The following is a 61,371-nucleotide window of genomic DNA, read 5'->3' as shown; positions in this document are numbered from 1 at the left end:
GAAAGTTGACCCACTTTCCATCAGTTAACCATCACATGCATATGGACACCATACGGAGTCAGGCTCTGTTATGTATTCACAAATAAATCAAGTGTCGTGCTCTTTATAGTCTTCCTCTGGAGGAGCAGATCAGGACAGGTCTATTCATAGCTGTATACAAGACGTATTCTCCTCCTTTCCCTGAGTATTTACAGAGCAACACATGAAAATCTGTTTTTATCTAAACAACAACAAAAAAAAAGCAAAATATATTGAAAACTAGCAGCTTCTTTTCACCTGCTAGTGTAGCAGCCCGTGTGAGCTTCTAGCGCAGTGACATGGACATAATCACTCACAGGCTTCCCACACAGCGTTACCAGTGGTGTTCAGTGTGCATCGATCCAAGCCAGAGGTACCGCAGCCAGAAATCAAACCCAGGTGTTTGGTGGGTGAATGTTTTTTTCCTCTGTGCTACGCCTCAACTTTTTCACTCCTAGTTTCTACTCTAAGTGTATGTTTTTTTCAAAATGAAAACACATCTACTACATTTAGCATGTAGGCCTAATTTTTTCACTCACCTTTGAGAGAATACTAGTTGCAGGTTTTGCTCTTGTATGTATGCCAAAGAGTAGAACTCCACATTTGTTGCACTTTGTTTTTGGTCCATTAGTTAGATCTTCCTCCGAGTGCTCCCTCCATTATTTCATATATCTGTTAGAGTTAAATGTATTTTACTTGTGTACCAAACCAAAACTCCACTACATGATACTTAAAGTAGTTCAAGAAATGAAGCTGTGACAAGGCTATAACACAAACACTGAGCTGCAGGTAGTAACCCAATGTAATGCTGTATTTTGACTACCTATCACACACTTTCTGCTACTTAGCGCTGGTTTATCAAAGTGTTTCACCTGAAAACAGTGAACAGATTTAACATAATAAAATGATAAACAATCAATCATCTTTCAAAAACCAGGCAGTGGGTTGGCAGGTTTGTGTTTTTTTTTAGGATAACTACATGTGTATTGTAGGTTAATCAATGAGGCTAATCAGTTAGTAAGAGATCAACCCTTCAATGTCTCCTTCTGTGTGTGTGAGTGAGTGTGTGTCGAGGGACTCAAGAGGTTTGCGATGTGTTTGAAAAGATGCACAGTGAGCAGACTGAAGAAAGGCTGAAAGACAGACACCTCCCTGCTGAGACACTTATCTTTGTTCCCTGTTCTTCTACCAAGAGACAAGTGACCAGAACAAGTGACCTCTGAACAGCAGGGGAGACACAGAGAGAGACAAAGAGACAGAGAGAGAATAGTTAAAAGACCTAAAAAGAAGCAGATAAATGAAACAATGGGAGACAGAAAGAGAAACACAAGGGATTTAAGTTATATTAAAACCTCCACACATTAATCACACACAAAGACACAAACACACACACACACACATCCTCTGACCTGGCTCCGACTATCAAACACACCAAACCGGCCTGTCAACTCGTTTCCCCCACCTGTTTAATAAATGACTTCTGCCTCCCCAGTACTGTAACAAAGGCATATTTTAAGCCAGCAGCCACAATTAGAAACAGATCCAGGTGGTGACCCACTGAACAAACAAAGAGTCTGGGTCACACTGAGGTGACCTTTGACCCACTCTGGCAAATCGGTTGAGCAAGGTCTTTTCTTCTTGAGACTGAGCATGTGTTTTTGGGGCTACTGTCATGGCTCATTTAACTAAATTTACCCTCCTTTTACAGCTACTGTTAACCTCATGCCTTGTGGCTCTGAGAGAAGCGTGGTGTTAAACCTCAGATGTGAGCAGTGATGAGTTTCTAAACTTGAACAGTGAAGGAAGAGTCGCTGTCACAAAGTTGGTGAACATATCTTGTTTTTTTACTCTTGGTATTTATTGTATATCAAAGCCACTCTGGTCAATATTTTTAGGTTTGTTTTGAATGGCCCAAATGTGAATAAAGGATCCTACTGTGGTGATACATTGACAAAGAATTTGTTTAGCATTTCCCCTCAGCTCTAAGGAACATTTAGTGTCTTTCTTGTTTTGGAGTTGTGACCTGCTACTTTGCTACTTTTGCCATATCAACATTATAAGGTGATAAAATGTCGGTGTTGTGTTTGCAGCTTGTTCCATTGCCCCCAAGTGGCCAAAACAACCACTTAATGTAGCGTTAAGCAAAATCAGAAAAGTATTAGAACATACATCAGAGACTGATGGACAGCCATTGACAGAGATGATGCTAATATCAGCCATGAAAGGTCGGTCTATTCATGTTAGGTTAAAAATATTGCCAAGACAGAGAGAGACGCAGAGGGTATTAAGAGTGAAAAAACAGGATGACAAGAAGAAAAGAAACTAAACAATTCCCCTCCGTGTCTGTTTTTCTTCTCTATTTATTCCTCAGTTTGTGCTAAAAATGTTGTTGTGTTCTCCAGTGGTCTGGCAGGGAATGCTGGGAATTTGGATCCAAAGTACAGTACAAGCAGTTCCAGTGTTTGGACTCCATTTGAATTTGCTGTACAGTCCAACCTCAGAAAGTCTGTGTCAATCACGGCTCTGTATTTTGTTTTTACATATAATCACATTTCAAACAATTAACAAATTCTGTAAAATTCTATACCTCGTTTTTTTGGCCAGAATCAATATGTAGTGCTTTTCATGCATGGACTGAGCTATTTCATTTCAGTTTAGCCATGTGATTTGAATTAATCAGGCTTCTATAGCTGGTGGCTAAATGGAACATGTCAAGCTATAATGTAGGGAACAAAAACATCAGATACTGTTTCAGATACTCTGTCCAAGTCTTAACTGACTTTAGGCTCCTGTGAGAAAATACATAGAGTGCAGATGCTCATGCTGCAAATTACAAATTAAAATAAGGGTTTATATAGCTGTTCCAGGCACAAAGCCAAACATACATTTTTGGCATCTCTTGAAAATTCATGAAGACAAAACAATTAACTGTGATTCGTAAGCATTGGGAGAAGAAGCCTGAACAGACCATTCTGCATTAGTTCAGCCCATTCATTGGCCTGAAACACAGATGTGCGCTTGAGGAAAAGTGAATTCCCCCCTCTGATCCCAAGGCCGGTCGGCTGACCACCACACTCTCATAAACCAAGGCCAGACCTCTGCCACGCCTTTGATCACCTTACACCTTGAAGAACTGCTCCACATTTATCACTACTTTAAAGGAGCGCTCAGGGATCTGATGATCCGCTGCATTCCTTGTGTGTTCCATCATAGTCTTTTCTTAGAAGGAGCTGGTGTTTCTTAGCGTTGGTGTTCACGAACACCACAAACGCATTGTATTACAAACAAGCATCAGCTTTGGAAAAGCAGGTTACCTGCTACGGAATAAGAGTCCTTTCAGAGAAAGTGTGGCCATGCTGGAACAGGACAAGTGCTATGTGAAAAACATCAGCTGTTTGAAAACTCTTTACATGAGAAATGCCCCGAAAAATTGTAACCTAATGCATTGCTCTCTCATTATTGGTTAACATTACTGATTCTGTATTAACTTCTTCAAAAATACTTTTTAGCCAGAACTTTTTTTGTATAAGCAACAGATCAAATGACCGTGTGTGATGTGAAAGGAGCCGCTCGTAGTTACAAACCCACAGAGAGTTATCACTTCATTCTAAGGTCTGTCAAAGCTCTACAGAGCATTTCCTTTTAGTTGATCATCAAGCAAATTTTGCAAGTTTACTTTTTTGGTTCACTCTTACTTCTCCCCTCAGCCCACAGTACGCTACCATCCCAGTAATTTATATTTTCGTTTGCCAGTTTCTGGAACTGTGGTTAGAGTTTGTACCAGATTTGGATGGAAACCTGATTAATGTTGCGTTCACAAAATATTTCATTTTGTGTAGTCAGTCAAACAAGCCGTTTTCAGGAGACCATGAAACTGTGTGTGTATTTGACCACAGTAAAGTGAACACTATTCAACAATGAGTAGTGAGAGTACCTTTAAAAAGTATGACCCCTGCTTTGGCTTTTTCTGTAAAAACCCCTGGTGTGTGTCTCACATCTCAGATCTTACCTTTACAGGTCCCGGTGGGTGTTTCCTCAGCGGTAACGTTTAAAAGCAGGAAGGATGGAGGCATTCTTCCACCCAGGTCGTCTTGCTTTTTTCTGTTTTTTTCCTCTTTCTACTCTAGCTCTAAATCACAGCATTGGGACCTGCAGGGGGCAGAGGGGAACATAAAATATGACGCTCTGACATGCATGAAAGACTGTGACGGTGCTGTTCGGTGCAGGAGGGCTGCTGGGAGCTGAGGCAGGACAGATACTGATGAATAAATGGATGAGGGACGGATGGATGGATACCCTGTATCGTGTCCACCCCCTCTGAGATGGACACGTGCAGGGGGAAAAGGGCAAACGTGAGGAAGCTTGTTTACTAGTCTTCCTTTTAAATAACGCCTCAACCATATTTCTAGAGTTTCGGTAAAGCTTTATGACATTTTATGGCCTGGAAAGTTCAAAGAACTGTTTCAAATTTGAAAGTTGTGAAACAGATGGAGCGTGGATGGTGTTTGCACTTTTTTTTTTTTTTTTTTTGGTCTAATTACAATCCAGAATAATGCCATTTGCCAGATATGAGCATGCAACAAGTTTCAAAAAGCTTTTCAAAATAGTAAGATTGATAATTTACCTGATAAAATCTGAATTGTTCTGATAAGCCTTCCCATCTGGTCGTCTGTGGAGCACAAAAAACAAAACAAAACAAAAAAAAAAAACAAGGAAACTTATTGGCAACTGCTGTTTGGCCTGGGTCTGGTTTGAATCACTTTCAAAAACACACCACTAATTCGTCCTTGAACTTCGCAGAGGCTTATCATAACTGCCTCACTGCTTTTGTTTTTAAAGGCTGATAATTTCAGTTTCACTCGCTGCCTCCTTTCACCAGGCAGTTAAATGTTTCAGGACAGATAGGGCAGTCAGTTCGGACAGGAGCAACACTCAAGACAGGACAATGTGCGTGCATGTGTGTGTGTGTGTGTGTGTGTGTATGTGTGTGTGTGTGTGTGTGTGTGTGTGTGTGTGTGTGTGTGTGTGTGTGTGTGTGTGTGTATGAGTGCAAAGAATGAGGTATTACAGTAAAGCAAGGACACCTGGTATAATATTAAAGATAAGTGCAAAGACATGAAACACTACTGACAGTTTTATATGGTTTCAGTCTGACCTATAAGGGACTACAGCACAGATAATATGAACAAGGTGAGGAGCATTTGCAAGAGTAACTGAACTAAACTGGCAATAGAGGTAATGTAAGATGCAAGAGTATGATTGTGATGTATATAGAAGTTTTTACTGGATTAGAGTTGTCTTTTAAAGACTCTATCATGTCTTTTTCAGTGGAGTGCTTACATTTATTTTGCTGGCTGTGTTGGGCAGTGCATCGCTTTGGTCCACCTGAAAAGTCTCAACAACAGTTAGATGGATTACCCACGCGGTCCCTAGAGAATGAATGCTAAAGACCTGAGTAATCCCTTGACTTTTCATGAAACACGGCCATTAGGGTTGACATTTTTGGTTTCGTGTGAAATAGCTCAACAACTACTGGATGGATTGCCATGAAATTTGGTACAGATACTTAAGATCTCCTGGTAATGCACTGTATGCATGGTGATTCCCTGTCTTCCGTCTACTGCCACCTAAAGGTTAAAATCTGTTTAATACTTTGGTTTATGACCAAATACCTGCAAAACTAATGGCATTCCCATCAGCCAATGCCAGCGATTCATTAAGTATCAAAACCAGTATCAGATTTTTAGCACCACCGCAGTGTTACATAACTGTATTATACATAAATAGGCCATGCCATTTAACTGTAACTATGCTTATATTCTTTCATTCACTTTGCAATGTAGGACTGGAGTTCTGTCCAGGTAACACTGTTTCACCTGCTCTCATTACTGAATAAGAGATTAGGTCTTTGCAGGTGCTGCCTTTAATGTTATTGTATTCACTGTGATAAGAGAGCGATGACTGTGTTCAGCTGAAGGGTGAGTGTAATCATCACAGAGATGTCTCTGTCTGAAAAGGAGACAACTACTGATTCGTCCTTCAACTTCCCTAATGTTGTCTTCATCAACAATGTAAGAAAAGGGATTCTCAACAGAGAAGGAGTAAAAACATTAGATGTTTTGGACCACGATGTGATTGTCTGGATATAAAACCCATGAACTAAGTTATGAAGAAGCTGTTACATGTGTGGCAGGAAGTCCCCTCAAGTACATTTACAACATAAGATGGGACAAACAACTTTGCATTTCAGCACGTTATTTACAGATGAACACAACATGATTTGATTTTTAACATATGTATTCTCAGCAGCTTTATGTTAGAAATTAACCAGTGCACGCCATGTGTGATGTTCCCAAACCCAGCAAGAGAAGTTTTTGTCATGTCATGATGCTGATTTACAGTGTTGCTCCATATTTAATCACATAGTGAGGTTCAAAACGCACCAAATGAGAAGAAATCAAGCTGTTTTCATAAAGATTTTCAGGGCCTTCATTTGACAGCAGAAAAGAGCACCAGAAAAGAGCCTTTTAATCATGTCTATAGTAGATTATTGTTGATGAAGCTTGAACTACATGTGGCACGTTAGCTAAAGACATCTGTTCTTTGACCTTGAAAAAGTGACTTATTGGAGATTCAAGGTTTTCACCTGACAGCGACCGTAACTATCGAGTGACCATTGCCCAGAAAACAGGAATACGACTGTTTTTCAAACTGTCACCATGGCAGCTCAGAGGAAGTGTGGGCTGATTATACTGCACTGCAGGGAGTGTGCTTCAAGCTCCGGGGTATTTTTACAGGGGAGGACAGAGTGTGAAGTGTGTTGGTCTGTGTGTGTTTGACGTGTGTATTACATTGTCTGTCAGGTCTGTTACCTCAGGTCTGGGTAAGCTGTGCTTTGCTGGCACTGTTACTACCTTTGTGTGTGTGTGTTTGTGTGTGTGTGTGTGTGAGGGGGGGGGGGGGGGGGTTGGCAAATTAACTTCTGTCTCCTTCCATTTAGCCTTAGGCCTAAACATACATGACAGCCCCTCACTGTTGCTGCTGACCTCCTGAGCCAAAAGCCTCCAGCTTGTAATCCCTGACCAGCAGGATTCCTCTTCTCAGCGCAGCAGGAAGAAGCAGCAACTGAGGCTGCAGTCACACACTTTAATGACCAGACTGTGCTGGAGGCCTGAAACGTAGAGGTTCTGCTTCTCTGCGTCACTCCAAGTTTTATATTTAAACTTTTAATTGCATTCTTCTGTATCTACCATATGTTTGCCAGTCATCTCAGACCAACAGAAGCCATCATGAATAATTTTAGTATGCAGAAAAATATCCTGGATTGTCCCCAGCGATCGGAATTACTGGAACTGATGTAAGCATTGTTCTCATTTGTCAGCGGTTTCTTTCGGTGATGGTTTCCCTCCCTAACACAGGCTACTTCACAGTTACCACTGATCTTATCTCTGACTATCTAGTTCAGCCATCACCCAGCATATCAAGCGTCTGCATCTGTCCCCCTCCACGTCTTCCTGGCTGTGATCACGATGTACTGTAGGTCTGTTCACAGCAGCTAAAGATTTGGATGAGGGCCGAGCTTGAATCGCCGGCTCATCTCCTGTGAGAAACCACCTGAACACACCACAGTGACAACAGTCTGACAGCAGCACCACAGACAGGTGTTAAACATTACAGTCAGTTTGTAAATGAGCCCTGTCAGAGCTACGATAAAGTCAGACTGAATTATCGGAGACGCTGCATAGGAGTGAAATTGCCCACAGCTGTAGCATCAGAGACTTGTTATGAAGACAAAACATAGACATAACATAGTGACCCACAAAGACAAAAACAGCATGAAGTGTGCCTTGTGATGGCTGGGTGTCTGATGCCACCCCTGCAGGTATGTGTACTTCAAATAGATGAAGCAGCTGGACAAATTTTTTTCAAAGTGGTCTGTCCAAGAGGACAGTCTAAACCTGCTCCATACAAAAAGTGCCCTGAGATAACTTCTGTTATGATTTGGTGCCATATAAATAAAACTGACTTGGCTTGACTCATGAGCTACTCACAGGCAGTGACACTCTTGTGCATGGAGGTATACATAGCTAACAGCTAGCTGCCAAAAACGAACAGCAGGGAATGGGGCATGTTAACCAAAGAGCTCTATGTAGCATTTTAACATCTTTTAGCTCATTGTTTTGGTTTACCTATATCATAATTGACTTCTGATTCATTTTCTACCTCATGTTAGTGTCTCTGTGTCAAATTAACAGAAAAGGAAGAGTTAGTTTCATGGCATTGAAAATCATAGCTTTGGGATTTCTAAATACTGTGGTATACATTAATATTGTGATATAACCCAAGCCATGACGTGGTTAGAAAACACAGTTCCAAATGAATGCTAATGTTTTCAGTGTCTGCAAGCTGTGTTAATAAGTGACTGCTTGCGAACACAGTTGCTACATCAACTTTGAAAGTTGGCCATATGTCAGTCAGCTTTTCCTGCGGATTAAGTTAAATTTATCAGTGACTAAGATAATAATGATTTAAAAAAGTGTTTGACTGACCACTGATCCTTTCCTACGGGTTAAACATGAACATTAAATTGGTAGTATTCAGTCGTCTGACCAAAAGAAAATCCATTTATTAGCTTTTTCTAGAGCTTTCTGCTGAATATCACGGTCATCATTTGTGAATTAAGTTTGTTGGCTTGTCTGAGAGCAGTAGAGAGCTCTGATTCCACCGTCCAACTTATTTCAGCAATTTAATACTCTCCCAGTAGTCAGAATGAAAGCCACTTCTCATGATACAAAATGAGTTTTAGAAACAACGATGGTGGCAGCAGTTAATATAATGCTCCTGTGCAGATCACATTCCTCTGTAAATATTCTCACTGTAGGTCATGAGCGATTGATGGCAGGCCAAGGTCAGGTAAACAACTTAGCTGGATAGCGTCGGCTGCCCAAACAGTGAGTCGTTGGCCACCTGCTGTTTGGCTACTGGGCCTCAGGAACCATAACAGTGTTGCTGTTACTGACACTATGTATGCAAAAACACATTTAATTCACACAGGCCCGCTCACAGAAATGTGTGTTACACATGCACTGGCGGCACATGTCAGCACTTAAATGTGTTATGGGTTATTTGTTGCCTAATTCATCTTTGGTAATAAAATAAATCAGATGTTTCCCAAACACTATAGACATACACACCTTGAAGAACCATCTCTCCCACACTTATATAGACCAGTGTACACCCACACACACCCCCACACACTCATGCACACACACACACTTGCTACAACCTTGGCAGACATTCATTAGGCGGTCCCAGTGTTGCTGCTTGTGAAAAGGGAGATTCCCAAAGTACAGAGTGAAATTAAAAAGAAGAACTAAGGTAATGGTAAAGGAATGTTTTACCATAACAGTAGGCCTGTGGAAGGAGGTGATGACTCAGTGTGTATATTTCCCACCATCCAGTGAAGCATAAAGATAACCGAAGAGCTGACAGATTAAGGCACGATGGACAAATTAAGGCATAGATGTTAAAGGGGAAACATAGTTACTTCGCATCAAGAAATCATTTGAAGTAAAATTTACAATGTTTTGAACCACTGAGCCATTTTTATTCTTCCACTCGAACCCCATCAGACTAATTTATTTGAAACGCATCCGGTGTTTGGTGATTTAGAGGGGGTGACGTTATAACATGACATGAGAACTGTCCTTGATAAATCCAACCACTCGGCCGGGCCAGTTCTCAGAGATGAAAGGAAATCTTGTTCACAGACCAGTGAACCCTGCCTATCTCTGACTTGTTGCTGAGGTCAAGGTGACTGACAATCCCACACACACCACACCATCCTCCGCACTGGAATAAGTTGTTGGCACAATTCTGGTATTTTACAGCCTGGGTCTTAAGACCTGGTCACATCTGTATGGGTTTGAATTCCAACTAGTCCAACTGGCTAAGCAAACATAGTACTTACTTTTATTGAATTTCTTCAAAGACAATGACCAAATCTTTTCTTCAGTAGTTTCCCATCACTCCCTTACACACACTAAACCAACAGCACAGCCTCACACATGTAACCTATCTGGCGTGTTCACACACCTGATCCTGAGGGCTATTACTTTAGCTTGGACTAAGTGTTTAAATTGGATTTATGTTTATTTGGGAAAGTTTATGAAGCTTTATATATATATATTAAGCATGTAAGTTGTTTTGTCGTGGTCATGTTTTCCAAATGGAAAATGCAAGAGACTAGATTCCTGCTTTTGATGTATGGAACATATTATCCATTAAGTAGCTTCCTACTCAAGAGAGCTTTGGGAATGGGCTCTAATAACCCCAAGTATAAACAACTGTCTCAACCCAAACCCCACAGACAGTCTTTTTCACACTATTCTCCACAGTGTAAACAACTTTTTTACATCTATGGGATGCACTGTAGTCGTAGTTACACCTTTGCTTTTCTTGATAATTAAAAGTGGTTGAGTTTGAAACACTGGTGTGTTGTTCTCAAACACTAGCCCTTCAGAATTCAATGCTAAAAATGGTGTGTTGAGGGGACTATTCATTCAGTACTTTTCATGTTTTTCCGTTCCGTGAAATATCTGCTCTACGCTTCTCTCCATCCTGTTGGCTGCTGCTTTCTGTATGCTGTCAGAGCTGTGGGCGTTGGAGACGGAGGACCACTGTATGAATGCTGGGCTTTGTATGCTGGCATGTGTGGGTTGCGATCACCTCTAGTGTTACCATTTAGGTGGAGGCGTGAGAGGGGAAAAACATAGGGTTCTCCTTACTACTGCTGTATAAAAGCTTTACTTTTAATAGGGAATTCCAGACTGGCGCTTATGATTTTTAAAACTGAAATGGGTTTTGTTGAGCTCACTCGCATCAAAGCGCAGGGAGGAGCTGGAAAAGTTCTAGCTTGAATAAAAAATAAGTTGTTGTAATTTGAGGTACAAGCAGCAATTATATAGCAGCAGTTTACATCTCACTAGCCAAAGCCTTGGGCCTCTCACTTGGAGGGAAAATTTGAAGGAAGGAAGGTGGAGGAGGAGGAGGAGGGTGGGGACCATGGAAAGGTCTTATTGGCAGGTCTGTGAGGGCCAATAACCAACTTTGCTACTAATCGTCAGCCTGCATATTCAGGTGGCTGGATCTGTTTCAGCTAAACAACCCACCTGGGCCAGTTTTAAGTGAGGGTGAACTCCCACGTGCCTAGCCAGATCGATATACGTCAGCGCGGGGACAAAGGGCGCCTTTTAGAAAACAAAAATTCCAAGTAGCAGGAATCCAAAGTGAAACAGAGGTAGAGCCATGTTTGCTTTGGATGGGGTTTCGCTTTACACTCCTGCCTCTGCAGCTGAACCTGCTGCTAAAGGCAGCGGGGTGGTATAGGTGGTGGTTTATAGGATGGTCAACTCCTACAAACACAAACAAGAACAGTTATACTGGATTTTTTCTCTTTTTCAGTCTTTCTCTCACACACATACTATACACACACACCAACATAAAGGAGGGCTTTCATCACTCAAGTCTTTTGCTTTTTTAACTCTTACTCTCATTAGAGTTCCTGCTCCTGCTCCAGTCTAGCTCTCTGGTACACGAGGGAATCAGTTGAGCGGTCAGGTTGGTCCCAGTGCAGTCAAGCACAAGTATGGCCCCAGAAGACCCTAAATTCTCAAGGCTGGACATTCCCTTCTAGGGAGTTTGGAAACAAGGCCAGAGGTTTAGGATCACTTCAGTATTTAAAGTTTGACATTTTAAAATGGGACCATGTCAGATTAATTCACTGTGGTGACATCTTAGTAAGACAATCAACACTATGGTGTACTGACACAGTGAATCCTGCGTGTTGAATGATGATATCTGGTATTTCTTTTTCCTTTTTTTATTTTCTTTCTCTCTATTTTTATTTCAGCTACCGTAGCCATAACAACTATCAATACCCTGTCTTATTCTTCGAGTCACCACCATTGTTGCTGTTGGAAACATAAAACATGTGACTTCCTTTTGGGGATTTTTCCTCTGAAGGATCTACCTGACACCAGATTTTGGAACAACAGTGTAAATGTTTTCATGAACTGGATATAGGTAGAATCACAGCTGTGTTGACTTGGTTGGTAATAGACAGTTGAATGCAGAAATGTGGGCGTTTTATGTAAAAATGTCACAGATATCAGCTCATCAGTGATTAGAGTCATAATATAAATGTTCTTTTTACTCGCAGTGAACAGACTCAGACACTCTGACCTTCTGCTCTGACCTCAGCAGCCGAGGGGAATGCAAAGGTCCCTGTCCTTGGTTCAGGGGCACTTCTGCAAGACAGATGTTCATCATCTGGCTGGTCAGACAATGCACACTAAAGAGTAAATGCATAACTGGGAGACAGGGGATAATAAGCCTTATCTCTTTTTTCTCGTTCAGCCCCCAAACATTTGACCTTCCATCTCCTTTTATCTTCACAACACACAAAGCACAAATAAGCACTGAGTCTTTGGTAAGTAGTGCACAGTGTAAATGTCAGAACAGGCTGTTATTCAGCCAAGATCTGGGCTGTTGTTCTGAGTTCAGACTAATGTTTTCCCAGGAGTACCAGCCTCAGATTGAGAGTTCAAATCAGGGGCTGTTGCACTAAAAAAAAACATTAAAATGGACAAAGTGAGCAGAGTACAGATAATAACTCAACTACTCAGTTTCAAACAAGAGTAAGGCTTAGGTTTTCTTCCCATGGGAGAGCAACACAACGACAGCCACCGCAAGATGTGTGCAATTGCTGCAGACACATGGTAAACATTAAGTAGCAAGTGGAAAACGTATAAAGAGAGAAACTGTGTAAATCTATTGTTTTAATACACTTATTTTAAGCACGTGTTTGTTACAGCGTTGAACTTCTGGTTCAGGCTGAGGGTTCAAGCCTTACAGTTGGATACTGGACTGATGGACCCTCACTCTACTCCTCCTTCCTGTCTGTCTCTGTTTGTGCAAAACCTCTCCATCTGGTGTCCCCTGCAGATAGTGTGAGAAAATGACTTTTACAGCTCAGTTACAGAGCACACTGAAAATTAAACAAAACTTGTTAAGGTTATTTTACTGGATATAAAAGAGGTGCTGCTGAAGTTAAGGTTGGTAGTGGTTTCTACTTTTACTGGACTTTGCGTGTGTCTGCAAGATACACACAACTCTAGAAGGTCTGGAGTTGCATGGTGTGTACGTCTGTATATGTGATTGTGCATACATATATATGTATATCTGTGTGGTGAGGACCCTGCTGCTTAAGCCCCTGCGGTTCCTAAGTCATTCTACCTCACATCCCCATAAACATCCTGCTGCAGCTCCCTCGTGGTTTGTTTATGAGCTCAGCCTCTTCAAACAAAGCCCACACAGGAGGTCGGTTTCATCTTGTGTGACGACAGGGAATTCGCAGCTAAAGGCATCACATCATTCACACACTGAGTCATCACTGGCAGCTATTATGTAGCTTGCAAAGTGCCATGAAATAAAAAGAACAAAACGCATCGGCATTTACCTGAAATGGAGGAGAAGTGCTAAATAGAAACATTCATACAACATGTGGCACTCGAGAGTAAATTGGTGCTTACACCCTGCCACTACTTTCCATTTGCACTGCATGATTTCTCTAATAATCCCCTGCCTTCTTTTATGTTACCCCAGTATGAGACAATTTGTATGATTTGTGAAGTGGTGCAATGCTAATGCACGTTGTAGGTCTGCCTTATACTGAATAAACAATGGACGAACATAGAGTTCAGCTGGCAAAGTTTCGGAGCCTTAACCTGTCCAATTCATCTTCATCTTCATGAGGGATAATACCATCCTCACATGAACTATGCTAATGCAGGACTTCTTGGACAAACATCCGTGATGATAAGAGCCGGGTGTAATGACTATAATGATAGAGAAATTGTTTCCCCTTCGACCCACCCAGCATCAGTGGGACAGAGCAGAATAGATAGAAAGGGCCAAGACCCTGGTCCGGGTATTTATTTCCACATGTGATAGTGATGAGACATTATCTTGAGAAAATAAACGCAAGCGTGCCTGTGTTAGTGTTTGAGGGTATCAGATTTGACAAGCTTTTAAAATAACAACAACAATCAGTCAGATGACTATGTGTAATATGAAAGGCATGGCTTGTAGTGACCAATCCACAGAGAATTATCACCCGACTCTATACTCCCCTCAGCTTTACAGAGCTATTTAACATCATTTCAGCTCATTGTTTTGGTTTTATGGCCCGAAACTTTACTGTTTTGGATCACTTCCACTGCTTTCATTGGCCCTGTTTACAGCCACAACACACATCTGCTTTAGGCAAAAAGGTTCAGATAAACCTTCTGTATGTTACCTGTCCAGCACCAATAAGCAGAGAGACAAAGAACACGGTCTTTGTCCAGCTTCACCTGTTAACAATATGCTCTTTAAACAATGTGACTACAAAGCTAGCATTGGGGTTAAGAGATTTTTCTATTCTTCCCATTCTGCAGAGAGTATGTGAATGCAGCATTAGCAAACAAAGAGCTACATGTGTCCTTGTGTCCTAATGTTGATATATGTCTGCTCATATAAAAAGTTTGCTTGCAGGTTCATCATTTCAACTTTATTAAGTATGTTCATTTTGTGTTTACAGCTTGTTGCACTGCCCCAGCAATTCTAACATTTTGTGTCATGACCTCTGAAAGGGTCTTGCTACACTTTGAGAAGTCCCAGACTGCTATCAGCCAAATAAGACAAGTTGTAAAAATAGCAGGTACTTTTTGTAAATGGCGGTAATCCGGTTTAGCAGGGAAAGTCATCATTTGTTTTATTGCTAAATGTTACCAGAAAATGTCTGACCGTCACAGCTGAATTCAGCAGGATTATAGAAATGAAACATTGCATTCATCATCCTAATAGAGCCGTATAATACCTTAATCATGGTCCAAGAACTCAGCTCAGGTTATGGTTTATTAATATGGGATATAAGTCATGCTCCCATTAACCTACATGTCTCGGCATCGTAAAGAATTCCTGTCACAGCACAGAGGTGGATCAGCGGAGCCCCAGAGTTTAAGTTTCTCATAACAGAGGTTTATGAACTTGAGTTCCATGAGGCAGGGTCACTGCAAGATTGAACGTATTTACATTACCGTTTTTTGGAATGTGAACATGCCATTGGTAATTATTTCCTATGAAACTGAAGCTTTTGACTCATGATAGTCACATTTAATTTTATGTTTTGTTTTTCTTTGTTTGACAAGAAGCAGACTTTAAACTAAGGGAACTTTTAGTTTGAAGACCTTAAAAGATATGTTTCAGAAACAGCGGCTCCTGCAGTGTGTTTAAAGTCTGGGAAAACATAAAGGTACTTTGTGTGTAAGGAGCCTGAGTTTACTTAGGACCACTGTATGTTTGCTGCACACACACTACAGTGTGACGTATGACTGTATGCTGTCTTGGAAGTACAAGTGGTCTGGGCACCTAAAGCCTCAAAAGGAAAAAAAAAAAATCAGTAAGTGAGTCCAGAGCTTGATGGAAGCCTGACAGAAATACACTGAAAAGACACCTCCCCCGAGGCGCCGGTCTTTTGGGTGCAGCAGAGCACAACACACAAGCAGAGGCATTTTAAAGGTTCCTCCAAAGTGCGAAATAACAACTGGGGGTCTCCCATAATAGTTAAAGCAAACAAAACACCCTGACCTGCACAAATGTGAAATGCAGGCCAGGCCTCGAAGAATGTCAACATGGCAGCCACAAAGCATTGGAAACATGCGCCGGTCAAACACCACACACACACAAAGCCTAGATAAAGCCGTGAAGGAAGCAGTGGGAGTAGATAGAAAAGAAAGGGGGTACAATGGGAACAATAGAAAGGCACAATACAAGTTTTTCAAAGTGCACAGAATTCAGACTTGTACACTGACTGTTTAGGTGAATTGTACCCTTATCAGCACAAACTGTATGTTGCTACAACAGAAAGCCTCGTTGTTTGTTTTGTTGTGTATGGCCTAATCCTGCCTATTTATAATGGCAGAGATACAGTGGTCCCCCCGCAGGAATGTTAATCTTCCCAAGGGCTTTGGTCAAGAGTCCAGTGGCCCAGCCAGCGAACGCCAAACAGTTGACAGGGTCGATCCAAGTACACCCCACTGCAAGCTGGCTCTTTAAGGAAGATGCAATTAATCTTAAGCCACAGGAAAGGAAAGAAATGCTATCCAGTCGCATTTTTTAAAGATAGCCTCATAGCGCAACCACTTAAACCGACAAAAGCACCAGATTCCAGTGAAATGAAGCTAACTGTGAGGAAGGAAAGCAGAAGAGACTCATCAGCAAGTTTCACCCTGCAGCATCTGCAGGAGAAAATAAAAGTTAACAGCACGTAAAGTGAGAGGAACAGCTTGTCATGCTGTCGAATGGTATAGAGCTCTCTCTGGACATGGGCCCTGGGGTGTCTTTAACATGAGTTTTATCATGGAGAGCCAGCTACCAGAGAAGGCTCAAGCTCTATGAAATTTGGAATATTCATGGTGCCCAGAGGATGTGTCCACATTTCTTTGATGTCATGAAATTTGTTTCTTCACATTCGTGTTCCCTTCAGGATCAACCGAAATACACCTGTGATCCTTTAACTTGTCATCCAGAGCTATCATCTGGTCAGTGTTTTCGATTTCAGTCCCAACTTTACTTCATGTTTAGAGTTAGTTAGCAGAGCAGCAGCAGCAACTAACCTGCCGCTCCACATCTGTTCCCTCCTATGCACGTGAGACAGGTGACTGAAAAATGCAGCTGTAGACACAGTGTAATCGTGTTAGCAGTGCAGCACAAAGAATGATGTGGGGTTAAGACAGAGATACAGAAACTGTGCTACTGTCAAGTCATTCAGCTGAACTTTTTGTTCCTCTTTGATGTGTGATTTCCACCGCTACCATGCAAGCAATCCGGATGAAGGATCTTTATTTTTATCTTTCATGATAAGGGGAATTGAAAATGAATAAGTGGAAAAGTAGCTTCAAAAAGTACTCCAAAATGTGGAAATGTGTTGTGCTGTGCACAGCACACAGTACAGAAGCAAAAGTTGAACAAGCTTCAGTTCATTTGAAATGTGCAGTGGATAAGCTGCTGATACCTGTCGATATCTCACACAAGCTCATAAACTCCAACTGGTACTAATTTCCACTTGTGATTCTGGATGTGTTACAGATTAATCTAGGCAAACATTGGCCTCAGAGAAGGAAGTCATTCAGGGGAGGAATTTGGCTGAAATATAACAGGGTGTGTCTGTGTCTATGTGTATCTGTCCACATTAATTGGTTTCTTAAGATTTATAGTTAACAAAGAGGGGATGTGGGTGATAATTTGTGCGTTCTTCAAAGCTTTTTCGCCATTTCTTTCAACTCACCCAGAGTCCGACTTGTCTTATATTTGGTTTGTGTCATGCGTCACGTGGTCTGAGAGGCCTCTCATTTGTTCTCAGTCTTATCTCTTATGCTGCTGCCTGTCCAGCATCTCACACCAACTACAGTTCATTTGAAAGGTACAGTAGCCAAGCCTGCAGCTACAGTTAATGAGCCGTAAGAAAAAGTACAGCGAGCCTCCCTTCACAGAACTGAGGTCACCACTTCCCATCCTGCTCTACATGTTCCAGCTTTTGTTTGGCACGTCTGTTTTAAATGGACCCAAAGAGTTCATAGGTCTGTGTGCTGGGAATTCATTTTACAAGAGTATTAGCAGGCTATGGCTAACTTTATGTGTCTGCCAGATACTTTGACTCTTTTAACTGTCAACTACATTTACTGTATGAGTTACTGTGAGTTACAATCATTATATAAAAACCAAGACAAACATAGCAGTCCTGGAACCAGTTTCCCACAGTTTGCCTTCTAGACAATGGCACTGTATCTGCATTTAAAATACAATTTATTTAATTCATATCCTGGTTAGTATGGTCGATACACATTGGAATTAGATACCAAGTTACCAGGTGTCTGTTTTACATTATACAAGTACAAGTAGCGGCCATATGCTTTCATTATCGTTCCATCCTCCTCAGTATGCCTGGCTATGCTCTCACTGGGGAGTCACAGAGCTTGTGACAGAGCAGCTGGGAGAGCTGATCTCATTAGTGGGCTGTATGGGAGGATCGCAGAGCTGGGCATTCCTCTGTGGCAGCAGCGGAAGGGATGCACAGCTTTCATCATGTAAAAGTGCAAAGATAAACTTGGAGAGCAACGGTACTCTAGGAAAAGTAAATAACCCCCAACAAGAGTTCTCACAAAAGTTGGTCATCAGGAAAAAGAAAGTGTTTAAGGTTCTCTGAACATGAATAAACAAATAGAGAAAAGAGTCACCCAGCTTGTCTTTTTGTTTACGTTCGACCCACAGATTTCCAAAAACTACTGTCTTGTTGAAGTTCAGCAAATGTGCCTGAATGTGATTTGTTACATTGAACGTCTTCCACTGAAAATTAACTAGAATTATACGGACTTTAAACTGACATTGGTTCCAGGACAGTATCTCTGACAGAACTGCTGAGATTGCACAGGTCTATTTTTAACTTTTTGGAGCGTACACTAAATTTGGATACAGATAACGATGGGAAAGAGGTAGAAGGGGAAATGAAGTGCAATGGTAAATCATGGCATGGAGTCAAATTCCCTCCTCTTGGCTCCGGGTGTACAACAGCATCAATCACACCTTGAGAACAGCCTCTTTATCTAGCGGATAAGGAGTTGCTATTACGTGCTGTGTGTATGTGTGTGTGTCTTTCCTTTGAGTTGGGCTGTTAGATGTCATCTACTTCTCAGATTGAAATCTGCCATGCTGATCAAAAGGGAAACAGGGCAGACAGGCAGATTGCGTTAAGATTGACTGTGATTGTGAAGAAGGAGGCAAGAGAACTAGACATAGACGCACACACACATGCACTCACTCACTCACTCCCATGCACTTGAATGGATTTTAGTTTTCTCTTTGTTTTTTAACTCATTGATCATATCATGTTCAAATTACAGAACACTCACAGCAAATTTCTTCTCGTCTACGTTTAAAACAGACTGAAAATTCACTTCTGACCTTGAAAGAAGTTTGAAAAACAATCTCACTTTAACTTTTTTTAACTTCTGAAGTGAGACTATGATATGTTCAAAAGAAGAAACAACACAATTTTCCTTTAATAAATAAAAAGTTGATTCCAGTAGAAGTAAAATGCACCCTTTCTCAGTGCAATACACTCTGGGGTTTTGTTGTTACAGGCTTACTTGATCTAGTTTAATGTTAGCTAACGTTATGCTGGCTCCACACCGGAGGATAATTTTGTCCGATTTGCCGCTCCCAACAATCACAAGGGCGTTCCTGATTCGAGGTAGGTCTGAACCAGTCATCCGCTCAAATGATCCTGTGGTGTGAGGGGTTTACAGACATAATGACTTAATGTTACCAACTGGATCAGAGTCTCCCAAATGTATTGTTATTTACAAAATCCTGCGCCGTGAAAGGAACAGCGATAGAATGTTGACAAGAAACCTGCAATAGCCAATGAGAGAGAGCTGACCGGGAAGCATCACCAACTAAATGCTGTGTCTGTGTAGAGCAGAAACATGGCTACCATCACCATGAACAGGAGTTTCATTTCTAAATGCCAAGCATGTGGTCCTGTGTCTTGATTGAGCTGTCTGGTGCGTTGTGCATTCTCATGATAACAAATTCTGTTGTTATATCTGTGGTCTCTCACAGAGGAGAACAACTTAGCCAGTTCTTGAATTCTTCCCCTAAAGATCTCGAACACCTTCAGTGTGATTAAAGATGTTGCTGATACAGAGAAAAGCATTGCTCTAGCAGCAACATATGTGTATAGGCCTCTGATCCTATCATAACATGAGGGATAGTTGGAGAAAAAGCAAACCCAGCCACTTCAAACATGAAGAAAAACCTTCTACAAACTATAAGCTCTCATGCTGAATGTTGTTGTTGTGTGTGTGTGTCTGTGTGTGTGTGTGTGTGTGTGTGTGTGTGTGTGTGTGTGTTCATTAAAAAGTTGCACCTGTTTTTGAACTTCATCATGTGGAGCTTCAAACTTCTCTGGAGCTTCCTTGCTTTTCTTGGACTGTCTTCTTCAACATTGTTATGTAAATTGCTCTGGCAAGGTCAGATATGTCTTACAGTGCCAGTGAAGCAGTTTTAGTTGAAATGAACTAAAATGGGCAGAGCTGAATTGGGTCTTAAAGGGGTACATACATACAGAGGGAGAGAGAGAGAGAGAGAGAGAGAGAGAGGAGGGAGAGAGTGGGAGGGAGAGACCCTGAGCTGGCATGACGGCTCTTGGAGCTCTGACAGGAAACTTTCGTCTTGTTACTCCGCTCTCCAGCTCCTCGGCTCTTCAGCAGCAGTCAGACTCCATCGCTTCTTCAGCTGCAGTTTACCTTCTGAAATGCACTTGACTGGACGCTGCGGGGTTTGCGGGACTTTCTCATCCTGTGAAGTCTTGACTCTCCATTCGCAGTTACCGACAACAAGTCACTGAAGATAAACAAGCGGGAGACTGTTTCTAGGATCAACTCTGGGACTAAATGACAGTTACTTCTCTTTAAGCCACAGTGGACTTAATGATGGAGACGTTACTTTACCTGCTTGCCTTCGTGTTAACCCGGGTTTGTTCGGGTCTTGGATATGCGGAGTCTAGTATTCAGACCGGACAGAGAGCGGCGAGTCGACACAGGTAGGACCAGCATGAACGGAATGACACGTGCGTAAATGTCACTAACCTGCGGCTCGTTCGGTTTGAGTTGGTTTTATATCAGGAAAGAGCTGCTGTTCAAAAAAAAAAGGCTGATTTAAAGTTTTCCATGGTGTTGGGGGTCACTCACTTAACTGCTGCTGTGTGTTCGGGTCTTTGGTGGGTCACACAACAAAGTGACAAATTAGTCAATTAATTGATTTGTCGATTGATTGTTGGTTCATCAATTCAGCTTCTCAAATATAGAGATTAGCTGTTTTTTTTTTTTTCTCCATATCAATGAAAACTGAACACCTTTCTGTTTTGTACTGTTTATCTGAGCGAACATGCAATTCCCTAGCATTTCATAATTGAAACAATTAATCAGTAAGATTAAAAAAAAAACAATCAACAGGTTAATGGATAATGAAAATAATTCTTAGTTGTGGCCCTAAATTAATTAGGCACTTAATTAATTTAAGAATTACAAAGGCCCTGGTGAATGTCTCTCTTTCTAAGCCTTTACTGTCAGATTATCTTCTGTGAAGTCCTTGCTGAAGTAAACATGGTGTAAATTCTCATTTTCAGAGGGAATGTCTTATTTGTGAGCAGGTCTCTTACCCAGCAGGTAGTCTCCCTGAAAGGGGGTGGAGGGTTGTGATGATTCAGGGGGTGCAGAGCTGACAGGGTTTACAGGGATTATAGATATTTACCATTTCTGGGCCCCAAGTGAAAAGTTCTCGGGGGGCCCAGACTCTCTAGCAGTGCCCCCAGTGTCAGCCTTGTTGGAGGGGAATTTATCATTCTGGCAAAAAGCATCTTGAAGTCAGGTAGAGGTGAATGAGCTGCTGAGTTGCAGGGATAGTGAACTTTGGACATCACTAATCCAGAAGACTGATATAAGACTGAATAAAGAGTGGGTTTTTTTTTCACCAAATTTAATTCTCACATTTTCAGCTGAGTGATCCAGATTTGCCACCATCTTGCCCTCCTTTATGGGACAGTAAGGAATCATTTGGATCTTAGCCACTCCTGATTAATAGTCACTCATAAATCAGTGATGGCTGTTGGAGTCCCTGCTCATAAAGCTGTTAATACTGTCAGTGAGCCAACACATGTATGTTTTTATTATGCTGTTGCGACCACATAGTATGTTATTAGCATGTAATTGAGCTTCTGCCTGAGGGCCCAGTGTGTGGACGACCCCCCTCACCTCTGTCGGCAGATGTGCGTGTGTGTGTTCGTATGTGTGTGTAACTTATTTGCTTGTAAATGAATGAATGAGTAAAGTTTTTGGCAATTTCAGCCACTGATTTTGTGTGTGTGTGTGTGCGCATGTGTATGAATAAAAGAGGTCACAACAGAATGTCTGAGTGAATGAATGACAGAGCTTTCTCATGTGGTATGTATCTGTCTGCGTGCCTGCATGTGTTTGTACTTAACGTGTGTGTGTGTGTGTGTGTGTGTGTATGCAAGGCTGGCCAGGATTCTGGGGGTTGAGCTACTGCAATATGAGCTTCGATCAAGTTTCTCTCCACATCACAGCACAGTTTGCTGCTGCTGTGGCTGCCTGAGTGATGAGATATGGATGGTTGGCCTCTCTGTTGGTGGATGTTGAAGCTGAACAGTTGGCTACTGCGAATAAGAAGAAGAAGAAGCGGGAGGCGCACAGACGGGGAGAGCACAGGGCAAAAGAAGGGGAAAGAAAAGAAAAATTTGATTGATGAAGCTGAAGAAAGAGATAAGAAGTCGAGAGAGATAGATGAAAAGAAGAGAGGGAAATAGATAAAGTATCTGCCTGAGAGAGAGCGAGATAAGTGAGACGAAAAAGAAAGAACAAAGACAGGGGAAAACTGGCGAGACAAGAAAAAAGAGGGTAAAAGAAACAGATGATCTGGAGAGAAGAGAGAGAACCTGAGTAGGCGTGACAAGAGAGGATGAAAGAGTGGGAAAGGGCTGGGAGCAGTGACACAGCAAGAGAAAAGACAGACTGGCAGGAGAGCAGAAGAGGGCCTGGGTCCTTAAATGCCTTGCTCCTGCTGAAACCAGTAAGCTATGAAGGAGTCGGCATGGCTGGCTTGTGACGTACACACACATACAAACCACACACACACACTCAAAGCGACGCATCGGGGAGAGGAATGCAATGGCCTGGGGCAATGCGGTTTGCCCCTCTGGCCTCTGTTTGAACTCAATTGATCTGTTTTGACAGATGTGTGAAGTATTCCATAAGTGATAAAGTCTGTCGAATGAACTGAAGACATCCAGCAGGGGCTCTTATGGGGGCTCAGGAGGACCCAGAGCCGTTTGACACATCTCCTGCCAAAATGTCAGAGCTTCACATCATCCTGTGTGCTCCAGACAGAGACAGAGGGAGGAGAGAGGGAGCAGTGTGTTGATGCATCTGTGTAGATGCAGGTGGACTGCTGCTTTGTTGTGGCTTGTCTACAGTTTGAAGGACAACACATTAGATCACCACTGGAGGGTAGCAAGGAGCAGATAAAGAGCATGCTTCGTCATCATCATCTCTGTCTCTGATCAATCACACACATCTTCCCTTACACTTTGTCTGGTACATTAGGGTGCTCACTAAAGGGGCTATAAAGGTAGGCAGATGTACTGTACTCTTATTTAGTCTCTGGATGTCCAGATGTTGTGTTGACATGAACTTAAAAGGCTCTGGGAGCAACAGAGATGATGAGTTTTGACAAACTTTATGGTCTGTTACATTTAACCCAGTGATGCAAGTACACTATAGGCCTATGTGTACAACATACTTTTTTTTCATGATTTGAGCTATTTGATAAATGATTCTTCTATGCCACAGAATATAATCATATATAATAGTGTTCTTCCTCTGTGGTTTGGGGAAGTCCCTTTCCAGTTTCAGTGTGACAATGCTGCTTGGGCACAAAGCCATGTCCATTAAGACAGGACTTTCCTAGTTTGGTGTGGAAGAACTTGACAGATCTCAGCCTCATTCAGAAATTTTAGGATGACTGTATCACCCAAAGTCAGAGCCACACTGGTCCCAGTATATATCTATACTGTATATAGATGGATATCACCTGGAATTTTTAAGTCATAGATCCGATCATAAGATTTATTACAGCAAGAAAGTCGAAAATACAAAATCACCAGATGGTAGAAAATCTTCTTAGAGACCTTCAGATTGGAAACAATGTCATCAGGTGATTGTAAAATAACAAAATATATGACTTAAGGAGAAAGGGCTCTTCTATTAAAGACAATACAAGTAATCAAAGATGGTGACTCCATACACACTCACTGAAGATAGAGGAACGAGTCCAACTTTGTATTGACTTTAATAAAAGAGATTGTTTTCTTTCATAGTAAATATTGTTTTCTGTTACTTTACAGACCTCTGATTTTGTTATTTTTTCCAGCTTCAAATTCACAGAGATTTCCTGGCATCCAGTGAGTTGATATTTTCAACACAGAGTCTGTTCAGAGTTCTGGAAAGAATCCATGCAAGACTTTGATAGGTAATATATGGTCCTAAATCAGACCTGTGTCAGGCCCTCAGTAATGCTCCTGTGTAATGGGAGCCATCCCTGCAGCCAGGTTTCAACATCTTGTGGAAAGCCTTCTCAGAAGAGTGGAGACTGTTACAGCAGCAGATTTATGTCCATGCTTTCGGAACAAGACAGTCAGCACTCAGATGTGGTGTAATGGTCCACACAGCCTGTGAGGGTGTCCACATACATATAGTGCAAATACTACATATTTAGCTTCTGTAGCTCATCCATTAGGGCATACATACATGTTTTTTTTTTGATAGATTTCACTTGAATTGAGGAGAACATTGAAAAAGTCAAAAGAAGAAGCTTTAAAAAAAAAGTGAATTCTGAGATCTGTGTTGTTTACTAGTGTGCATTTCGTATTCCTGCTGATAATGGAGATATCAATAGTTAACACCAAGTTTTGCTCCCAGTTCTTCAGAATTAAATAACGAGGACTTCTTTGTGCTGCTGCCATTTGGCACCAACATTTAAGCATCATGAGGAGAAATCAATCAAAAAAGAGGCACAGATGGTAGTTTCTCAGCTGACACATTAGACCAAAGTGAAATGAAGCCACAAGATATTCTTCTCTTCTACTCTACTCACTGCCTTTTTCCTCCTGATATTTCTCTCTCTGTCTACATACAGTATAGGACCAGCAGCACTTAGTTTATGCCTCCTCTGTTGTCAAAAGGAATTTTGGGAATGTAAGAGGTCATGAAAAATATAACTCCTGTAACACATCAAACATCAGTGATGTAGTCCGATGGCAATAGAGTATCTAAGGACTGGGATTGAAATGAAATAGACCTAGAGAGAGGGTAATTGTCAGTAATTGAGCTTCTTTTAATAATTGCTCCAGAACAAGTTAATTGGCCCCCGACATCTGGAGCAGCAGACGTAAACTGTGGTTTCTCTTTCTTCTGTTGTGGTTGCTCAGAATTTTGCTTGCATGCAAAATCTAATGTTTATCAGTTAAAAAGCCTATAAGTTTGCCTTGTATTCATCAAAAGGAAAATGAATGGATCTTACCATTAGCTGAACTAATGCCATTGCCATTCGCCTCAGCTGTAAATGTTAGCATAACAAGCTCAACTAAGCTCAACTAAGATGGCAAACATGGGAAGCAGTATTCATTGTCACTGTGAGCATGGTAGCATGCTCACAGTGACAACAACACGCAACTTCAGAACACTTTTAGGCAAGTATGCGTTTCCCACAATGCACTGTAAAATAATCCTGAAGGATCCTGGTCACTATAGTTACAGCATACCAAAATGCACCACTGTGTCGTCAGGCAATTAGACTGTAACAGGACTGTCCTCTTCTTGACCAACCATTGGAAAGTGTCCAAATTCACTTCATCTGTGTGATTTTCTGCTTTCTGTTAATTGGGCCAGTAAACAAATCTCCTTACATATGGTAATGCAAATGTGGGAAAAGGGATCTTTTCCAGTCACAGCCATTGTAATCTAATTACTGCAGTTCCCAGCATGCATAGCATTTGAGAAGGTCTTCTTTAGCTTGTTTAGACTGGGTAAAGTTACAGAACAGTGATGCTCATCCCATCTTACCACACACGAACAACTGAAACTATAAATCTTCAGTCACAACAAAGAATAAATGTAACAACATGACGAGACATTCAGTTACTGAACTTACTATTTTGCGCTTTGGAGCACCTAATAAAGTTTTACCAAAGTAAATAGTCTGCACTATTTTTGGCAAGTGTAATTTTAAGGCTTTGAGGAGGCTTATGCTTCAAATGCACGTCTCCATAAATGGCTAAAAATCAAGTGGGCCACAAAAACCCCCTGCAGACCTCAGAGCACGCACGTATCTGAGCAATAATGTTAAAGCAAATGGCAGTATCATGGACATTCTCTGTATACCTTTGTGACCACCAGGCTAAACAATCAGAGAGAAGTTTACACAGTCACACTGTCCCTTGATGTTGGAACAGGTCCAAAGGGAAAAGTGCGTGTGTGTGTGCGAGTAAAACTGCGTTTTAAGAGAGAACAGACAGACTGGAAGAATGTGTGTTTCTGCCGTTATATGTGTTTGTCTGTCGCCATGTGATCAATCAAGCATGAGTGAGTGCACTGAAGTGTGTATGTTGTCGTCTGTGACAGTCTGTGTGCTTTTCGATGTGTGTACAGGGGGATACCTTTACAAGGACATTGGAAGGGTGCTTGACCTCTGGGTCACAGTTCAAACACTAAGACACTCCCCTTTTCATCCACTCATTCAGGTTGCTGTCAAAGCCTTCCCTTGAAGCTAAATGAAAGCTCTGGCACCAAGTGATTTCTTTGTTTAAGTATTAAACCCCAGCTTCCCTTTTTCTTTCTTTCATTCCTTCGTCCGCCCACTCAGCTTTTTATGTCACTTTTGTCACAGAATATTCCACTTTTACCCATAATTCTCCTCTGTAGGGCTCATGCAGAGATGCTTTTGTATGAAATGAACCTGGTATGCATGGGGTGAGATGTCAGACCACGACTTCCTACACGGCTATGAGGCCTGTCTGCTGTTTTATAAGGAGGTGAAATTTATTGGGGAATAAAGAAATGCTGAGACAGGTGCAAGAGTCGCAGTCATGCTGTGTTATGGCTCTGTAAATAAAATACGATGTGTACGATGGAAGTTTCTGTGCTTGATGCCTGGTAGAGAGGTAATGAAGATGTTTGTGTGTGTGTGTCTGGACAAAGTGTATGTGTGTTAATAGCATGCATGTAAATGTGCCTAGGCTTGTTCCCTTGTTTGGGAATCTGTAAAGGTAATCAGACTCTTTGGTTACTTGTTTTTATTGCAGAGATGGAGATTTAGTTTTTTTTGTTCAATGAAAGTTTATCACATGCTATAAATCCAGTTACTTAACCCCTTAACATTTTTTTACTGTTTCTTCCCCCTTGTTGTAGCTCGTCATTGAAGTTATACATGGTTTACGGTGACTAATCAAATCCATTTATAACGGTTGCATCATTCAAATCAAATATTTCTCAGTCAGCTATTTCCATCAAATAGAACCGGTCTGAATGTCTTGAACATCATTTTATAGACATTACCCCCGCCCCAGCTGCACTTTATTATATTGCTGAAGTTAACCAGATGTGGATTTGCCAAACCAACCAGTTAGACCTCATCTTTGAAGTTTTTCCTCAAGTAAAACCGAAACATGGTGTTAGAAAACACTTTCTGATGTAAATTCCAACACCATGTTTTGGTTTTGTAAGAGAAAAGGCTATATGGATGAATACTAACCAAAATGCTTTGCCAAATCCACATCTGAGCAGTGCACAGCCTCCTCTAATGGAAGCTTGAGATGGTCCCAAATGGGGCCAAACATCACCCCAATTTTAGCTTTACATATTTGATATAATAAAGTTCTGTAGAATTTAACAGTGTTGAGCCTGTAATGACGTTCTGCCAGGGGCCATTGAGGTTTGAAAGCTTAAACAATCTGAAAATGTACATTTAAAGAAAGCATTATACAGACATTGTACAAATTAGTATTGTATCTATAAACATTCAGTAATGTGCAGGAACTGGACTGTTTATGTGTTCATGTCTTTCCCTGTGTTATGTGCTGATATTGTAAAGGAAACATGGAGATTAGCTGCTGAATACGCCATTGAAGGGAGACCAAGACACACACACGCACATTCTCTGTTTTTAAATCATATTGAATGGCTGAGGTTAAAGACTTATATTCAAGATTCAAGATTCAAAGGGTTTATTGTACAGACACAATCTTTCAGTACTACTTAGTCACCCTACTACAAATATAAAGGCCCCTCTTATGTAGTTCATTGGAGTGAAAAGCCAGTGATGGAATGATGGAAAATGAACTGGCTGGGAGGGAGGTACATCCAGTAAATGTAAATGTGGGTGTATGGAAGCTGCAGAGATGGTGGGAGTTGTGTGTTTGTGTATGAATGCATATGGGTGCGTGTGTGTATCTACATCTGTGTCTGGTCTGTAGTGAAAAAAAGAGAGATGGTTAGGTTTATTTATATGACACACAGCGCCTGTTCTCCATCAGAGCAGATAGGGTGTGAACGTTGCCAAATGTATGCTTTATCTGCTGTCAGTGGCCCTGAGCGTGAGTAAGTCAGGATAATAGATTGGCAGAGCTGTTTCACTGAATCACAGCGATGAAAGAACAACACTGTGGAACTACAGGGGGAACAGACAGAGCTCTTTTGATTTACCTCTGCTGTCTGATCTTAGATGTTACCTCTCCCATCTGTAACGGTGCTACTCCTGATGGAGATGTTAGATACCCTGTTTCTAAAAAAAACTTTTGAGTCTAACATGCACAGTATAACAAACCACAGAACAAAAGATAACCCAGGAAACCCTAACATGGCATAATGCAATAAGGACCACTGTGATGAACCGCAAGGCTCTGGAAGCAGCTGTGTTTTGGAAACACTGACGCCGGCTGATTTCAGATGTATGGTGGCAGAGTTTAGCTCTGAATCACCAGTGCTCCAAGCTCTGATAAACACATTAACCGTAATATAACAAACTGCAGAATAGCAAAGCAAAATGTAAATCAATTGAATGCGTAGCTTGAGGAGGTCTATGTGGATTACTGTGAAGGACCGCAAGTCTGTGGAAATACACAGAGGGAGCTACAGCCCCGTTTAGATGCATGAATACTGGATGATTTCAGCCAAATAACATTCACTTATTCTGGTGTGGTGCTGACTCCAGGCTCAGCTGAATCCCCCCAAAAGTTAGGATTTATTTCAGATCAGTTTAAAGCAACACGATATACTGTGAATATGCAAAATAAGCTACTTTTACACAGTGAAGAGTTTCTGTGAAAGACCTGTATCTGCAATCCATACATGTCTTTTTTTCTTGTTATTTTTTTAATATAAAGCTGTGAATCCACTAAAAAAGTAACCATCATACACAGCTCGGGCTTACAAGGCTACAACATCGTCTGGATCACTTGTAAACCAAGATTAACTTACACTGAAAAAAACCTTTTAGGGCTCTTGTGGTGAAAGATTTGTTCTTATTCTGTAATCAAGTGGTCTGATCTGACGGAAGATGGGAGAATTATACTGTTAACACCAAACCAAACTAAACTAAAGAAAATACTGTAAAATGCAGACACACACACACATATGCATATATCAGACTCTATCTTTTACAGTAGTCTTACAGAATCTTACAGCTAATTAGTAATTTTTACTTTCCCACGTACAGGAGCAACAGGAACAGCAGGTCATGAGGGGTTGGGGAGGATTGTAACATGATAAACTCTTTCTCAGTCAGGCAATCTCTGGAATGAAGGGGAGGATCATGGTCTTAGGGGGGTACTGGGGAGAGGTATGGACAGAGTGAGGGACATGGTTAGAAGGGAAAAGGGGATAAACAGACATGGCCAGGGAGAGGCAGGTGGAAAAGGATGAAATGATGAAATGGTGAAACAAACAGCAAAAGTGTGGGGAGAAAGAGACAGATCTACACAGACAAGGGTAGCCTGAAGAAGAAAAATGGAATGAGCGACAGAGAGGGAGACACGTAGAGCAAGAGAGTAAGAGTGGGAGACATGACGACAGACAGAAAAAAAGAAAGAGACATAGAGACACAGACTGAGAGACATGAAGTCAGAGAGACGAAAGCTGCAGATTGATTTACCAGCATGAAGGAGCTCCTTGTACGCTCCAACTTTTATCCCTAAACCCTTAGTTCTGTTCAGATGAATCTGAGAGTGACACTAATTGGCCATAATAACCACTATGGAAATAGCAGTGGACGGGGATTCTGGGTAATATGAAAATGATGATAGAAAGCGGCTGAAGGATGTCTGTGTCTTAAATCTATCTGCACTTGTTATCCAGAGAGATATTTGAGGGTCAAGGGAGGTCAGGGGGATGAGGACAAATTGAGTAGCATGCAGACTGGGGGGAGTATTTGGGAGTGTGTGTATGTTTCTTGTACATTCTTGCAACATGAGTCCAGTGGAAATCAATGTGTTTGCTGGATGTATAAGTAGGTTTCTGATTGCTAACACATTAGCCATAATAACATGATGCTGCTAGTATCTCAGATATCTGTGTTTCTTCAGAGGTGTTGATAGGTGTGTTTTTTTTAGGAGTCAAAACAGAGACCAGTAACTTGAAGTACATATGGACATATGAAGTGAGTATCATATGCAGACAGAAGGTCTATGCTTTAATTACTGATATCTTTCTTCTGGTGTAATTTTCGATTTAAAGGCAAAAAAGTGTGTTTCTTGTGTGTGAAATGAATGTAACCAATGGTAGTTTTTCACATAGATGCTCAGTATAAACACTACAAGGATGTGATGTGTGTCTGTGTGTCTTTGTGTGGGTTGGTTGATGTGGAGTTGGGGAGGCATACAATGGGAGCCATTGTTGAAATCCTCCAGTTATCCTGAACTGATCTGACATTTGCACTGGTGGACAATTTCTCTTGAATGTTGTGAAGAATAATAATCAGTCCAGGATTTGAGATACTGATCTCAAAACTCACTGGAGCCTCACATTCAACAAGTGACCAGATTTCTGATTATTATTTTTCCATCTCTTTCCTATTTTTGCCTAAAAACAAAGAACAGCTGCTGAGTGTATAGTAATTGTGTACATGTGTAAGAGCACTGCTATGCTTGTGACAGCGCCTGACTGTAAACTTACGGTAAAACGGCCAGTCATCTCACAGTTATTCATTTGTCATTTCCTTCTCCCTGCTTGTGTGTGTGATTTCATAGGAACTGGTGTGCATATGTGGTGACACGCACAGTTAGCTGTGTGATGGAGGATGGGGTGGAGACGTACATCAAACCGGACTACCAACGCTGTACCTGGGGCCAGTGTCCTAGAGTGGCGTGAGTTTCTTCTACTCTCTTCTTTAGTATCTCATATCTCCACTGATTTGCTCTCTCTGCTGCTGGAATGTAATCTGTATTCAGTCTTGTTCCTCCAACTTCCGGTTGGTCAGTACCACAGAAGTTTGTATCCTCTATTCATGCATCTTTTCCCCCTCCCTCTTTCCTTTCTGTGGATTCTGATTTCAGTCAGCTCTTTCATTTTCTGTCCATTTTTCTTTCAGGGGAGTTTCAGAAGTCTGGTCAGGAAAGTGTCTGTTTGTAGCTGAGCTTATGTGAAGCCAGAACATCACTGTAGACATAATTACAGCTCAGTATTTGGCTGGTTAATCTCAGTATAATGAAGTACGGGTCTCAAAAAAAAAAAAAAATATTACTGTGGTGGAGCCTGGTACAGACCTGAGGATATCCAATATTATGAATACTGGAACAAATCTACCATTGATGCGATTGATTGAGTTATTTTTCCAAACGTGGATGTTATGCTTGCAAGACAACATTAATGAAGCGCTCATGATATTTTCCCTCTTTTGAAGTTTTCACCATGTTGTTTGACCCTGGCCTGGCTGCTTGATCCCCCTGCCTGCCAGGGACCTCGGCCTAAACCTGGGTTATGCTAAGAATGAAGCCGACAGGGGTTCCAGGCACCACAGTCTAGTATCCTGCCCCGTAAAAACAATCTCTTCTTCTTAGTCTGTCTGTCTTTCCTTTTATGACCCTCCTCCTTTCTTTCTCTTACACTGACTCTACCCGACTCTGCCTTTCTCCATCTCTCCAAGCCCTGTTTTTGTTTTTCCTCTGAGAGGACGTTGGATTCCTTTTTCTCACGCTCTCCGAGCAGGGAGCTGGAAGATGAAATCTTTTTTATGGCACAGAAACAGCTCTGCGATACCTACAGTAATGTTTGTGGGCTGGCATAAGGGAGAGCAACCTGCTGAACTCTCACAGTCAGGGCTTGTTAATGTCCCTGTCACGCTGCCATAAATCTTTATTCAGACTTCCGGCCAATTCTGGTCTACTTATTGTATTGTTACTGTAACAGGGAGCCTCTTCAATGGCAGAGCTGAATGACACATTAATGATAAAACTACAGAACAGCTTGCCAAATAAAACATTCTTTTTTTTTTCACAGGAATCATCTATGAACAAGAAATTAAGATTTAGGGCTGGCTGAATGCAGTTGATGTCTTTTGGAAAAAGGGACAGGAATAACATTAAAAGTTTACAAAGCACACTTAATCTCATCCATCATCAGCAGATGAATTGTAGCTTTTTCCATCTAATGACTCAGTGCACATTAACATGAACAGAGTACAGTGATTAAATTCAGTACAGGGCTCAGGGACCACTATTGGTCCTTGATGTGGTTATCAGGATCACAAAGTTACAAATTTCAAATTTACGGATTTTAAATCTTACATTGTCCTGATCTGGCACAACTCAGCTTTGCTCACAAAATAATGGACCAGAAGAACATAAGAAGTCTCAGAGCTCAAGTGTAGAAAAGCAGGTGTTGTCGAATCAGAACAAATAAAAATCCAGATGGCATTTCACATCTGTTTCATCCTCAGTTACCGGACATACAGGAGGCCAAGGTATAAGGTAGCTTACAAGATGGTGACAGAAATGGAGTGGAAGTGTTGCCATGGTTACTCGGGGGAAGACTGCCATGATGGGCCACAGGTAACCACCGGGAACGTCAACGGAGGGCGACCTCGTGTTACAGAAACGGGCTACAACACGGGAGGCGAGCAGATAGGAGGAGGTAGGCAGGGTGAAAGACTATAATATTCGACTTGCATGTATTAAGGATCCAGATGTACTTTATTAATTTAATATTTCATTTAGAAATATCATGAAAACTGAAACTGCATATTTTGTCACTTCTTGTGAGTCTTTATATCTTAAGGATGAATGAATGAAGGAATTTGTCGACGTGAAGAAGTAATTCATGCAAAGCAAAATAACTTTTAAATGATCGAGGGACAGTTGATCACTGAATCTGACATGCTGATTTTGCTTCGATCTTAAGTATTTCCCTATAACATTTAATATTAATGACTAAATAAGTAACATTCAAATTAAAGTTTGGGGAATTAAAAAGAAACATTCTTAGTAATGGCTTATGAAGAGTTTAACTGTCAAAACCTCAGTTAATCTGCTTCATCAGGATGGTCTGGGTGTGGTTTTATCAGATTTGGTTGACAGTGCTGGCAACATAAGCAAACAAACCACCGACCGTCATCAGATTTGGATTCAGTAGGTCCACAGAAATAAATGACATCATTTTCCAACTGAGCCCTGCCCTATGAAAACAAGGCAGTGGTCAAAGTTTGGCAGAAAATGTTGTGTTCATGAAAGACCACATTGCTCATTTTCAGAAGCCAACTGAGAAAAAAGGTTTTCAGGGCCTTTAGCGACTCTGTCAGTACATTTTAAAGGTTCCATAGTTTAATTGTTCTTGTTGCAAGTTGTTTTTTTTTTTTTTTAAATTAAATTCAATATTGGACATTCATTTTCTCTGTCTCAAGGTGACTCTGAGAAGATCAAACAGCTGGAGGAGAGGATCCATGGTCTGACCAAAGACCTTCACAACGTGCAAACCACCCTCCACGGCATAAACCAGAGGCTGTAATGTGACTTTTGTTTTTAATACATCATGGACAGTGTTTTTAGTTCATGGAGAGCAAAATCCGGAAAAACATTCAGAAAACTCAAATGATACAGCAGTATGTCTTCCTGTTTATTAATGTTTATTGCAGCAGGTCAGTTTATGGTGAGAGGATATGGTTGTTTGTTAACATATACACTGAGGTTGGTAATTAGTTTAGGAAGACATAAATAGCTAATCCTCAGAAAGATGTATCCTGTGACTTCTACTGTGTTTGTCAAAGCAGAATCAGCTAAATTTAGACAGTCTTACTTTTGTATCTTCCCATCCTCCGTATTTTCCAGTATTTTTCCACCCTCCTCTTTGATGTCATGTTACGTTGCCTCTTTTTATGACAAATGTTTAGGGAAATCTCATCTCTTCCTCTCTATAGGACTGGTTTGAGTGGGGCAATTGTCCCTGCTGATTCAGCTCAGCCACACATGAAAGAAACCATCAACAGCATCCAAACCAAGCTGGACCAGCTGTATAACAGGACGCAGGTAAGCTACACCTGTTCTTCTACCTATATAGATTATGGACAGTTTAAATGACTAAATGTAACAGTAGATGTTCATTGATGTGAATATTTGTTTGTTGGTAGGTCCATGATCAGACCTTGCTCAACATCAACAACCACCTGGTGAACGGTGGGGGCAATGAACTGGATGGAGTGGCCAGAGGCGGAGGATCTGGGGGGAACCAGCTGAACACGCTGAAAGAGGAGATACTGACAGAGCTTGAGAGAAGGGTGTCTTTGTCCTGCTCTGCCTGCCAGGTGAACCCCAATCCGTAAAAATCTGATTAAAAGGGCAAAAACATTCACAATAAATTGCTATACTTATTTTTGAGTATAACAAAAACTAAAAAAATGAGTGTAATTTCTGTGTGTTCTGCTGTTAAAATGTTCTACTTTGTTCACAGTGGTGCTCTGTCAGTGATTTCTGTTGCCTAAAGCAGTAAAAAAATAATGGCCACATGCAGGCTGTAATACAAGGAAACAGCACTCCCACATAAGCCAGTGCACAAACAAACAATAAAACTAAAGGACGGTACTGCAAAAAAGTCACTAAACATGCAGTGAAAGAAAGATTAAAAAAGAAAAATGGCAACAAGCCCAACCACCATTTTCCAACTGTTTGAAATAATTGGTTTAGGATTTAGCATAAACATTTTTTTTAAATCTAAAGTTTAGTTTATTTGGCTTACATGTATGTTCAAGTACAATCATGGGCCCATGGTCATGTCTCCAACCACAACACCACTCATCCTCTGTTACTCAGATGCTTTGCATCTTTTTTTATATTCTGTTGTCGGTTGAAAACTGAACCTGTACTTCACTGTTATGATTATATATGAGATGAACTGAGGCTGCATAAATCCCTTCCAACCCTGGCATATCACACTTACACCTCCCCACAAATATTCCGGGGGTCACTTTCAAATCCAATCAGTGCAAAATTATTTTCAATAAAACAATTTGTGAAAACAAAAGCTTCTGCATGGGAAACGAGCTATGTAGCTAGGAAAAACGATCACAGCTCTTGTCCTTGTTTTTTTTTCAGGCTGGTGTGGAGGACCTGAAGCGCCAGCAGCAGGAGGACAGGGACAGGATCAGGGCCCTAGAGAAGCTGATCAGCTCTATGGACCAGCTCTTGAGGCAGAGCTTGGAAATCTCACGTAGCGAGACTGAACGCTCCCAGGCCTGCTGCAGCACTGTCACAGAGCTGGAGAAGAGGCTGTCTGATGTAGAGGTCCGAGTCACCTCCACTGCTGACAAGTGTGACACCATTAAAGGACGTCTAGATAAGGAGCTTGCTGGGACAGGTGGAGGAAAGGGAAGAGTGACAGAGGACAGGTTGAATGGCAGACTCAGAGAGTTAGAGAAAAGAGTGAATAGTACTGTGAGGAAGACGGAGCAGAGGTGTACTAATACTGTGAACAACATGAAGGACACTGTCCAGAGAGACGTCACACAGCTCCGCAACACGGTCCTCAGTCAGCTGGATGACCACACCTTCAAGATTGGAAAACTAGAGCTGGAAGTGTCTGTTCTTGGAGACACAGTGACAGACCACAGTCGACGTTTAAGTCAGCTAGAGAACATTACGACCTTCTTGGACAGAAGGTTAATATCAACCTCAAAAATGTGCAATGAGACCTGTGGGCCTAATGGAAAAGGCCAAAGGATGGATGACACTGTGAAAACCTTAGAGTGGAGAGTTGTGGCCAATCAAGACGAGATCCAGAAGTTTAACACCAAGTTAAACGATTTGTCCGTGTCAGGAGACTCCCTGAGTGACAAAGTGATCGACTTGACTAATGATGTCAAAAAGATAATAGCTATGACAGGGGAAAACGGTGAGCACTTCAACCAGATTGTTACAGAAGTTGAAACACTGGGCCGTAATTTTGACGACTGTTCCATATGCAGCACCGTAAAGGAGGACTTGCTCTTACTTACCAACTCCACCATCAGTGGCCTCAGCAGGTGCCAGACAGAGCTGACGGATCTGCGGAGAAAAGTTGAATCTGGAGAATCCGTCTGCTCTCAGGTGTGCTCCAACCTTCAGGAGGAGGTAGGACGACTGAGAGAGGAAGTGGAGGAGTGTACTGGGCAGTGTAGAACCAACATGAATGATTTTAAGAATCGCCTGGATGGCCACAGTGGAAGATTAGGCGGGGACCTTAAGTCCATCCAAGGAGAGCTGGCTGGGGTCATGTTTACGTTTAACTCCATTAATGACACTCTGAAGGTTCTGGGAACGACCGTACAGACACATGGCGACATGTTGATTGATCTGACCAATGACAAGGACGACATAATTTCCGAGGTAAGACGATGTAATGATGAACATAAAATTACTGCCAATAATACTGCAATTGCAAGGTCTTGGCTATTGTAACCCCCCAAATTGAAGTTTACCCTTGACATAATTTGTCATATTTCTCTGACACTTTAAACAAAGAGTGGTGCTGTTTTCTCAGATTGTGTAATTTTAATAGATTTTATATCCCAGAAGAGGTTAAACTATCCAGGATTTCAGCTAGACTCAGGGTCTAGAGCAGCTCTGTGATGCTGCACTGAGTATAAACACAGAAGTGCTTTGAGCTAAATGTTAACACAAAGTAGAGCTGAGGATGATTGGAATGTCATTAGCTTTGCAGGTATATGGCCATTAGCCGTAAGTGTTGGCTGATTTTGACTTGGCAGTGGTGCAAGGTGAAAAGGGATCACTAGTTCATCACACGGTTCATCCTGAGGGGAACAAGAATGTCTGTACCAGTTTTCATTGAGACATTTCACTCAAAACCAAAAATGTCAACATTCTAGTGAGGCTAGAGACAAGATCTCGTCCCCTCAGAATTACACAGAAAAAATCAAACTACCACTATGACGATGATGGTAATTCGATGATGATTTGTGTTGCTTTACTAAACGATGCATGGTGAAACATAACTTTTCTTAATGTACTGTAAAAACAATATGTTAATCAAACATGCCTCGGGGTTATCTTGGCAACAGTCATTTCTCATAATATTATTATAGTTATGAACACGTGAACATATTACAAATATTTGAGTCTTCTTGACAGACATGGCTTAGATAATGTGTTTACATATATTTGTGTGTATAAGATACCATAGGAAAATAAACTGTAGCAAAGATGGAAAAACGTATATTTATGGTAGAACTATGGTGGAAGTCAAAGGAAATTCATCCAAAATACACACATTAACAAGTATCTATATTCTCTACAAGGTGAACATTATACGGAAGGAGCACACAGAGCACGTTGATGACTCAAGGATTCGATTTGACAGACTGGGCAAAGAGATCCAAATAATAAGGAGCAACTATGTGACAGAGGTGGGGGAGTGCCGGCGGGCCAGCGATGGCCTAGACCGAAGACTGTCCAAGTTGGAGGGAGTGTGCGGGCGTTTCGACTCTTTTTCAGACAGCCTGGAGAAGATCAAGGAGGGCCTGAACCGACATGTGTCTGGGCTGTGGAGCTGCGTTAATGGACTCAATGTCACGGTAACATCTCAAGGAGATCTTATCGACAATATCCAGAACGTACAGCTGGAGAACGTCCACACCAAGATACACAGGCTGAACTCCTCAGTGGTGGACTTGGCCAAGGAGTTCTACAGTTTCATAGAACAGGACTTCATGGGTAAGTTAGAGAGGATGAAGGGCATGGGATTTGACTTTTGGACAAGAGATAGTGCTCGGTTGAAGGAAGGAAAGGTCAGGGTGAGGAAAAAATAGACCAAAGAAAGAATTCAGCCTATCTCACTTAAGAGCCCATAAAGTCTGCAAACTGTCTGAAAGAGTAGTTTGAGTAAACATGAGGATGAAAAGCACATCCAGAGTCACACCAGGTTAAATGTCTTTCTTTCTTGGCTTACTGTACACGTTTTTAGAATTCTCCTAGGAAACACTGTTCCCGGTAAGAAGATTTTCTGTACGGTCTCTCACTTGTCCTGTCTCACCAAACATTCCGGTCTTCCAGGTCCACCTGGTCTGCCAGGACCACGTGGAGAGAGAGGCGAGCGTGGACCCCAGGGTCCTGTAGGACCCCAAGGGAGGGTGGGACCTCCAGGCAGAGATGGCAGGCAGGGACCAGTGGGACCCCCAGGTAGAGACAACAAACTTACTTTGGTTAATTTAGTAACACTGACTGATTCACAAGTTGTATCTTTGATCTTTCTTTCTGCACGTCTACTGAGGTTCCAGTGTGATAAGTGTAAAAAATAAACAGCAAAAATAAAATTGCTGGATGATTAACTCACGGTTTTTGTCTTTCATCTCGCTTCTCAGGTCTCAGAGGTGAACAGGGTATGTGTTGTTCTTGGCAAACATCAGATGAAAGCCCTCATTACTCTTTGATCTTTCTTTCACTCTAACTCCTACTCTCCGTTTCTCCTCCATGATCAGGTCCTGCAGGGTCCGATGCCCACGTGCCACGCCTCTCTTTCTCTGCTGCACTGACTCGTCAAATGGGAACAGCAGGAACCATAGTGTTTAACGAGGTCTTCGTCAATGAAAATAATGTCTACAATCCCAGAACAGGTCAGTTTGAGCTCAACTGGAATTGCAACAGGTTCTTGTCAAGATCAGTAGTCCTGCCTACAAAGCCCTGCAATTGTTCCTTTAATTGGGGGAAAACATCCATGAACCGGCACAAGACCAGACCTACTGTATTTGTCTGGAACCACCCTGTTCCACTCATGAAGCACCATAGTCAAAATTCTGCTCGTCTGAGTTGTATTGTTGTGGAAGCAGAAATCTAGTGATGGATGTGTCAAATGTGGCATAATTAAAACCAACTGTTTGCATGGCTGGATACACCTTGGGAAAATAAGCATTTTTTTTTTTACAGAAGACCTGACCCCTTTAAAATCATACAATCTGCATTCAGTGACTTTTTCATTCAATCCAACAGACTAGTAAAATATTATGCAATTGACCTCCAACGTTTAGGAAAGTGACTTATCAAGCAAGAATTCAAGCAATGTTTTTTTCCATCATGAAATGATGAAAAGGAAGTCTGAGCTAATGCACAACATTAATATCCTCCTTGTTACGTGTTTCTGTTCTCCAGGTTATTTCACTGCTCCAGTGAGTGGGAAGTACTTCTTCAGTGGCATTCTTACAGGCCATAAGAACATGAAGATCGAGGCTGTGTTGTCCAAGTCAAACACCGGCGTGGCCCGAGTGGACTCAGCTGGGTATCAGCCCGAAGGCCTGGAGAAACCCATGGCAGAGGCCAAGCACATTCCTGGAGCTGTGGCTGTCTTCAACATCATCCTGCCCATGAAGGCAGGGGACACTGTGTGTATCGACCTCGTCACTGGCAAGCTGGCCTTCTCCTCTGAACCTCTGACCATCTTTAGTGGGATGCTGCTGTATGAGACCATCTGATTGGATGTGGTGATGTGATGTTTCATTATGACTAATCAGTCTGACTTTGAGCATGCGAGCATCATATTTGTCTGCTGAACTGTCTGAGACAGAGCCACTGAATGAGCAGGCAAAGAGACTGAAATAACTGGACTGGATTTATTCAGCACGGAGGAAGAAACTTTATACTTTACCTTATGTGCTAAGAAAGAAGGAGAGAAATTCCTTTTCAACCACAGTGATTTGTTTTTTGTTTCACAGCTTTAAGGAAAACTATTTGTGCAAAGAGCAGTTGCATTTTTTTTGCTATTTTACCTATGTTTTCTTCAGTAAAAGCCACTGCAGGGTTTTCTCATAATTCTCATATAATGTTTATGGTTTGCTATAAACTTGAAGTCTTTACTGATTACACCCAGATAGCCTTAAGGTCTTACTGGTGTTAATGAAAGGAACTTTGGTAAAATGACAGAAGGATAAAGGATGTGGGGTTTTTGTTTTTTCTGTGTTCCACCCACAGGATATCAAATGTTCAGAGGTTATTACACTTTCTTTTTTCTGTTTCTAATGTAGCTTCTTTTCTTATTGCTCACAGTTTCACTTTTACCACAAGCAAATTCCCTGAAACACAATCCTGAATACCATATGTTTTGAGTGATGTAGGTGGACGGGGACAGAGTCCAAACCACTATTCTTTAGAGGGAAATGCACAAATGAAGTCACTGACAGTTCAGACGAAAAACCACAGGATTTTATAAATCATGCAACAGCAAAACAATAACACCATTTTAGGACATTAGCTATGCCCAGAAACACGAGGGGTGGAGGACTGGCCGGGGGGGAAGAATGGGGATTGTTTTTCTCTGTCCTAAAAAGGGCCATCTGAACTTGGTCTAGGAACAAGTAGTTAAAGTTATGAAGCTGTTACTATCAGTCCATCTCACAATGGAATTTTTATCTGAAGCTAAAAATAACAAACAATGAAGCTACACATACCGTTGTCTCTGTTCTACAAATCCCACCTCTTTCATGAATACACACACATCCTGCTTTTAGAAGTCTAATTAAAATGCCTCCAGAAGAAAATATGTGCATGGTATCAAGTTTGTAGATATTCTTGAATGAATTTTTAAAGGAACATTGCACATTTTTACCAGAGATGATACATCAGATTGGGCTACATATTGCATTATATTTATATCATGATGGAAGTAATACATGAACTAATACCAGCATATCAGGGTTTGCTCACAATGCATTTTTCTTCCTCATTGTTCTGTGTGGAAATGTATTTTTATATGTTTCTATGCATTGTATAACCCGTGAATGAATGTAAATATTTTTCAGCTGTTTTGGCCTTATTAAGATTTTTATGAATTACCACTTTACCTTGACAGGTACTGTATGTTTTGTATTATTATTATTTTTTTTTTTTTTGCCACGTGTGCCTCAAATACAGATACCCAGTTTTACACAGCTGATGTCAACAGACTCACTTTTATCTGGATTCTGTTCCTTTATTAAATGAGCAGCTACGTGCCAGATTTTACACAGTTTAGCCTGCATGGGACTCTACTTATTTAGTCTGGCACTTTTTTGGCTTTCACAAATACACACAGCTGGGTTAACTTTTGTTGCTGGCTCCTACTTAAACCGCTCTCAATCTCTCTCCCTCTTGACTTCAGTGGGTTATTTTTAGGTGAAGATTTTAAGGAAATAGTTGAAAAGCCTTCTCATATGCTGCACTGCAGTGACACCTTGTGTTCAGTACAGTTACACTCATTCTAGCTGATGGCTCTGTTCTGCTGCTGATCCTTGAAGTCTGTAAGAAGTGCCTTCAGGGAAGGAGTATCACTTGTCCTCTATTCTTTGCACATTCATTACTCATCAGTTGGAAGTACAGGTCTCTCTCTAAGCCTCTCTGCACTCAATAGCTGTCATTCCACTGTCACTCACATGAACAAAGTCATCCCCAAGACAGTGTAAGTTGATCTATGCACTGGCGGTCAAGGCCAGAGAACTGGTAATTCTATCTACGCTACTTAAGGATGTAAGGATGCATAACACAGTGGGACATATATGTATGCGGTATTAAAGGTGGAATAATTTTATACAGATTCCATTAAGGCAAGCAGCTACTTTATGGAAGCTAAGAGGGGTCCAAATAAAGGCTGAAGAAAAAACAACCCAGTGGTGTCAGAATTATGATACTAAGAACTGGATTACACAAATGGCTCTTCTCTGATGCCTGATATATGATGGTTAGTGTGACTGGTGAGAGGCATATCATCATTTTATTATTCTGTTTACTTTCATTTAGTGCAATATTTGTTTGTTTAGTTTAGTTTTTGTTTTGTTTTGTTTTTTAATATGATATGCTTTATATCTTGTGTTGAGACCTCATAGCTTGCTTTCTTTGCTGTAGCAGTATTTGTAATTGTAATCTTCGTATTACCGAGCTCATCCCAAGCACTTGAAAGCAGCATCGGACACCACCAAAGCACAACACGTCCTTCCCGGGATTTTCAGGCGTTCCGTTGCCACGGAGCTGAGTTTGTTTGCTTCCTCCGGCTCATGCAAAGTGAAAGGTTGTGCTTTAAAATAAAGTGAGGACCTCGTGAAAAAAAAACAAAAAACAAAACTCGGAATAACTGTGACTGTCCTCGCTGGTCAGACGTGCTGGGTATGTGGACAACATAGTGGAAGGACTTTTAAAGTTTTTCAACATGGTAAGGAGCGCGTGCCAAACAAGGAAACCCAAGGTGGCTAGCTAGCGTTTTCCCTTTAGCTGTGTGGATGTAATGATGACTGCAGGTTTATATCAGTCTACACCTGTTCATGCTGCTGCTGCTACGTGTTTTATTTAAAGGTCAGGCTCATTCAGGTTTATTTTTCTTGGCCTATTCATAAATGTAAAGGGTCAAACGGGTCAATAGCCGTCAAAATTTGTCAGTTTCTGACTTGCACAGATATATTTTTTTTGGGGGGGGGGTTAACGTAACATTAGCCTAGCTTACTTATAATGTGTTGGGAAATGTCACTGAATGTGATTTAAAGTGAGTTAAAAGGAGGGAAGACTTGATTATTATAGCTTGAAGAAACGTGGAAATTAAAACGAAGTAGAATTAAAAGCAGGTTATATTCACCAAAATGGCTCCACACACCTGTGTTAAATTACATGACTAATTACATTTGTGCTCTGTGATGATACAGACAATATAGAGTGATTTTAACCATACAATACAGAAGTTCAAACTTAAAATTTTACTCTTAGAAAAGCCACACGATTGCTTCCACCCTTGGTCACTGGGATATATGTATACCTGCGTATTTGTCAGGAAGTTATAGCTGCATTTTTCTTATTTCTCACCAGCCTCTCTCTGTCCCTGCAATGAGTGGCAGAGTAGCAGAGGGCCGCCTGCAGGTCCTTCAGATCTACCGCCTGCTGCAGTGTGTCCATGAAGGGGATAAGTTGCAGATAGAGAAGATGGTGAACCTTGGGGTGGAAAACCTCATCAATCTCACCGAGCCACAGGACGGCAAAGGGGTGCTTCATGTGGCAACTTCAGCCAACAATCAGGGTGATGGGCCTCTTCCGTGCTCTGTCAGATTATGTCTATCTTATCTTATCTTATCTTATCTTATCTTATCTTATATATAGCCTAGTCAAGTGGTGTTTATATGGTATGCTGTGGCTAACAGCTGGGTAGCAATTTGCTACTTTTCAAATTCAGTCACATTAAGTAGTGGTAAAAAAAAAAAACCCACTGTGATTGTCTATAAAGGGTAATTCAGTTAAGGTGGTTTCAACTTCCAAAAACCTAGTTTACATGAGCATTACAAGTAATGTTGATGAGTGCTGAGTACAGCACATTAGGACAAAAACTGGATAGAAATAAGCCATTACAGGCATTATTGTTGTCCATAACTGATTACCCTACCATCTGTTTGTGTCAGGACTTTCAAATTTCATGTAAAGAGTCTTGGAGAAATCGAGCAGTTCATATAGTGTACTGCAAACCAAAAAAAAAAAAATGTTTCAGTGTCACTTTGTTTTCATGATTGTTTCTCTCCTCTCACTGACTCCTCACAGACCTGGTCAGTTTCCTTCTCTCACAGGGTGCACACCCTAACATCCAGGACAAGAAGGGCTGCACCCCAGTCATGTTAGCTGCTGAGCTGGGCAATGATGCCATAGTGGCTCTGTTGGCAAAAAGCCATGCTGACCTGAGGCTCCAAGATGCTGAGGGCAAAGGTGAGCAGGAGGAGGTATATGCCATATGTCCTATAGCATGTGGAGCACTTTGCTTGGGGAGAGCAGAGCTCTACCTTTTGTTTACAAAAGAGTTGCCCTATCTCTAAACATCAAAGCACAAGACTGGAAACTGCTATAGCTCTCAAATTGATTGACAGGCCTGTATTAGGACTGTATTTATAATGTGTATGGTCAATAATTTATGTGACTTTAATCATGGGAAATATTAGAATGGCTTCGCTTCCACTAATGTATTCTCATTTGAGCCTGAAGTGTCAATTTCTCAAATAGAGGTGTTTTCCATCTCAAGCTAGACCAGCAGGTTTGTTCTGAATGCCTGGCCTTGTCTTACAACTCATGAAAATGCATGGTGCTTCTGTTTAGATATTGATGAGGAGGCGGTAACCCAGACAACTCCAATCAGAGAGCCTAAAGTTCTTCTTCAAGACCTTTTTAAACCAATTGTGATAATTACCCCAATTACAGTGTGTCCAGGGAATCAATTACTGCAAATGGCACTCTTTTGAGAGTGAGTGAATGAGAGAGGGGTAGAGGAAGCGAGAGCGAGGGAGGGAGAGAGAGCACTTGAGTTAGTACTTGCGTGTGTGCATGAATACATGCTTTTGTATAATGTACTGTGTGCTGTGTATGCGTGTGTGTACACCATTGTGTGTGTGCATGTGTATGTGTGTGCCAGGGCGCGTGGGTACATCTAATTACAGATCAACCCCTAATGGTGATCCTCTCCTGTGAATCATGCTGAGTAATCTGATATCCTCCTGCTCTCTCAAAGGACTGGTTCGGCCCAGTCTCAACACTCACAGCCAAGCCTTTTCTCCACACGACTGAGTGTCAGTAGTCACACACTTGCTTGTGTTACCCTTGGTGTTTGCCTGAACATTAGAGGAGTGGGCTTGTGACACCAGTTTGCTTTACACATTAGGATTACTGTGGGTGGGGAAACTAATAAAGCCGAGCTTTTCCCTCCCTCAGTGTCACTGAGCATGGCCCTTAACCCACTAACAATCTGCATGGTTGACAGATCAGAACATGGTTGTACGGTGTGAATTATGTATGTGAAACTATGTGAGTGTGAGCAGGGCATTTCTGAAAAGGAGAGTATTTCTCATGGCAAAACGCCCCTAATGTTGATACTGAACGTTTTTCTTGAGTTACTACTTAAAAGTTAAATTTTAATCAGACGTCCCTCTCATTTGAGTCACTCCATCTCTCATGTTTCATTAACTCTCACTTTAGGTGTGCTGTTCTACTGCATCTACCCCACCAAGCGCCACGCCCGCTGCCTGCAGGTGGCGCTGAAGTGCCAGGCAGATGCCAACAACGTGTCAGCAGAGGGGACTCACGTCTTCCAGCTGATGTGTGAAAAAGCTCAGGAGTGCACCCCCATGTGCCTCATCATGCTGGATGGTGGGACAGACCCCAATGCAAAAGACCAGGTTAAAAATTAGATGGCGGGGAAAACACTGAAGAATTATGGGAACTGTATTCTGAAGCCATGGAATATGTGGAAACTGAGTACACAGAACAGTGTGATGAATCTGAGACATCTGACTCTCCTTTCCTTCCACCTTTTCAGAAAACTGGCATCACAGCATTGATGGAGGCAGCCAAGGCAGGCTCCCTGCAGCTTGTGCGAGTAATTCTCAAGAAAGGGGGAAACCCCAACGCCCTGGACCGAAAGCGCCTCACAGCAGTGCACTATGCCGCCATGGGGGGCTTTTTGGAGGTGCGTTAGCTGCTTAGACACCCAATTTCATTTTTTTAGTGCTGATTAATTAACTGCAAGAAATGTTTGAAAAAACAGTTTTCCTGTATTTTCTACATTACTTTGAAGTACAATAATATTTCTGTTGTATATAATTTCTTCTCATCACATTTTCCTTCTAAATTTCTAATTCAGTTACTTTCAGTGTAGAAAGTATTTTAGATTAAGGATTTTTCTGATCTGGTTTCTCTGCGGTGTGTTGTGCCTTCCAGGTGATTCAGGTGCTGTCTGCGTACTCAGCAGACATGGGCGTGATTAGCCTTGAGGACTGCACACCCCTACACTACGCTGCTGCCACGGGCAATGCTAACTGCTGCAAGTTCCTGGCACAGAGAGGTGTTGTCAGAGAGTTTAACAATAACTGGCATCCTGGTGTCAGTGCAGGGAATTTCAGCTTTATGGGTTGTCAAAGCCGAGACAAAGATAGCTCTGTGATCGCGACTCCTGTTGCCTTAAGCACTGCCATAACAGGATCAGCACAGGCCCTCTGTTGATCTCTTTATGTATTTTTAAGCTTTGTTGTAAGCTTATATCTCTGTTGTGGTACATGTAGAGCCAGGAAATTAAATGAAATGGTCCCAAATTAATTGAAGTAATTCAACCTTATGTTTATATTTTTCACAAGACTGTGCTCTGTTTTCAGGTTGTAACCCCAAACTGAAGAACCAGGAAGGTTTGCTGCCACGTCAGATTGCCAAAGACGCCGGTCACAAAGCAGCAGCCAAGGAGCTGAGGAAAGCTGAGAGGCAACAGGGGAAAGGCAACAAATCCAGCACTGTCTACCTCCTGTCAGAGCTCTGGGCCCTGACCCTCCACGACTGGTCTCATGAGTATGAGACTGAATTACGGCAAGCCTTCGGGGACAAACCAGACACGGTTACCAGAGAGATGTTTATGTCAGTGTTAGAGGAACTAAACGCTCCAGTTGAACTAGACCAACTCCACACTGTCATTTCAGCGCATGACAAGGGAAAAGACGGTTGTATCAACATTAATGATTTCATCAAAGGTGTCAAGTACATCAAGAAACCGTTCCTCCTTTCCTCTTATATGCCTAAAAAGAAAAAGGGGGAAAAGGGAGGAAAAGGAGGTAAGAAGAAGGGTAAATTTGTTCTCCCAATGCCCATTTGCACCCTCCCACCTGAGCTCATGCCCCGGCGACCGGACGGAGGCCCACCTCACTTCATGATTGAGACATACTACAACCGCTCAGACATCCGTCGATTCGACCGTGATCACCCACCAGAACATCCCATCATGAATGACTCTGGATGGTACATGGAGAAGCCAGAGAAGGTCTACGTCAACATCAACTACTGCGTGAAAAGTGGAGATCTGGAGTCTCTGGACCTCGCTTTCAGTCAGGGGGTTCCTGTGGATGTTCAAGATCCGTTTTATAAAACCCCGCTGATGGTGGCCTGCTCCAGTGGAAACCATGTGGTGGCTCAGTACCTCCTCGGCCAGGGGTGAGAAAACTCATGATCTCTTTTCTTTCTTCAAATGCAGCTTTCACACTTTTAGCAATACAGACGTTTTTGGTTGCATTGGTTAAGATTATCACTTATGTGAAACTAGTGAACCTTGTAATGGTGAAGTTGTCCTTAAGAGCTACTTTGTCAGAAAGACAACAGAAGAACAACTGGTGCGTCTGCTTACATGCAGATAACGACACTTTTGATAAACAGTCGCTGTCAGTGCTAACATCAGTGACAAATTTATTATGTTTCCTGTGACTGCTTCACAGTAAAAGCCAACCAATGTTGATCAGACAGCTTTTGAATGTGAAGCAGTGACAGCACAAAATGTTCGGTTTGCACTATCAGTAATTTTATACAGCTCTGATATAGCTGTTAGAGAGTGAAATTAAAAAGTGAGACTGATAACTGATTAGTTTTCGAGATTAGATAAATTAGTTTTCAGAAATTTGTTTAGAGAGTGTAATCTACATGCATGATACAAGTGGCGGCCATTTTGAAAACTCTCCTTACTGGATGTGTTCAAGGACACCTGGATATCTAATATTTGAGATTTGGAGACTGAAATCGTTCCATGCATGAGGTAACTGACATTTAAAAAAAAATCAAACCCACCATGATATGAACCGTTCCCCACAGGGCCGATATAAATGTGTGTGACCAGTTCTTCTGGACGCCCCTACACCATGCTGCTCACGCTGGACATGTGGAACTTATTGAACTTCTGGTAGAGGCCGGGGCCACCATAGATGCTCGGGCCCTCAGTGGCGGCACGCCCCTCATGAGGGCCATCGAGAGCTCTCGACCCTCCTGTGTGGACTTCCTCATCAAGGCGGGTGCCAGTGTTAATGCAGAGAACAAGAAAGGTTTGACTGTGTATCTGTGTATATCAAAGTTCATTTGAAAAATACTAATGTTGAAATCCATGTAGATATATAATTGAACTGAGTTTCACAAAATTCAGAGGGAGAAACATATGGAATAGGACTATGACAACTTTTAGACATTTTTTTATGTTTGTGTACTGAACTGATCCTTGAACCAAACCTACCAACAAATATTCTGCAGTTATTGTAGCACTGATTGTATTTTGTTTCTCCCAAGAACAAAACTGCCTTGACATCGCCAGAGCGTTTGCAGACTCCAGGATAATTGACTTGGTCAAAGACAAGATGGATTCTCTGCCTAAACCAAAGGAGACAGCGAAGGGAAAGGGGGGCAAAGCTCAAAAACCTAAACCTGCTAAAGCGAAGGTATCCAAGTAATTCCATTAAAATCTTTTCAGCCCATGAGCTACAAACACATTAAAATCGTAAGATCGTTCAGACTTTTCCTGTTTTTTTTTGTGTGTGTGTGTACAGTGTACTGTTCTATAATCACTGTTCACTGTCCACAAACCCAAATTCAGAAAAAAAGTAATGGCTGTCACTGTGGGAATATCCCTGGCTTTCCTTTTCTCTGAAGTCATAAACGTGAACAGGTAACTTCCTGCAGATACAACAGAGTTTAGGTCCACTACCGCTGGCCCTTTACTGCATAAACAAACAGGTTATGATTTCTACATGAGGTTAAACATAGTTAACCAACAATTAACTGAAGGCAGTGTCTCACCCTGGTTTTCATCTGTGTGCTGTGGCCTCTTTTCTCCAGCTTGAGAAACCCAAGCCTGTAAAGAGATCTGGTGACTGTAAGCCACCAACTTGTAAGCAAGATAGACCAGATGTGTTATGTTACAACTAGAGCACACTGCTGTTTGAATTTGCATTTCCTATAACCAGGCCACAGTCAGACAAAATGTATTGATTTTATCATTAAGGGTCTGAAAGTAGCAGGTGGTGCTGCGGCACAAATTCATTGGGAATATTCATAGTTCAGTGTAGTTGCAAGCAGCAGTTCTAGGGGGCAAGAATTTATCAAGCAGAATAAATTGCACACAGGTATAATATGTCTACCCTCTAAGCATTTACAATAATAATGGAAGAAAACAGGGAAAGTGACCCTGTGCTTTCCTGTTCTCTGCTAATGCCAAACTGGTCACAATAAATGACCACAGCTCTCTATAGCACCGCAGGAATTTGCTCAGTAATATAAAGTGATACACCTATTAAACTTCCATCCACTGTGACCCATGAGCAAGTCAGTCACTGTAAATAATACATGCACCCTCAAGTTAAAGTACACGCTTTTCATTTCAGTGTTATATTCTCTCATGGCTTTGAACCTGTGATCCTCAGATAATAAGCTGTGGATCGCTGTAATATCTGTGACAGATGTGTTAGCGTATTTAAAGCGAGCCTTTTTCACAAAAGTCAAAGTTGGTGAATGCATGAAATATCTGATATTGACCACACTTACAATGTTCTTCCCAAGAAACAGAAAGACACCTACAGTGCTAAGAGTTACAGGGAGCTGGGTCTAAATAGTTTCATCCAGTTGCAGAGATCCAGAACCTTCAATTCCAGTCCAGCCTCCACGTAAAGGCAAGAGAGTCACAACAGCAGCAGGTTAAAAATGCAGATGCAAACATCTGGATATACAATATATATCTACAGGCAAGGAAAGATGTAGCTATAGCCATAACTGTAGTCCTTTGTGGCTTCCATTTGTGTGTGTGTGTGTGTGTGTGCGCGCGCTAGGTACCTTATATTTGATATTTTAAACATCCAAAATGAGTTTAGATACTACTGTTCTCAGAGTTATTTTAGAGAGGAGGAGGGGGTTCTAACCAGATTGTATTTGTCCAAAGTGAAACAAAAAGCTGTTGTTTTGTCTGTTGCTTATTTGTAGAATAGTTTGCTCCAGAAAAATGACTGTTTCTTCAGACTACGGAGGTTTATGGCCACTTGTCTGATGGTCAAGTGTCTGAAAAAGCTTAATGTTTTACCCAGTTGATTGATGATGATTATCTTTATCACTACCCTGCAAGCTTGTTTCATTTTTTTTCTTTGTTTTTGGTTGGTGCTTTTCATAGTTTTAAATAATTAACATTTCCTTAAAGAGGCTTAGTGTCCTCTGGGTAACAGGTGCAATTTCAGCTTGGACCTCCCGGTCCCCTCTCTGTCCTGAACATCTGTATTATTCCTCTAAGTGACAAATTTTACGCTTAAATTTTGTGACCTACATTGGAGTATTATTCTTGATGTCTGGCTAGTTTTCGTGCAACTAAACCCTTCCAGCCCTGTTGAGTAACCTCTCTCCCTCTCACTCTCTCTGACTGACCTGAACCTGATACTTGGTGACCTTTGCTTTTGTAGCAACTGCACAGTGTACTTGGATGAAACAAGGCAAATCTGATGTGGTCTCCCCTACAGGGCAGTCCTGCAGAAGGTGCCGTGCAGGCAGACACATCGACTGCAACAGCAGAGAAAATTTTTCAGAAGGATTCAAAGAGCATCATCCTGCAAAACACTATGATCACTACAGGGAAAACCAACACTATGGATATCACCTTTGTGCCAAAAACGGTAGGCCTCACCACCCGTTACTGTAGGTTACTTCAATATACTATAGCATCTGCCTGCATAGTTATCACTTCTTACTAAACTTTTAAAGGTTTTAAGGCTTTATTATTTACATTTATTACACACAAATATTTTATTTCTGCTTCTTATTGTTGCAAAAGATTAGCTCTTGTTACATCTAATATTTTCCAAGATAAACATGTTTCCAATCCAGAAACAGTTGAAGAGGATGAACATTTTACATTCAGTTTGAACAGTCTACCTCGTCACCAAATGTGTAGTATTTCCATCACACTTCTCCAGTTTTCCTACCGGTGCACATTAGCTCAGTACTGTAACCACCTTACCGAGTAGTTGCAGACAGTTCTTTATTTGCAGTCTCTTGTCTGTGTCTTATTGTGGCTTGTCTGTGTGTCTCAGGTTTGGGGGAAGCCGCCCACCACCAGCCAGCTGATGTCAAAGATAGAGAGACGGAAGGAGCTCTTATCCCTCGAGGTTGACTTTGACGACTTCATGATGCCTTTCAGCCAGAACATCCAGAGCTCAACGCTGGAGCTAGTAAAATCCACAGAGTAGACCTGAAGTAGGTTAGGCAGAGAGACACACAGACATTTGGGAATCATACTCTGTTGCTTGAGCTGGTTGGTCACCTAACACAATTATGGACATTTGATCTACTACAGATGCTTTAAACAACACATCTGGATATTATGTTACTAAACCTCTCTTTTTTAAGCTTGTCATGTAGTATCAGAAATTTAAATACTATTACTTACATACAGTACATGATACTAATTTAGAATCTGAGTCTCAGGTAGAATCTGCTTTTATTAATAATCAAATGGAAAAGTAATCCAAATAATGAAGGTTAGGTTTGACAACCTAACAGATATATCTTTGTCAATACACTGGAACATACTGTATACTGAGTATAAAGAGTTTGTACATGAATACAGCATTGGTAGGTACTGTACTAAATGTATCATTCGGCCTGTATCAAATCCAGAACCAACATTACCTGGCCCTGAAAGTTAAATATCCTGATAGCAGGACATTAATCACATTACACTTGCTCAGTATAACATGGTCAAACGATCCAAGCAGCTAATAGGCCAAGTTAGATGGGTATCATATGAATTATCCAAAGAAGAAGAGTTTCAGTGTTACAGACTGTGGCTGAACTAAAACTGAAAGTAGAGTACAGTGGGGAAACTGTACTGTAAGTACATACTGCAGTTAGGAAGTTGCTTAAAATCCTCCCCTGACATTGCAGTGTCTGGAGCTGCAGTGAGAGACATTAAGTGTCTGGTAGAAGTAGCAGGAGGAAGCTGCTGAGGAGAGGAGGCGACAGGAGGCTGGTGGCCTATTTAATGATTACCTCTATCTTTCTTTCTCTCTTTACTGGAACCTTCCTTATAGTTTGTGAAACATGCATTTGAACTGTACCGCATCAAATTATTTACTCTTACTGTGTCCACAGGCAGAGTCTTTGTGAGTGTGTTTACATGTACACTGGTATCCTGGTTATGATCTGCTGTTTGGAGTATCTTGGTTATGTTTTGCACACGTAAACATCTTATCCCACTTTCAGAAACCTGCATAAGACATTATCCTGGTTTTGATAAACCTGGAGTACTCCTATAAAAACCAGGATACAGTTGCATGTAAACACCTGATCTAGGTTTCTGATTTGTGTCATAATGGCTGTGATGGTGAAAAATGAAGAAATCACACCTGCAGTCACATGATCAGAAACCTGGAGACTGTTATCGTCATGTAACAGGGAAATGATTAACCAGGTTTTTCATGTTCCATGGAAACACCATTTCCTGAATATAATCAAAAACAGGATAAGGCTCAAATCCAGGATATTATTGTAATGGATGTGTAAACGCGCTCTATGAGACAGTATGCCTCCTTACTGCTAATGTTTGATTTGACTGCTGGTAGTCCTCCATGTTCCTGGAATTGACTGCAAGAATAGCCAGAACATTAAAACCAGTGTTTTGTTTTAGTGTTGTGGCTCATTAGTGTACGTCTGCTCTCCAGCCAGATGCAGTTCCACATTGAAGCCAGCGTGTGGCGCTGTTTGGCAAATTACAGGGGTTTGGTTGTTTATGAAGCTAGGAGGACAGACAAACTTGTGTTTCTAGCACAGAAAGAGATCAAAATGGCAGCCATGTGTATTTACTGTCCTCACAAGTTCTACTCAGACTGCTTTGTAACTTGAATTGGCATTTCACATATTAATGAAAACAGCGTATCATTATGAGATGGCCAAGAATCTTTCGTTCACCCTCCCTATTTTATTTTTGTCTTGATGAACTGACTTCATTAATGGTTTCGGGGGGGCTGACTCTGATGCTGCCAGTGTTTGGGTCATATTTTAGTTGCTGATGTGTGTATCAGGAATCATCTGAGAAAATGCACATCCTTTTCTGTGTTAAATGTCGCATTGATGCACACTCCCATCATCACCACCACCATCACCAGATAAAATTAGATTGCAGTGTCCTCAAGGTCCATGGGGACTCAGTTATATAATCAAATATACGGGTAGAGGAGGGCGGGGGGTAGCAGCTTTGAGGTTTGTAATACAGGGCCTGGATTGTTTAAATATACATAGTCACAATACCACAAAGATGTGAGAAGGGAAGGAGGCAAAGGATGAGAGCAATGACAGTGAGGCAGAGGAGAAGAGAGGAATGAAAGCAGAGAGGGGCGGCGGAAAGAGGCATGCACATATGTAGTGATATACAAAAACAGAATCAGAGACATTTATTGAAAATCATCCCTGAAAACCCAACAGAGCCAGGGAGGGAGCCGAATAACAGCGAGGGAAGGGAAGGCAAAAAGACATGAAGAGAGAAGGGGGTGTGGGGGGGGGTGGGGGGATGAGAGGGGAAGCGGAGGAGTGGGCGGGAGACAATGAGGGCTTTTCTACCACAATCAGTGGCACACAGGTTAGAGGGAGTAAACAAGGCTGCTGGCTCTGATTGTTGGCCATGACGCAGTGTGTCTGTCAGGGCGTGGGCTCGGGCTTATATGGTCATGCAGTATGTGTGCTTGTGTGTGTGTGTGTGTGTGTGTGTGTGTGTGTGTTTGGGTGTATTCCTGTTGTATGAGCATGTGTCTATGTAAAGGACATATAAAGAGACATAAGTGGCTGTTTTTAGGTTTAGAAATCCTCATTTTATTTATGGTGTGCCATTTAAGGATCTTAGACAAATATTAGTTTTCCTGTGTGAATACAGTATGTTTATGTGTGTGAATGCATGTGTCTTGGTAATATACCTCTGTTTTTGTGTATGTGGGCCTATGTGATTGTATGTATGCGTGATTTTGTGCATTACTATGTATGTTTATGTGATTGTGTGAAAATGCTTCTGTGTGAAAACATTGCAGTTGCTGTTATATTTGTCTGCGTGAGTGGGAGTACGTGTGTTGTGCTAAAATGTGAGCATGCATACATGCTAATGGTGTGTTCCAAGGATATTTTTTACAGTGTAAGAGCCTTTTTTAGAGTCAATTTCTCCCCCCCCCCCCCCCACTCTGCTGAGTATCAGTCTGAACTCAAATCAGTGTGTGTTGCTGCCAGCAGCACTGCAGTCTCCCAGCTCTTGTCCTGCACCGCTTACTCAGCACTTAGGACTCCAACCCTTCACTTCCCAAAACAACCCACCGGGACTCACACACTAACACACACTCACACACAGATTATATTATCGCTGTTTACCACATTATGGTATGGGATTATTACTATTATTATATGATTAGTTATATTAAGTATGCATGGACACAGTAACAGATGTGCTAACACAGGCGTATAATCCAATAATTGCATACTTTATAGAGTAAGCACACACAGACACTGGACATCACATACACATGCGTACGCATACGCTGAAATACACAGACGCACTGTCAGTACTGTCTGTCTCTGCCTGCGCCCCCCTGAAGTGAGTATAAACAACATGAATACATGCAGATTACAGCTGCAAGGAATGATTATTTTCATTAATGATTAATCTGCCAATTATTTTCTCAGTTCAGTGTCCTATCTATAAAATGTTCCAGAAAAGGCAACAACATCAGATGTCTTAGACAGAAAGGACTAGGAAAGGATTAATCAGTTATCAAAATAATTGCCAATTAATTTTCTGGCGATTGATTAATCAACTCATAGATTCAGCTCTAATCTGGACAGACATAGCACATGCATGCTGTACATACATTACACTGAACATAATGTAAATTCCTGGATTACAGTATGTTTCCCAGCTAACCTAATTCTAAGTTGTAGTGCAGTTGTAATTTAGTGATCAGTCTTTGAATTTTTAATTAGATTAATTAATGATATTAAATACAGCTCAGGCCCATATCCTAAAAAGTTAGGTGGCAAAATATATTCACAAATACAGGTTTAAATAAAATCCATTTCCTGTGATTTCATGCTGGGAAGGGTGACCAATAACTGTAAACACAGTAGCAGTGGTATGGAAATGCTGTGTCTAGTGGAACAATGGCGACTTTGTTCAGATCCTGGTCTGCATCCATTATTGATGAGGGAGTCATGTTTCACACCAGCCTGACTGACTGTATGTGAGACCACAGGACCACGTGTGTAAATCATCTAGTGTGTAAGATTTTAGTTGTGTTTGTCTACGAATGTTTGGTACCTGTGCAGGTTTACTGGGTGTGTGTGTGTGTGTATGTGTGTGTTGCAGTGATTCATCATTCATTAGTGCAGCCTTGGCAGTGCCATAGATCTCTTTAGCTTTCCAAGCTATAGATTCCAATTTGCTGCAGGCCTGGGACTTTTATTATGAGGATATTGATTTGAATTTCATAGTGAGACCAATAATGCTGGGTGGTAAACAGAGGACTGGGTTTTGGCTCAGATAAACAGACCTATTCCTGGGAAAGAGACCCAAAACAGATACAATAAATATCTCACTAGATGGATTACAGCTGCATCATTTTACTGACTATACTTCCTTCATAAAAAGGTAGTTTCAAAAGACGTTAATTGTAAAAGATCAGTGAATACATTACAGTTTATCTCTATTCTTCTATAGTGTCACTAAATGTTCTGTAACAGAATAGGAATCAAACACACAACAATGCTGAGCTGTGCAGGATCACCATGAGCCATAATGTGACTTTAAAAGAGATTCCAGCACCAGGAAAATACGTAATACTTAGATACTGAACCCTTTCATGTTGTAATTTAAAATGCTTTTTCTGTAAGAGACACATTGCCTTTACTGAGCTTTTCTCAACCTGTCTACCTCTAATTGTAGAAACAGAACAGCTCATTAGTGTAGCTGGCAGTAATCATGAAAACCTGAGGGGTGCCATTAGCCTAAAACCACAGTAGTCTCTGCCTCGTTTTACTTTGGCTTTCAGTGATACATTTAAATGTGGAGAAAAATAACTTAAATGGAAGCCCAGCTAACATGTACACAGTCTGATGAAAGAACACCAGAAGTGCAACTCCAGGATATCTTTTAAAAAGTAACAGCTGGACTATAATATTTTCTTATACTGAAGAAACAAATAACTGATATCTGACATGGGTCAAAACAAAACTTATTTTCTTCTCTTCTTCTCCCATGGTTGTATTTACCTTCGTGCAGTGTAAAAGGGGTTGATTGTAGTGACAAATTCTCAAAAATTATCTTTGCTGTTGCCCTTAGCTCTGCATCTCTGAGCTCATTGTTTGGGTTTTACAGTCATGTTGTCCATATACATTTTTACTAGCTTGTCTTCTTCTCCCCTGTCCTTGTTGACTCACTGCAGCACATCTTTGCACATTACTGCCACCTGTTGATCAGCAGAATAGTGTATCGTCTCACCCATGTGTACGCAAGCAAAATGTGCTCCGACTCATAGAGTAACACAGACCTTTTAATGTTCTGGTTACATGTCATCACTCATCAACCTCATTTCCAGCAGCAGCTGTTTTCAGCTGCCAGATGTTTTTCCTTAGGACTTGGTGGAGACCAAAAACAAAGCTAAGAAAGTGTGAGAACTGAAATGACATTTATCTGGTGGACGGAAAAATTACTCAAATCGAATTGTAAAAATAAAAAAGACAATTGATGCAGGTATTCTTCTTCTTCTTTTTAAATTAAATAGCATGTTATAAAAAAGCTTCCTGTTAAGGGTAATAAAGGCTTCACCTGAACAAAAATACTATCTTTATATTTGGTTAGATGGGAATTACAATATCAGCAAAATGAAAAGAGAACTTAGTCTCTATTTTTATATTAAATTATTGACTGAGAGTGTGTTGAGATACTCCTACAGGCTGCAGCATGTGCACTGTTTGAGAAAAGTTTAAAGGCTGTTGTTATGTCTTTGCATTTGGCTCTGTTCTATACTGCAGTATCATCTGCACCCTCCCCAAACTGTCTCCTTCAGTCCTTCAGAAAAAAAAATGGAAAGGAGAGATGGGCTCAGTCTCTGCCTCTCTCTCTCTCTCACACACACCCATTTATGCACCCACACTCCCTGTTGATTAAGGCCTCCTCAGTGGCCAATCGCTCAGCAGTGGTTGGATTCCTGAGCAAGAGGGACATTTTAATCAAACTTCAACCAGGAAACACAGTCATAAAATATGAATGTTATATAAGGAATTGTCAGCGGGGCTTTCTGATAAGCCTATAAATAATACAAATGAATGTTATGTAAAAGGGTAGGGTGACAAGAGGAGAGAACGACTTTTAGAAATGCTCCTGCCACTTATGCATCAGCACACGACAGGGTAGTGACTTATACCTTTCAGTATGATTCCTATGATTCATTTAAATCTCTGGAGAGTTTTCACTGTCATATCAATAGCAATGAAAAACTTTCAATTACAAAAGTATTATTTTAGAGAAAATCACTGCATCCTTTTCCTTCCGTAATGCGCGTATCTTGTAAAATATCAAGGGACCTAATGAGGAGTCTGAACAGTTTATGTCACTTGTGATTATGTTTCTCATTAGCATTATTTCCCTTAAAGCTCAGCATATCACATTTATCATTCTCACTGTTTTCTCTCGCTGCATGGTAATGATGCTGCATCCAGTTTGCTGCACCCGGAAAAGCGAAATATGCTAAGAGAAAACAATTACCCTAACGCCAAACACCCTGAATATTCATATGTTCCTGATCTTATCATGTGTGCCTGTAAAGTATATGCTGCAGGGTAGAGGAGAGTTGCAGAGGGTGAGGGTTTGTTCCCTGGCAGCCTGTGAAAGATAAAGAGGAGTTAAAGTGAGCAACAGAGACGAGGGATGTGAGTGAGGTGACTGAAAACGAGGATATGCATGGAGGGTTATTGCAGGTCAAGAGAGAGGAATGCTTTGTTTTTCCAAAGTCAGACAAAATAGAAGGCAAAGTGAGATTTAGCTGGATTTGAAAGCGTGGTTGTGCATATACGTGTGTCCATAAGAGGGATAAACCTGGCCTGTTATCGCTGCGTCAGGAAATATCAAGCAGGGGAAGCTGATTTTTGAAATGTAGGAGGGGTGGAAAGGAGGTGGTGGCAGTGGTTGGGGTGGGGGTGTGAGGAGGAAGAGAAGTGGACAGAGTATAAAAATACACACACACACACACATATAGGGGTGTTTTCCCAAAGCTAGGCACAGCCACTGCAGAGCCTGTAGCAGAGGAGTTTTTTTTTTTTTGGTCAGAGTTTTGTTATGCCACTGCTGCTGCTGCACCACTGAATCGATAAGGAGAGGAGGAGAGGAGAGAGGGGAGGAGGAGGGTCAGCCTGATTGGGGTTGTTTCTCTGCAGTGGAAGCTTTTTGTCCTCCCCTACTGTCTTCACATTGATAGACCCCATCTCTCTCTCTTCTCTGCTGTCCTTCTTACTGGAGTCTCATATGTCTATCTTTGCTTGACTGTCTGTCTCTTTCTGTCCTTATCCTCATTTTCCTCCAGACGGGACTCTGCTTTCTGATACCTGGCGCCCTGCTGTCCAAAACTAATCTGGCAATCTCAGGTGAAGTTGTCTCAGGAGTCTTGCTGTGTGCAGGCATCACTCAGCTAGCCAAGACCTACACTTTTCCTTATTAGCTGCATCACAGTCTGCCAAATAGTAACTTAGAACAATTGCAAAAAACTTCTTCTTCTAGAGTTTGTCCATGAAGCAAGTTAACACACACTCGGTGTGTGTGTGTGTGTGTGTGTGTGTGTGTGTGTGTGTGTGTGTGTGTGTGTGTGTGTGTGTGTGTGTGTGTGTGTGTGTGTGTGTGTGTGTGTGTGTGTGTGTGTGTGTGTGTGTGTGTGTGTGTGTGTGTGTGTGTGTGTGTGTGTGTGTGATGTGATCCACCCAACGCTTTTTAGACATGACCATGATCCCTGATCTAAACTATATCTTTCTTATTGTTACCATGATGACAGAAGAAAATAAGCAGAAAACGCTTACATGTGTGGTAAAGGCAGGAGGGCATGGACAAACCTAAAAAAAAAATGCTGATTCTATGCTACTTTATGCATGTGCTTCACAATAAATGTATTTTAATGTGAGGGCAGTGGTAGGCATGTACTGTGAAACCAGAAGGTTTGAAACTGACATTCAGACCTTTACTCACCATGATTCACTTAACAAAGATGTAGTTTTTGCTTAAGAATTTTTAGCAAAGGATTATTTTAAAACAAAGGAGTTTTTTTTGGGAGATTAAATACTTTTAGACAGAGCCAGGCTAGCTGTGTCCCTCTGTTTCCAGTTTTTATGCCAGGCTAAGCTAATTGGCTGCTGTTATAGCTTCATATTTGCTCTACAGATATGAGAGTGGTATCAACCATCCCTCAACTATCAGCAGGAAAGCAAATCAGTGTATTTTCCAAGCTGTCAGACTAGTGCTCTAAGAACTGATGCACATTTGCAGTGTCACGTTAGAAGAACAGAAGAGCTTTATAATCCCAGTCAGGGTTTGCGCCAGGTCACACCTACTGTCCATGTGGCTTGCTATTTGCAGCCCCGCTGACGATGAATAAGCACTATACTTTTGCCATGAGCCACACAGTTTCTTATTGCTGATTCATACGGAATGACACATCTGTTTGAACCATAACTAACCGTTTATCAAAGCTCATTCTGAGAACGAACATTTTGATCCACAGCTATGATCCGTGTGTTACCAGTGCACTTCATGTTTTCTCTGTGTTAATGTGGTGTGTATGATGTGGTTTAGGTTTTGTTGGAGTGCGTACAGCTTGAGCTGTGCTTAGTGTATAGCTTATGCAAATGTTCTAATTAATCCATTTGGTCAACAGACGGCTGAATGGCTGTGGTTTGTGTCCAGTACTTTATCTGTGTGGTCTGTTTCTGTGTGTTTCTGTTTCAGTGTGCATGGTGTGGACTACAGAGAGAGGGAGAGCGACATAGACAGTAAATGAGGACAAGAGAGAAAGAGAGAGAGCGCGAGAGGGAAGCTGATTGAAGGGAGCAGGAAACCAGACCAAACATGGGCACAGGTGACGCACAGAGGATACCCAGTTTCCATAGCAACAGGCAGGTGCAAGACACTGGGAGCTAATCTAGCTTTCGATCTGCTGAGGTGAAACATTTGCATTCACATCGCAGTGTGAGTAGCCCAGTTCACACACACACACACACGATATGTACACTAACACAAAGACAGAGATTTGTACGTGATTCTTAGAAGAAAATACATACACACACATGTGAAGAACCATGCTGAGATAAATGGTGAAAAGAATGAATGCAGAAAACTTAGCACAAACCAAGACTAGAGCACAGCATGTAGCATGACAAACACACATACGTGAACGTGATATTGGTAACTGAGAAGATGTGATTGGCCAACCGGGACCCTGACCTTAATGACCCTAAACACACATACTGGGAAACGCCTGACGAACTGAAGCTACAAAGGGAAGGGAAGAGAATGAAAGAGGGTTGACAAGAAGGGGAGAGGAGGAGGAGAAGGATGAGGAAGGGGAGTGAGATTAAAGGGGAAGGGGAGCTAGGGGAAAGGAGTGTTGATCCATACCCTGGGGGTGTGATACATGATGAAGAGGAGGGAGGAGATCAAGGGGGAGGGGGCATTATTGCATATTGAGGAGAGAGTGAAAGAAGAAAAGTGGTCAAGAGGAAAGAACCAGAGAGGAGGTGGTGAGTGGGGGAGGGAGAAAGGAGGAAAAGTTAAAGGAAGTGAATGCAGCTACATATAGTACTGCATCCAGAAATGTTGTCAGGTTCTTTAAAAACAAAAAACAGGTTTGCGGACAAAACAGAGCTCTTAGGGCTTCTGAAGCACTGGCTAGTTAAACATGTAGCTTAACTGCCCCCCTGCATTAACATATAATGTTTCTCCTTTCTTATATTGGCTTAAAGCCACTATGGAAGGATTATTTTTGATTACAGTTTCATACAAATTATTCCGATGGTCCGATAGTCTTATGCTTGATAAGTTGTCTGGCCACAGTGTTAGAGGGCAAAAATGTTTATAGCTGTCCCAAAAACCGGGCATCACAAAGAGGGGCTGGACACAATAATCCTTTAAATATGAGGACAAGGGTGCAAATGGGCAGCAAAGTAGGACAGACATTTGAGAAGGGGGGCTAAGGAGAAAAGATGGGACAGTTAAAAGGCAAGAAGAGGTGCATTCATAACTAGAAAATATCTGTTTATTTTTACCAGGTGCCTTAGTCTCTACTCCCCACATAACCACACAGAAGCGTCTTATTTTCTCCATCCTAATA

General features: G+C 41.5%; 2 protein-coding genes across 3 annotated transcripts; both read left to right on the top strand.

Moving 5' to 3' along the window:
- Window positions 1–20,367: 20,367 nt before the first annotated feature.
- emilin1a (elastin microfibril interfacer 1a) lies at window positions 20,368–40,319 on the top strand. 2 transcript variants are annotated; one of them, XM_041064468.1, is made up of 12 exons: window positions 20,368–20,722; window positions 30,995–31,111; window positions 32,683–32,858; window positions 33,643–33,742; window positions 34,156–34,264; window positions 34,366–34,539; window positions 35,327–36,595; window positions 37,525–37,939; window positions 38,279–38,404; window positions 38,587–38,604; window positions 38,704–38,838; window positions 39,371–40,319. In XM_041064468.1, exons 1-12 carry the CDS (start codon window positions 20,610–20,612, stop codon window positions 39,688–39,690), a joined length of 3,072 nt encoding a protein of 1,023 aa, XP_040920402.1. In that variant the 5' UTR covers window positions 20,368–20,609; the 3' UTR covers window positions 39,691–40,319. The 2 variants fall into 2 exon arrangements, with proteins under 2 accessions (XP_040920402.1, XP_040920401.1); XM_041064467.1 differs by having other exon boundaries at window positions 32,683–32,876.
- Window positions 40,320–40,467: 148 nt separating this feature from the next.
- ankef1a (ankyrin repeat and EF-hand domain containing 1a) lies at window positions 40,468–60,117 on the top strand. Its single transcript, XM_041064469.1, has 12 exons — window positions 40,468–42,395; window positions 43,040–43,247; window positions 43,760–43,921; window positions 45,179–45,378; window positions 45,519–45,668; window positions 45,920–46,043; window positions 46,351–47,173; window positions 47,822–48,048; window positions 48,287–48,435; window positions 50,494–50,646; window positions 51,064–51,226; window positions 59,991–60,117. Exons 1-11 carry the CDS (start codon window positions 42,393–42,395, stop codon window positions 51,217–51,219), a joined length of 2,355 nt encoding a protein of 784 aa, XP_040920403.1. The 5' UTR covers window positions 40,468–42,392; the 3' UTR covers window positions 51,220–51,226; window positions 59,991–60,117.
- The last annotated feature ends 1,254 nt before the right edge of the window (window positions 60,118–61,371 follow it).

The sequence above is a fragment of the Toxotes jaculatrix genome, chromosome 19 (assembly GCF_017976425.1).
Source record: "Toxotes jaculatrix isolate fToxJac2 chromosome 19, fToxJac2.pri, whole genome shotgun sequence".
In the NCBI taxonomy this organism is placed as follows: domain Eukaryota; kingdom Metazoa; phylum Chordata; class Actinopteri; family Toxotidae; genus Toxotes; species Toxotes jaculatrix.
This window is presented reverse-complemented; position numbering and strand designations above follow the sequence as displayed.

Bases quoted from the DNA above. Each gene is read 5' to 3' on its own strand.
- emilin1a (XM_041064467.1), top strand. From the start codon at position 20,610: ATGATGGAGACGTTACTTTACCTGCTTGCCTTCGTGTTAACCCGGGTT. The intron at 20,723-30,994 runs GTAGGACCAGCA...GTGATTTCATAG, and splicing joins AGAGCGGCGAGTCGACACAG to GAACTGGTGTGCATATGTGG. The intron at 32,877-33,642 runs GTAGGCAGGGTG...CTCTGTCTCAAG, and splicing joins AGGCGAGCAGATAGGAGGAG to GTGACTCTGAGAAGATCAAA.
- ankef1a (XM_041064469.1), top strand. The intron at 47,174-47,821 runs GTGAGAAAACTC...CGTTCCCCACAG, and splicing joins CAGTACCTCCTCGGCCAGGG to GGCCGATATAAATGTGTGTG. The intron at 50,647-51,063 runs GTAGGCCTCACC...TGTGTGTCTCAG, and splicing joins TCACCTTTGTGCCAAAAACG to GTTTGGGGGAAGCCGCCCAC.